Genomic DNA, 72,089 nt, shown 5'->3' with positions numbered 1-72,089 from the left:
TCTATTTATGCTCTTAAAATTGGGGTGTTATTCATGTTTCTTCACCAATTACACCAATTTCCACCAAAATGTGGAAAGTGAATGTTTCATAAATATTTTAAATATGGAATCAAAGAATCAGAATCACAGAATCATAGTGGTTGGAAGGGGACCTGCAACATTTATCTAATCCAACTCCCTGTTAAAGCATGTTCCTTACAGCGAGTTCCACATGAAAACATCCAGGCAAGTCTTGAATATCTCCAGAGAAGCAGACTCAACCACCAGTCTGGACAGTCAGTTTCAGTGCTTTGTTACCCTCACCCTCACAGTAAAGTTCTTTCTCATGCTGACATGGAACCTCCTATTTTCCAGTTTGTGAGCATTGTCCCTTGTCCTGTTGCTGGACAGAACTGAAAAAAAGCATGTTCTCACCCACTTGACAACCACACCAGATATTCATATGCACTGGTAAAAAAAAAAAAACAACACCTTAATCCATTTCTTCTCCAGGCTGAACAGTCCCAGAGCTCTTCGCCATTCCTCATAATGGAGATGCTCCAAGCTTCTCTTCATCTCAGAGGTCTTCCACTAGCTCTCTCTAGAAGTTCCCTGTCTTTCTAGAACTGAGGAGCCCAGAACTGGATACAGGACTCCAGATGTGGACTCAGCAGGGCAGAGAGGAGGATCTCCTCCCTCGACTTCCTGTCCATGCTCTTTGTAATTCACTCCAGGATACCATCAGAATTTTTTGCAAGTAAAGTGAATTTAGTGTAAATCAAATCAATGGTTTTCCTCTGCCACCTCCCACTGTCATTGACAGTTGTTACTAACAACAATAAAATCATCAATCATAGCTGATATATTGCCTTAAAACCTCAGAGCTGGAATGTTACATCAGGTACTTGCAGCATTTTCACATTACTGCCATCATTTACATCACTTTTCCTGGACAGAGTAAGACCCTCTCAGACGAACCGGCATTTCTCCATGCACATACAGGGCAGATGGGGAGGCTACAGTTCTGTTTACCTACAGTCCTCCTTTACCTAAAGTGTAAAATATTTGCACACTGAAGGTGACCATAAATGACCACAAATCACCTTAGATCAGATCAAAATGTATTCACTAGAAGACTTTACCAGGGATCATGTTAAAGGCCTATACTGAAGAAAAAATACAGCATACAGTCACAATAGTTTCCAAAAGAATCTACCTGTTGTCTTAAAAAATGGATCCTAACAAACAGATCTTGAGATATCAACTGTACTGAAGCCCAGAGTGGCCCAAATCTGGAATTTTTTCTAAATTGCCCTCTTATATTCTTCTGTAATATCAAGGCAAATTCTCAAAGCTTCTGTCATAAGAAGATTATTCATAGAGGAAGAATCCTCCAAAAGATGAAACAGTCACAACATACCCTAAGGCTGGATTATTTCACCTCTAATAAAGAATTGGTTTCATCTTTTTTTCTCCTTAATTATAGCTAGTTCTTTATCATCTCCAAATAAGATATTTTCTCTGCATCCTGTCTTTTAATCCCTGTCCTTTCCTGCTTGCTTTCATTCATTTCTTCAAACCACGGGTCAGCTTCACTGCTATGTAAGTCTGGAGAATATTAGGATAGTACAGAAGAAGAGAATTACCTTAAAGGTATGAAAGGTCTATCGCTGCGCTCTGCATGCCATAGGGTGAGAAAAAGGCATAAGTGCCTAAAATTGAAGTAGTTTACATGGCACACAGTAATCCATAATGAATTACAGCTTGTTTCAAAATATGAACTCATTTGGCTCAGCTGGCTGTGTGTTCAAGTGTTTAAAAACAATTATAAATAAAAAATAAACTGACATATTGTACAGCCAAAACAGAAAATTAAGTAGGGAACAAAATGGGAACATGCTGCCAGCAGTACCAGAAGCATCTTTCTGAATTGCCCTGAAGTTGTTTTTTTTTCCTAACAGATACTAAATCACTTCTTTTTGTTTCTTTTGGAAATGAAATTTGAGTTGGTTTTCTGTGACTCAAAATGAAGTTTCTGGTCCACTCTCCTTGCCTTTCTCCAGTCTTACAGCATAATGGAATTGCATTGCTATTGGGCTGCAGAGTCAAAACTGCACTGAAGAGACTCAATTAGCCCATATACCTGCACCAGTTCCAATTATTTTTCCCTTGTCATATTGTCTTTATATTCCAAATTATTTACTCCTTCTAAATACATTTATTTATTAAATTAAAAGATAATTAATTAATTAAAATTAAAAGAGAAATTATCTTGAAGAGAGTGAAACCTGCTCTGTTCCCTAAAAGTAAGACATGGTAAAACTGAGTGACTCAGAAAACTGAACGACAGTGCATGAAGTTTTCTAAAATTACATAAATAAATAATACTTATATTGATTCAGATAAAGCCTATAACAGTTTCTGTAATTTGTTGGAAGAAGCTTCATAAAATTTTCTTGAGCTAGGTTTGGCAAGTTTGCCTATCAGGTCTAATACTTCTGTTATTTGGAAACAAAAGCATAAGGGGAAAGGAGGAAATGACAGGCATATTTGTTCACTTAGTGCGTGCAAATCAGGTAGAAGTGAATACTGTTATTATATGAGCAGAGCAAGACAGCTCTTGAGGAGCTGGAGTTGAAATATTGTTGATGTGCCAAAGAGGTTTTCATGGCCACCACACTACTAGGAATGAAATGCTCAGTGACAAATCCAATTACTCAGAGACTATTTTATCACTTCATTTGAAGAATAACAAAATAATTATTTTAAAATATGGCTGTAATCAAAGAGAAAAGATAACAAACAAGACGCAATGGAACTATACATTTCAAAGCTGTTTTGCAATATATATATATTTCCTCAGCATCTCAGCTAGCTTTCACCTCTATTTCTTCCATTCTCCTCTGCTAAGCTGGAATACGCATCTGTTAAAATGCCTCTCTTATTTTTGCTTTTTTCTTTTCTGCTGCCCTCGAAACAAAGGGAGAGGTCAGAGGTCCTTCGTGAATACTAAATTAACAACATTACTGCTAGAGCCATTCCTTCTTTTCTTTCTGTAAGTATTGCATGAAGGCTAATGTCAAAGAGGTAAAATTTGGAAAGAGGAATACAACCCACACTTATATTGTTAATTTCTGACTGGTTATTTCCCAGATATTATCATTTCCTACCATACAGCTCCATTAATTTTCTGAACTTTTAATAACTGAAATTTATTGCTGTGGTACACATTACCAAAGTAGACTGTGATATCTATGCTGTTTAAGAAGTTCCATCACTGACACTACCTCTTCCTTGCAAAGAAAAACTTTTGAAATGAAGATGTAGTGAAAGACAAAAGAGGCTGTAAAGAAAAAAGACAGCATTTTGCACAGGCAAATGTTGCTCTGAAAAAGGTGTACAATTGCAGTGCTTCTGCACATACAGGAGTAAACTGAGGGAGGTGAGCCCATAGTTAGACTCCCACTCTGTAGGAGTATTTCCTTCCTACTATTGTTTTTGGACATGAGGCTGCTCAGGCAGAAGTTGGTTAGGAGTATTTCATTGTATCCTTGAATTTGACCTTACCAAGTGATATTCAGATAGAGATTGCTTTTCTGTTCTAGTAGAATACAACAGCCAGTAGACCAGCAATTCAGATTTCAGAGATTTTAAGTCACCATGAAGAAGAATGTACAAACAACCTTATTAAATATTTAGTGCAGAGATAGAGGACTCTACCAGCATATGGCCATATGCTTTCTAAGTAACTGTACTTCCATTTTTTGAAAGACCCTACTTGTTCACAGAGTGCCACAGTGGATCACATGCATGTATGTATTCTGCCCCAGCAGGGACACAAGCCATGATTGCCAAGCCTCTAATGTCAAGGCTTCCATTAACTATAGAAATGTTGCTATAATTTCTACTAATAATAGCAACTTGCCAGACCTCAGTTGCTTAATGGACTTGAAAAATGCATACAGCTAATGATTTCCTTGATTTGCTGTCAAAGTTGAGGTCAAAAATAATCTCAAGAGATGTCAAACTTGGCCTTTTCAAGGTTTCATGCCTGTCAAATTTTAGTGCAGAAGATGGATTATCAATGCAAACACTGGGAGAGCAACAGTTTGATCTGTACAGTGCTTCAGACTGATTCGGATATATAGACATTTGGATGTCAGCAGAATCAGAAACAGGATGATATGTCAGTTGTGCTCAGAATGGATTCCTCTAGCTCCTGTTCAAAAAGGACCCATTACCATCAGCTTACCTCAAATTCATCTAAGTTTTTTTCTATTCAATAACAATCAGACGACCAGTAAAGTAAACCTATCAGTAATGCCTCCCACTTCTCTACAGTTAGCTTTCCTTCTAAAAGCCTGCTTCTGGCTATATATTCACTGTGGGAAAGAATTGCAAATTGTGCAGGAAACCTATTTCCCCTTAGGGAAGGAGTGGGGCATAATTTTATTCCTTAACATTACAAATTAGTTTCTTGTTGCTTTAAAAGTTGTAAAATACGTTGAAAATTAATAACATTACTGTTATTAATTGTGAGCCACCAAAATGCAAAAGTTTCCACAATAAGGAAGCAATATTCTCAGTGGGACATTATCCCACCGGCAAAGAGAAATTACTCAGGAAGTAGCCATGCCTGAGTCAACTGACAGAAAGCAATCAGAGCTTTTTCTCCAGCACTCAGAAAACAGGCAGTAGCATAATTGACTCATTGCACTGTTTGAAATAAACCATCCAGACAATGTACAGAAAACATAACCATGATACTAGAGTCACAAATCCTACAGAATGAAAGAGCAGCTAAGAAATATATCAAGACTCAGGTCAAGACTAACAAGACACTGACATCACTGACAGATTAGATGGCTAGACTGGCAGACCACTTGTAAATAATGATGCCGCTGCATTTAACATAGCACATAATTATATTATTTCACTTTATGAACCTACACTCAAGAATTACGTGCACTCTTTAGTCTGCACATGTACGTACATAAGGGAAGAGACAAAGATGATTTATGAAAAGACTACACACATTGTCCATGTGAGACGAGTAATGACCTCTCTAGTTAGCCTGTTCCAATGTATCACCACTCTTATCAAGAAAAACTTGTTCTAGTAACCAACCTGAACCTCCCCTGGTGCAACATGAGGCCATTACCCCTCGTCCTATCAATGTTACCTGGGAGAAGAGGCCAATTCCCACCTCACCACAGCCTCCTTTCAGGTCTTTGTAGAGAGCGATGAGGTCTCCCCTGAACTTCCTCTTCTCCAGAATGAACAATCCCAGTTCCCTCAGCTGCTCCCCACAGGACTTGTGCTCCAGATACTTCACAGCTTTGCTGAACTTCACTGGTGGGGAATTATGTCACCAGTTTTTGTTGTTATGCCAGGGATAGTTGCCCAGGAAAACCAGAAGATAAGTACTGTGGCTATACTCTGGAAATGGTGATGATCAAACCATAATCTCTTTCCTCAGTACTGCCTCTTTTTGCCCAGAAATATATATATACATAGGTATGCAGTTTACAGTCATCTAGATGCATTCTTTATGTTTTGCGGGATGTTATTATTTTTCTATGGCTTTCGTGATCACTATTTTAACAATTAATATGATGAAATTAGATGCTATAGTTCTAGTGGCTGAACTGTGCTGCCTGTATTTCAGGTTTCCGGTAAAGTTTTAGATAAAAATAAAGCTGCATTTTTTTTTCACTAACTGAAATAAGTGACACTAAGTACAATCTGGAATAGGACACCAGTGATTTTGAATTAACATTAAATGGGAAACTGTTTAATATCAATTGTTATTAAATGGGCAGATTAGCATTAAATTAGTGCTAAATGGCATAAACAAACCTACGGGCCATTCAGTCTCAGGTTCCTTCAGAGGGAAGATGTTTCTTCGTAAATGGGCATTTATCTTGTTTATACCCCTTTAGCTTTCAGTTCCATCTGATTTCTATTATAAATATTCAGTGGATAAGACATTCTTGTAAATTTTACTGTGCATTTATTCTATGGATCCTGCCAACTAACTGTCCTTTTTCTTGAGTCTTTTCTTTGAGCTTAATCTCACACACATATCATTAGTTATTTTTTGCTGTTCCACAAGATGAATTCACAGGGCTTGATATTTCTCCAATTTAAATGAGGACCAACTGCTGGTATCAATAAAATTGTGCTGTATAGGAAACAAACAAGTGTAGAAAAGGGCTTTATATTTTTAAAAAGACATTCGGTGCCAGAGCACACTTCTATGTTATAAGAACTGGCAGCTTCTAAGATTCCAGAATCATTTTAGAAGTGAGCTTCATATGAAGAAAAAATGCTCATATTGGAATATTTTTCTTTACTGGAATTCCTTGTCACTAGCTGCATGATAGATAGCAGTTCAATTGCATGCTGAGTGGGGTACATGCCATGAATTTTTACTCAGATGAAAGCTTACAGGAAAAACTATTCATGGTGGACTATATCTGAAAACTAAATGTTTTAGGATAGTCTTAATAAGAAATTATCACACTCTTCTGTCTGTTTGATAATCTGAAGTTCCTCCAAAACCTTGCTTTTGGGTATGAGAGGATAAAGCTTGAAATCTCATTTATTTATAATGGAAGAAGCCTTGGTTTTACAGTCACTTTAAGCCATACAATAGACAAGAACTTCTGGATCGCTGAATCTCCTGCTTCCCCAGAGACCACATCTTTAGTTCACTGAACAAATTCATCTAATTTTAACATAAAAGTTACCATGCGAGACTCTCAAAGGAAGCACCTATGTGTCACATCTTGAGTTTGAAACTGAAGTATCTTCCTAGAAGGGAACAAAAGACATATGTAGTATATTAATGAAATAATAACATAAATACATTTATTTTCTTAAAGAAATTTTTCATGTTCCACATCTCAAGAAAGGGAGTTTCATAGCTTAAAATTTCTTTTTCAGTGAGTTTGTGAAAGCTCCAGCCTATATTTTCTTATATATATGGGCTGATTTAAAGAAAATAAAAAGCAATTCTTGCACTCTGCAAGCACTGAATCTTACTGAATTGCCTTCAGAGAGAAAGCAAAATAGCATTATACAGGAATATTGTGCAAAACAGCTTGTCCTCTCTTTGTGAAGTGGCAACATGTTAGAAAACTGATGCGACAGTTTGATGAGTTTCCATGGAAACCGCTAGACTTGAATGCATGGGTGCACAAGTAAGCTTGCCAGGTGCCCGCTGTTGGTTTGAAGGAGGGAAAAATTACATTTCTATGACAGCTATATAGATTAGCTGAGCAAAACACTTTCCAAAGTGATGTACTTGCAAAAATAGATAAGCACTGTCCAGACTAAAATTTGCTTGTACTTCTTATAGCAAGCTGTGTAATTTGATCTCCCCTTGAAAATGTCCAGATTGCAGTTTCTGCCCACTCACTGTTTCACCCCAAATACTATGGTCATCTGCTGCAAGGTAATTTTCTGCGGGAAAAAAAAAAAAGAAAAAAACAAACTCATAACACAACAGGTAGGATGAAGGTGCCAGTATTGAAATGGGAGTTATTCCCTCAGAGAAAACCACGCAAGCGTTTTGAACGCCGGTAAGATATGTAATAGAGTGATTCAAAATAGGGTTCGTTTGATAATCCTTTGCATTCATTACTCCTGTGTGATGGGCTATTTTTAAATATCTGAACATAGCCAGGCTCGCAGTTACTATAAATCATCATCACTTTGATGAAATCAGTGCAATACTGAAAGTTTCTCTAAACAGAGAATTTAACACAGCATTCTTCAAGGGAAGGACTGGGAACAGGCTGAATTGTACTGGGTGCCTCACACGTACCCTTTCTCAGCATGAGGATGTTGTCTTCTTCAGTAACTCTTGGAACGCACTTAGCATTTAAATAAGCAATGCAAATACCAGGATGTTGCAGTAACACCAGTCTGTACAAAAGACTTTTGCATATACAAAATTACAAAGAACTTAAACCATCTGGTGTAACTCCAAAGAACATAGTGCTAGGGTAGAAGCTCAGACGTTTCATTATTTTGCCTAGATCCATGAGTCTCTTGCACAGTTGGAGATGAAAAAATTTTGTCAGCGTGTAAGAATCTTCTAACATTTAGAATTCCTGGGAAAAACAACTTTTGAGCAGACTACTTAGATTTTGGATCACTATCGCTATCAGTAACACACTATTAATAACAGTTAGAACCAGCTAATAAAAAGCAAAACAAAAACAAAGAGTCAAAAACCCAACAACACCTGCAGACATTGATTATTCTTTGACTAGAATGGGTATTTATGCACTCAACTTACATGGAGATTTGCTTATTATTTTTTTTTGCTTAACCTCCACTAAACAGCTTCTTTAGAATTCATGTTAGTAATAAGGGACCGTTTTAAAAAGATGCCTTTCACACAACAGTCTCTTAATTATATATGCATACAACCTCATAATAATTCAGTGGCTGTCTTTTAAGAAGAACACCAACTTGACAGACATTAATAGCAATACTCAATGGAAGCCTATACTCTAACATATTTTTTTCCTAATTGCTTGCTGTTTCACGAAATATACCTTTTCAAAACATATGTTGTGTTTCTATTCTAAAAGTGGGTTGCTGCCTTGCTTTAAATTTTGATGAGGACCTTCCTAAAGAGTACAGCCACAAATCTTCTCAAGGGTTAGATACTGATACATACAGCTGTTGCAGATGTTGCTCCTTTTCATGTTACTTCTCTTGCAGATGGGACATTTGTGTTCTACGAGTAGAAAAGGTGAGAGAGTTCTGTACCTGTGCAGAGGTACAGAACAGTCTCCAGGCCCCATAACTCGTTCAGTGCGCTGAGAACAGAACAATATAACAGTTTCAGAAAAGGTACTATTGAGTGTTTTGTACATATGTCCATAATGGCATTTACAGCATTATAGTGGTACTTTTCCATTATTTCATTTGACTAAATCACAGCTTCAGGATAAAACAATGAGACAAAGAGAATCTTGTACAAATGTATTTAGTATAATGGCTGAATGAGCTGACTCTGGAGAATCTTGCATGTTCAGGCAATATTTTCTTTCTGGGTTTTCTTGACACTAATTCTGTTTCTGGCTTCCTATAATACATAATTAATATGAAAATTAAAGCATGAGTGGAGATCAAACAGAAAGTCACAGTACTTGAACTTTGTTGTTCTTCCTTTCCTGGACCAAATCATTTGTATTACAGTAATGCAAATTCTGTTAACACTAAGCAAATATCAATTTCAGAAACTAAAGATAATACTGGACAACAAGATGCTAGTCAAATGATTTGCAGAAGAATTTTTGGTTAATAAAATGTATGCACTTACATTTTTCTGAAGACAAATTCCAAAGAATGAAACTGTTAGTCCCCATCTACTATAATTTCTGAAAGAAATCAACAGACAAGGGCTATTGGTAGGGCCCTGTAACTTCACTTCATGTTACATACAAGTAAAGTCTTTGATAAAGGTTTCTGATAAATGGGGGATTCACTAATCTACTGGTATTTAGCTGGAAGTTACATCCTGTGACACTTTCAACTCAATCAGACAGAGAAAATATTGGCCATACAATGGGGCTGAATACAGCAGCAGGTAACTCTACGCTAGGTATAATTACCTCCATGTCATAAGTATATCAAAAAGAACAGGAAAAAATAATTATGAAAGCAAGAAGAGAAACACAAAACAATTCTGAAAAAAAGTACCTCAGAATTCCCTGAGGGCATCTGGAGTTGAAGAGCCTTAAATTCACATGACTATACATTTTACTGGTATGTACATTATCCAAATGCTGTTGTCAAATAAGAATGTCTCACCATACAATACTCCCCAGAGCTTTGTACAGAGACTCTCAAAATAGAGTCTTAGCAAAAGACTCCACAGGCTTTGAATTCAGGCCCTACAGTTTTCACTCATACTGACACTGGGTACTTTGAAAAAATATATTTGACTATGTGAAAGAAAATCTATTAGTTCTGTGAATAATGATCTGACCACAGTGATAACATTCCTGTCTTTCATGTGACAAGCAAAGAACCAGATGAAGTAACAAATAATGGCATGGACTTCTTGCAGGTTCTACTTTATTTTTAAAACTGCCCCTACACCGTTTTGCGTAGACACACTTTCACTGCAATTGCCTCTGCAAATGTTGAGGAGGTTTTCTTCTGAAAAGAACTGCAATCATGAAGACATGGGAACAGCTTGTATTTTCATGAAAGTTTAAGTTGGAAGACAGATAACCTATTTTGGGTACTGGTAACCTGAATATAGGACACAGATGTAAAACATATAGTCAATTTGTCTTAATCAATTCTTCAAAGCGAACCACAGCCAAGGTAGCTCAGGAATAGAACAATGACCAGGAGCCAGCTTAGGCTTCTCAAATGCTTTGATTCATCAAATAACTATTCACATACTCCTGGACTTTAACCAAACAACATACAGATGCAAAGGCTTAAAACAAAGTTCATACTTAAACATTGTCAGGTGCCAAAAGTCTTCCAGAAATGGGGTTCAAGCCAGTAGGAAAAGTTGTCCTGTATTCATCTCATCTGGGAGTCATGTATTCTGCAGTAACTTTATAACATGTAAAACATGATTCAGGAGAATAGTTTCCACATTGTACATTTATTTCACTTCTCAGTAACACTTCATAACTACAAGCTATTCAATAAAAATCTGACTCCAATAGGATTCTTTTGATTGGCTTACCATATCCCTCAGATACGGTCATGGGTGTGCTGGCTGGTACATCTGGGCCTGTATTACTTAAGAAGCATGACTACGGCCAGCATAAGACTAGTTCAGATGTTGCTTCTGAGTTCTTAAAACCTGCAGGGATGAAAAGACTCTGACCTCTCGAGTAACATGTTCCAATACTGCAACATCTTCCCAGTGAGAAATTTTTGCCCTGATGTTTAGCCTGTACCACACAAGCTGTAATGTGTGACTGTTGACCCTTGCTATACATTTGCTACGATTGCTAAGGTTTCTGCCATGCTGTTGGTAATGTTTGCAAGGAAAACAGCTATTAGCTCTTACACTTGGCATCCCTGTGACCCCAGGTCTTGTTCAACTGGCAGCTGTTTGGACATTCTATCCTAAACCTGCTGGTGCCTGCTGCTGCTCCTCCTCAGATAAGGAGTTTTGGATTCCTCTTTCTGCACTTCAGGAGATTTCTCTTGGCTCAAGATTTATCGGAACATAGCTGTTCAGCATGCTAGGTATTCCCTTAGTTTAGCATCATCTGCAAATTTGCTAAGGGTGCATTCTGTCCCTAATGTTGAGTAATTAATATTAATACAAGCTACAGGAATTAGTACTGATTAGTTGTTATTCCATAGTGTTCCCAAAGCTCAAGTAAGAAAAATGAAACATCTCAGTCAGGATTTCTAGTTGTCAAGAAAGAATAAGTATGGAATGTCAGAGTCCACAAGGTAGAAACATCTGCTGAATACCTCTTGCTTGTTACAGCATAGAGTGCTGAAGAGGAGGGCAAAACAAAGGGATAAAAAGACATACTCTACAAGAATTAATAAAAGAAGAACGTATGCACTCACTAATAAAATATGGATAAGAAGTGGGAAGGTGAACAATTTTTAGTATTTTTGTCTAGTCTACAGCATTTGTGTTCTAGCAGACCATGAGCCTGTATGGGTTCTAACTGCAAACATTTGAATTCTTCACTGTGAATTTATCCTCCCCAGTGACTAATATTCCTTGGAGATACCTCAAAAGTAGAAACTGAAAACAAGGCTTCACAGCCTCAGTTCTTTTCACCATGGGTTCCTCCTTACAGCTAAAGAATCAATTTTCCTGTGCCTGGAGAATAATTTCCCACGTAAGTCAGGATTGATAATATGTTGTGGGATAAAGTGTAGTTTTCTAGGAGCCAAGCTGAAGTTGCATATAGGGAAAAAAAAAAAAGAGAGAGAAAGAAAGAAAGAGAGAGAGAAAGAAAGAAAGAAAGAAAGAAACCACCATTTGTGACCATGAACTGACTAATGTTTTTGTAGAGTAACTTTCTCCTTTAAAAAAAATAAATCAAAAACAGGCAGGAAAGGAAGGTAACAAGCAGGCTATTTTCACTTGAGCTCAAGATATTGCATCTCACTGAGTTCTCCATTTTGGTTGACATTGCCTTCTACATACAACCTACTATCAGGAAAAGAAAGCTTCAATGTTCATACTATATCTCCTCTTTATTGCCAGTTGACCATGGCAAGGGAAAGAAACATCTGAACTCCAAAGGAGGATAGTTTCTATGTTATTATGGTGGGACTGAGGATTTACATGCCTCTAAAACCAGAAGTCATGCATTTTTCCTCCTGACAGAGGAATAAGATCACCCATGAAACAAGTTCATCAAGCCTAAATGAGGTCTAGTTTGGTGATAAGTTTTACCAAGGAGTATTTTGATCCTGACCTCCGTTTCTGAGACAGCCAACCTGCTCTGTGGTAAATTCTGCCAGAAGATGCACAATTTTTCCAGTAAGAGGCTCCCAGGCATTCCTTAAAAATTCCTATGACATGAAAATCAGTCTGCTTCACACTGCATTACTCCATATCTCTGAAGAACCTCTGAGGAAGGACATGCTGTTCTTCCAGTGGCACAACACTGAATCCTTTCCCACATGTTGCTGTTTTCATGGAGCCTCAGCATAGGCCAACTGCACTGCACATATATGCTGAATGTAGTGGCATAGTCAGCCCTCCTTGCACTACTAAATTGTGAATTCGTATAAATTATATAGATACAGACAGTTTTCTTGAGACTAATTCTCTACAAATTATATGTTCAATCTTTGCTCTCAAGTGAGATAATGTAGGACTTGCATACACTAGTGTTATAAATCACCTGTCAATGCTTTGTGAGGAAAGAACTTTTTTTTTGCTTGGAACTGGTTTTTGGTTGATAACTGGAGGTAAACCTGATACATTTTGTTAAGCATCTCCTCTCAGACTGCACCAAAAGACCCAGTGAGCACCTGGAGGGACAAGAGGTATAAAGTGATTAAGACTGCTTTTCATTGAATTTAAATGCATACTGAGGTATAACAGCAATTTAGCCCTTCATTGTAAACTTCGGCCTTACATAAAAAGCCCTGACTAGCCTTACTGACTAGCATCACACATTCCTCATCAAAAACCAAACTGCAAAACGTTTTACCACGAAGAGCAGCTCTGGCAAAAAAGTAGCTCTCATCAAAGTGATGATTTGACCTGAAATGCTGAGTCAAAGAGAATCTAAGAAATTCTCTTTTGGCCCCAGGAATACAAGTTCCCTTGATTTCCCACATACAGTGTTTTCACTCATTTTTCTTCATCTTCTTTCTTAACCTAGTGTTAAACTGTTCAATCCTTCCTTGCAGTTGGGAACATTTATTCAGATGCAAATTACACATGCACATTACACATGCGAGAGAGAACTCACTACCAAGCGCAAAGGGTGGGCTTACATTTGAGTTTGGATCCAGGCTCAGCTGGAAAATCAGGGCACCTTGTGGACTCTGTCCAAAGTGCACTTGCCCCTCTAAATTTGTCCATCCCAAGCAGCAATCATAGCAGGCTTCTTTCTTTTGATTTGGTTTCCATCAGCAATTTGTACAAATTATTCCTCAGCTAAGTCTACGCAGTACAGTGTTGCACGTTAACGCATGGGTTCATTTCCTTGCAGCTGTGTGCTCAGCAGAGGTTGGTCTATAAAAGCTGCCATCAGCTATTGTCAAATAAGAAATGAGAAATGTTATTAGTGGGAATTGTGATTCTTTTTTCCACTAGCAATGAATCAATGCTCTACTGCTTGTTTATTGAGTTACAGAATATTGGCAAAATGCTGCCATTATGTCCAAAGAACATTCTTTCAAAATTTTTATGACTACGCTGCACCCGCTGTAATTGTGTAAGTGCACTTCCTCTGGATTGAGACGACCTGTACTGTGGGGTGTCTCACAATTCATGAGCTAAAGGAGTGAGAATCTCATCACTAAATACAATGGCCCAGCACAAGGGAGCAAGAAGTGCCTTCTTGCCACTGAAAACCACACAAGGCTTGAGTTATGGGCTCTGGTGTTCTCTTCGCTTTATATTTCCATCCTCATGATGCTGTGTGCCTGGCTCTAAATGCCTCCTCAAAGTATCAGTTGCTCTCCCTACCCTTTCTCCCAGCAGGTTCCTTTAGCCACTGCTCCCACCAAGTCCCAGTCCCTTTCTTGTACGACTTTTCTGGTCAGCCAGTCTCAGCTCCTGCCTCCATTCTGTCCTTTCTTGGGAGATGCCAGGAGCACGGAGCCACTCAGCTGTAGCTCAGCACAAGAGTTAGGGTTCTTTTTCCCACATATAGGCTTGCTTTTCTGCATCTATGATGTTAACACCAGAGATTATGAGCATATTCCTGAGCACAAATTACCAAGGACTATATGAAATGCAGGACTAGCACTGAAGAATATACTGCAGAGCTGACAGATTCAGTCCCTTGAAAAATAAACTAGTTTCTCTCAGCTAATTGCAACTGCTTAGACTTTGGGTATGAGGAAATGAGCAGGCTTACTGTGGAGTCAATGGAAGAAGCATAGGCAATTCCATGGTGCCCTATGAGCCTTTTCTGTGCCTTCCACTGGATGACTGAGTACTCAAAGCCTTCCATCCTTCCTGGCAGTCCCTCCCTGAAAAGGGATCCCAGAGTCTTGATCACTGTGATCACTTCTTCCAGCTCAGAGCTCTTAATCAAGCTTTATGGTTCAAATGGAAACGGAATAAAGGCTTCCTAAAGAGCCTAAAACTGTGACCATTCTGGCATATTCAGCTTGCAGGAGGTGAATGGCTGCCAGGAGAAACATCCCTTGCTCTGGATGCTGGCGGGGGATTTTTTTCCACTAGTCTGGCCCTGCCACCAGGGGAAGAACATGCTGAACATACAAAAAAGGGAAGATGGCATTCATCTGGAGAACCAAATCCAGAGGAGTGAAGACATGTAATCAGTACATCTGATGGCTGCTCATCCAACTAATTAGGAATTGGGTATGTGACTATAGGAAAACTGAAAAGGATCTGAAAAGAGTAGTTCCTGGATGAATTCCTGCCTCCTGAGGGACAGTGAGCCTGACATAACAGGGTAAAAAGCAGCCCCCACAGCAGCTTCTGAATAAGAAACTGGGTTTGAAGACAGCCTTCTGGAAAAGTAACAACTGAGGAAAAAAAAGACATGGAGAAATTTTTCCAGCTGTAAACTCAGCAGCTGTTCCAGATGGTGGCAGAAGAAAGTCACAATAGGATCACAGAGTATTTGCATCCCTGTTTATTCTGTGACGCTTATCTGCTACTTACAACTGACTTCCTCATGAAATAAAAATAAAATAAAATTAAAAAAAATAAAAAGAAGACATAATCAAAGCTGCAAACAAGCTGAAAACTGTTACAAGATTAGGTTGTTCCTTTCAGATCTCATTATGCCTCATCCTCCCCCACCTCTTCCCTCGCTACTGTGATGTGTAAAATATTATCTTTTTCCCTAAATATTCCAAAATTTATAGCTGATTCTGGCAGGAAACTAGAAACCTGCAGGAGAAAGTAAGGAGTGATCGTGCAAGTATTTCTTCCCACCAAAAATGATATGAAAGGGTAAAGTGACAACAAGGCTCTGTCCTGGTCTAATGCCATGGTCCTGCAGTGAATATTGAAGTGACTCCACCACCATAAAGAGGTCCAGATCTGCCACTGAGCACTGACTTACCGCACTTTCTAACTATCGGGGCTTTGTTGCATCATGGAAAAGAGAAGCTCCCTTCATTTCACTAACTCCATACTGCGCATTTTTACATCAAAACAGTATTTTTGTTTTAGGAATATAGCAGTCTCTTACACCACCTGTTTACCCGCCAGATCCAGGCAGAGGAGCAGGCCAACTGGAGCCATGATATTAATAGTTGTGAAGAAAAGAACATTACCACATCTAATACAGTCATGAACAGATGGCCTCCTTGCAGCACAGAAATCCTTCAACCCATTTTCAGGCTGTAAAGTTGTCTGCGTCAAAATAAAATGTACCAAATAATGACTCAGGATGCTTTGCTTCCTTTCCAGGGGCATGTCCTGTCACAGAAACAAGTTTCCTCCTTTCCTAGCTGTTTAACTCAGCGGCTTTTCTTACACTGAAACAGATTTATCATCATATTTTTCTATTCCTATGCCTTTTACTTTCCTGTTGAACGTGACTCCCTCTGCTCCATTTCAGCTGCCCTCCTTCAATCCTCAGGTGTCTGTGAGAGACCCCGCAGACGCAGTAGCTTGTGGCAGAGCCCTTACAGGAACAATTCCCCCATTCCCTCCCACCTCTATTCCCCCAATGCCTGTGAAATCTCAGCAGTTAGGTCTTGTCAGGCTGCACTAGAGCTTTGCATAGCTTGGTTTGAAAGAAGCCAGACAAGGTGAAAAGGAGAGGAATTTTTTCCAGCTCCTCTCTCTTTTGACAAGTTGACATTTTTATGTGGAAAAAGAGGAGAACATGAAGAATTTTTTTATTATTATTTTTAAGTAATAATTAGAATGAATGAGAGACGGGTTAATCACGTGGTAGCTGAGAGGCAGTGAATCACTGTTGGCATGTGTCATGACAGAATCTTTGGACTGTGTTAAAGTGTCATGCATTAAAAAGCCCTCTGTACCCCTCTGAGTTGCTTGGTGATGTGCTGAGCACAGCAGCTATTCTGACACAGGGTTGAGGACAGCTCAAATGTTTTTAGACTGTCTTTAAATCTCATTGGCTTCCTGGCAAGTGTATGCATCCACTACAGCTTTAAATATGACCTTGAAAGGGCAAAGTGTAAGGCACACTCTGTGGCAGGATGTCCTCAGAGATTGTCAACAGCTCCATCTTCCTCCATGCACTCTAGTCTAACAAGTCACATCTGAAATTCCTTGTTTTCTCTGTTCTGAACACCAGACCTTCTACACAATGATTAATAACAGCAGAAGCTTTTGTTCTGTCTCCTTTCTTCTCACTCCTACAGTTTTGTATCTAGGTTGCTGCTAGTAGATGTGGCTGCCATTTTTCCAGTGTCTTAGAAACCTTTGCACTATCCAAAACTCACATCATCATCTTTCTTGTTCCTATAGCCAAATCCCTTTATCACTGCTTTTGTTGGCTAATATCACCGTAATGTAATTCAGTCATTTACCATTTAGTGCATGTCCATACTATCATGGACTTTAACCTAGCTCAGATGATCTGTTTTTTTTAGTCCAGATACTGGAAACAATCTAATTATTATTCCTGTCGGTAATTAAAAGTGGGCTATAAGAAAGAAGGGGACAGATTCTTTAGCAGGGTCTTTTGTGATAGGACAAGGGAAAATGGTTTCTAATTAAAAGAGGAGAGATTTAGACTAGATATAAAGAAAAAATATTTTACAATCAGGGTGGTGAGGGCACTGGAATAGGTAGTCCAGAGAGGTGGTGGAAGCTACCTGAAGATGGTCAGGCTACAGGGGCTCCAAGCACCTTGATCCAGCTGTAGGTGTCCCTGTTCATTGCAGAGGAGTTGGTCTAGATGGCCTTCAAGGGTCCCTTCCAGCTCAAGCAATTCTATGATTCTACAATTATAAACTGACACTGGAAAATTTGTCCATGCAGGAAAGTAACTAAAGAGCTGCATGATTCTGTGACCAGATCATAAGATACTGTGATTAAACAGTTTCAGGCACCTATATGATATTTGCAGCGTGCAAAGTAAAAATAGCAGTAGGTTACTGAGAAGCAGCACACATATACATCCACCCACTCCTTCCCATGCACCTTACTTTGAAATAAAACAAAAATTCTGCACAGAGTTAAAGGACTCAAAACAGAAAACAGAAGATAATCACCCCTCAGCAAGTTTTGTCCATTGTATAAAGCAAAATACAGATTTCATTGCATGAGAAACATATGGGGCTAAACTCTGTGCTGAAGTGATTCTCACATTACTCTTCCCACCATTCTACACCATGCTTTGAATTTGTGGTTGACTGCACACTCGTGTGGGGGCTGTAATTTCAATGTCTTAATTTTGTGACTTCTACTCATTTAAATTCTTATCTGCAAAGCTGCATGCAACCCGACCACAGAAAGGTCCCCAAGTCAGAAACGTGGCACTTGCACACTGTCAATCAAAGTAGCCAAACAGCAGAATGGCAGCAGCTTGACTGAAAGGCAATAGCAAAACAATAAGAATCATCCCAGTCCTGTCAAACTGCCATGCTCAGCCAGATTGTTGTTAACAGGGCTCTGAAAAGGGATGGTTGAAGCAGTGGCTAGAAGGCAGCTCTGTCTCCTGGTAAAGAACGAAGACGACCTGCATTTCTCGTAATCTACGACACTGAACTTCCCAACTCTTATGATTCAATCAATTTTTTGTTGCAGAGAATAGGGAGTGGAAAAGGGGAGGGAAGAAGCTGGGTGGAAAAAAAAACTTTTACATTCTTCCCTTCTTTGGTCAGTCTGGTTTGGTTTATTTTATCCTGACTGTAGGAAAGGATAAAACAGGCTGCCTTAGAACTTGTGTAAACATTATTAGTAGAAAAGGTTTTGTTTGTTCTTCCCTTCACAATCAAAAGTTACAAGATGTTAACATCTGCTGTCCTTTTTGAAAAAGCAGAACACTGTCTAATTTCTTGACTTTGCATGGTGGATACAGCTGTACCTAACAGTTGTTGCTGTTCAAAACACCTGGCACCAACACCTGGCACAAGAACTGTCTTAGAGTAACAACAAGCAGTCAATAAAATGTTGCAGTAACAACACCTGCACCTGTGTCTTTCTCCCCCCTCTCCATCCAAGGAATTCCTAGCATTGCTGTCAAAATACAGATTCCTTAATTTCATTACATTCAAGTATTTTCAAGTATCTTCTTAACTACGCACAGATTTATGAGACAAAAGTCCTACAGTACTTGTAGGCTCACATACAATCAACTTTTTTCAAGTATGCTTGGTTTCCTTGACACATGCGCAACACCATTCCAAACCGACAAAACCTGTCTTTGGAGACTTTCAAGGTTAGGCTTGGAGAGGACTCCGAGCATCCTGATCTAGCTGTGGGTGTCCCTGTTCATTGCAGGGGAGTTAGACTACATGACCTTTAAGGCCCCCTCCAAGTCAAATAATTATGTGATTCTATTCTATGACTCTGTGAAACTGGTCCACACTGCAGCTTTCCACAGCACTGCTACTCTCACCTGCTCCAAACCCACATGCCCTCCTAAGGCAGCCCACTGTTGGCCCTACTCAAGGAGAGACAGCACTGACATTTGAGCTGCACACTCAACTGCTCTTGTTCTCTTCAAACCAAGCTCATCCATGTACCCAAGGCACCGTGCAGCCTTCAGAGCTGATCTGCTGTGATGAGAGCACCTCTTCTGCTCCTTGTCTTGGCTGGACTCAGGCTCATTTCTGATCTCTCTGATAGCATATATTATCCTTTTTCCCCTAACAAATTTCCAATTCATCTCCCTGCTTGATCCTCAGAGCTCCATTTTTAATTCTCATGCACTTTTCCAGAATGTGGGACATGAGTCTGCTTGATGCCACTCAACACTGGTTGGTTATGAGTGCTGGAAGCTCTGCTTCTGCCCCATGTAAAAATGACATGAACAGCAGTGAAAAACAGGGGCACTGCCATGTGAAACTTGGCCAGATGGATTTGCCAGCACTCTGCACATCTCATTAACAGTTTTCTCTGCAGAAAAGTGCATCCATTTTGAGGTCTAGATGAAAAATATTTTGCCCAGTGGAAGAATTAGGCCTTCTTTCCAATGCTTTTATGTAAGCTACTTTGGAGGAGAGGCATTTCCTTTCCTTTATTCTGTTTTAGTTACCCTGAAACTGTGCTTGATTGAAGTGAAGCAGGCTCCTGAAGCACTGCACAAAATGGTTTCTGAACCTGGAGCTCAGCAGAGAAAGAGAGTCTGAAGAGGTTTGGCTGAAGTATTTTCATGCTTCTGTCCTCCTTAACCTGCACCATCAAAGAAAAACTCTGCGGAGCAAAAAGTTGCAAAATAAAAATGAGTGTTAGAATTATACTGGAATAATTCCACTCCTAACATATTTCTGGAGCATCACTTTTATCCCTGGATACTTATTGTTTCATCAAACAGCATTTGTCTGGAGTCAGTTTGTGCAGCTTTAAGGCTGTCCTCCACTCTGGAATAGTTACTGCAGAGACGTTTGGGGTTTTTTTTCGGTAGCCATTATTGTCAATCCCCACACTATCACGACAGAGAACAAAATCATTCACAGCAAGAAGGAACTCTGGTCAGATCAATCCTAAGGGAAGTTGGATTTATAGGGAAGTTCTGCTGGAGTTTAATTTTTCTTTACGGCCCTTCAGTGAGAACTTCAAAATCAGAATGTGTTTGCTGGATAGCTTTCATTGCCTTACTGCCAGGCTAGTCACTGTTGCTACCACATCATTAGTTAATCCATTCCTATATTAAATATGGACAGGATTCAACAGCCCCATACACAGGAATGGGTAAAGTGGCTGAACACAATATAAGTGTAATTGATTCTGATGTGATGTAGTGTCAGTAAATGTTATGCATTGATTAGCATTCCAGGGCAATCTGACTGCTTTCCTACTTAACTGCCCATACAGGATGTCAGTTTATGTGGGTATACATACAGAGAAAGCTTTTTGGTTATTCCCAGGTGTGAATATCAGAATTAAATGACATTGAAATGAGAAAAGGGTGTTGAATAAAATAAAGTGCCTAGGATGCTCATGTATGTTCTTTACTTAGAACATAAAGTAAATTTGCCAACTCAACTAAGACTTTATAAGCACAATATAATGCCTGGCAGTGATATTTTTTCCTAAACATTGTCTCAGTCCTCACTTGATTTTTCAGTAAAGGTAGCAAGAGATAGGACAGTTCCAGAGGCAAAAATGGGTTGGAAGAAACCTGACAGCAAGTGCAATAGGGAATTCCAGGAGGGAGAGCTCAGCCACATGCTCCGGATCAGGGATCACCTGAAGGGATATAAACAGAGCAAGACGGTGCCTCAGACAGAGACTGCCCTGAGCAAAGACCTGCAAACACTGTACAGCGTGTCAGATCCCCTTTGGAAAAAAAATAAAAATAGAAAATGTCTTGTGCCTAGGTGGCATCTAAACATTTTCTTTACTCCCACCAACAGATGATCTTTTTCTAGTCTGCCCCTTGTCAGTAGGAGATGACAGCATGATTGAGAGTGACAGTCAGCTTTGTGCTCACTGGTGAAAGCCTGGGAAATCACAGCTATGAGACTGAAAGGGAAACAGCTTGCCCAGAGAGGTGGTGGATGCCCCATCCCTGCAGGCACTCAAGGTCAGGCTGGAGGGGCTCTGAGAAACTTGATCTAGCTGTGGGTGTCCCTGTTCACTGAAGGGGAGTTGGACTAGATGGCATTTAAGGGTCTCTTCCAACTCAAGCAATTCTATGATTCTGTGATTTTCCATGAATTATGCAGCGAAAGTCATTTCACTATCAGATATAAATACATCTTTTGCTCTCATCCATGTGCATGTTAGGCCAGCTGTATTTTTTCAGCAGTGACCAAAGAGGAGTGCTTCAGTTTACTACCAGTCTAACAAAAGCACCTGAATTTTTCCACTTTCACAGAAAGCTCATGTTCTCTTCAGCAATATATAGACACAGTAGTAAAATTTTATTGTTTGCTCATGTGTTCACAGTACTTGCCAGACCCTTTCAGCAGTCATTGGTTTGCACTCACAGTACACACTTTCACTCTATAAAATCAACAAACGTTCAAATTTTAAACACACTATATAAAATTTTTTAAAAATAAGTAAGAAAAGCACATCCCCTAGGCAGAAAGGCAGCTCTCCATATTATATTTCAGAGTAGGCAAAATAGCTCACTGTGCAGGGGTGTTCAATTGTTACTGAAATTTCCCAGCTTACTAGAATTGAAATAAAACATTCCATAACTGATCAAAATACCTGAGGGCAGGATCGCTCAATTCTTCTGGTTGTCAGCCTCCTGTGTAGCTTGGATTCCCACATAGCTCTGTGGAAATTCAGCCATAAGAAAAAGTCAGGGAGTCTCAGAGAAAAAAAAAAGAAGAGAGAGAGAGGGAGAACTCTCGGTAAATCAAGTGTGAAATGCCTTCCACTGATACAAATTCAGATTATAAATAGGTTCACTCCAAATGCACAGATGCCCTTTTTCTGTTTCCCTTTTGGAAACAGTGTGGCTTGCTGGCAAGAAAATCAAAATAAATAGCTCATTTATGTCAATTTCTGAATCTGAAAATGTTGTAATTCCTGCCACTTAGGCAATTCTAATAGTTTTACAGAATCAGTTAGGGTAGAGACACAGCTCATGCCAAACTGCACACGTCCAGCTAAAAAACAGGCTATGCAGGACAAGATTTCACTTAAGTCAACACAGGAAGGTAGTTGTAATTAACTTTAATGAGGAATCCCTCCCGTGTAGAATAGCATGTAGGAGTTATTTAAGAATAACAGAGATACAGACAAGTAGAACAACAACAAAAATATTATATGAGAATTATCCGCCTCAAAAAATATTTGTGAAGTAGGGATAAGTATAACAGCTTGAAAACTAGTGTAAGGTTGATATGTGACGTGTCACTATGCCTGTGGCAAGGCTCTCCCTCAGGCTTGGAAGAGAGCAGGGAAAGAGGAAGATGTTGAAAGGTTGGCAGCAGTCCTCACCTTTTTACTCTGCAGCAGCAGGGCACACTGCTTGGTTCCCCAGCTATGTCTTCAGGCACAGGTCTGCGCTGTCTGCTTCATTTGCTCCCCTTGAGCCCCATTTCACCTTTCTCCCCGACATCAGATTGTTGTTGGAGGGAAACTGAATGACAATGCATTTGATAAAGGTAAGAGATTTGATGGGTTTATAAACACCAGAAACATTACAGAAAACCTTATAACAAGAAACCAGGTAAGGACTGGAGTACAGCTAGCTCTGGATGCTGCTTCCATCTCTCTAAAACTCTTTGTGCTCTCTTTGCTTTCTGTTAGGTCTTCCACTGTTAGTCCCCATGCTATAACTAATACATTTTGCCTTTTTCTGCACTGAAGAGGATGGGACTGTTGATTACTTTTAGGGATCAAGCATCAGCCCAGCTCAAAGAGAAGATGTCAGTAAGGCAGTGACCACCAGAACCTGGTGGAAGAATTAGAACAGGGCACGTAAGACAGTGTCCAACTCCTAGATCACGTCTAACGCCAACTCATCAACTACACCTTGCAGACTTCCTAAGTCACAAATAATAGCAGCTTCAAATGTGCGTGAGTAGCTCACTTTAGATCATTTCAGCATGTCTCATACAGCACAATTCTTAGCATGTTGGCCAGTTTGTGGAACAGAAGACCTGAGTTTCCTGTGGTTCTTCTGCTACTCATTCACAAACCCCTACTCTGCATAAGGCCACTTCCCATTGTTACCCTCTCTCTTATATATTTTTCTCCTGCTTCTAGTACACAAAAGCAGTGCTGATGATTCCTTTACCTCCTCTGTGTATCTGACAGCTTCTTGCGCTGGAGCTACTGGGTTAGGTTTCCAGCTGGAATAAGTTTCCAGCTGAGATAGGTTTCCAGCTGGTTTCTTTGTCTAGTGGTAGTTATATGTAATGAGCATTTCTGAAAGTCAGTAACAGTATTTTACATTTAGTACATTGAAAATATGAAAAAATATTGCTTGCATATGCAATATGTAAAACAGACATCTCCAGTGCAGTCTTCACTTGTGCCAGCTAGTGAACGGACTTTCTGAGATAACATTATCACAAATATCTGATAAAGAAATTAAACATTTTGACAGGTATATCTTTGGGATCTTATACCACATCCCCACAGTCTCCTACTGGCAGTGAAAAGACCTCTAAATCACAGTAGAGAAGGAATAGAGATTGAAGAGTGAAAACATTAGCTTTATTTCATTCCACCGCACTACTTCATTTCATAACAGTCTGCTCTTTAAATGGAGATAAAAGCTGTGCCAAATGGTGCTTGTAAACACAATGTCACTTGCAGAGAAACCTTCCCCTGGGATGCTGTACTTGGGTAAAGGAATATCCCCGATTAGGTCAAATCCAAGCATTTTCCAGAGAGCCAAGAGTGATTATGCATCAAGCTGTCTGAAGCACTGCTTAGGGCTCTTCCATGCCGGCTTCTTGGAAAGACAATTAACATTAGCTTTTTGTTTGTGAGTCATGTTTTCTTTCAAGTACAACAATAGGAAAAAAAGAAAAAAGAAAAAGAAAAAAAATAGATTTCCTTCTAAAATTTTTCAACGCAAGCAGTTAAAGGGGAGTATGGAAATTTTTAATTTAGAGATCATATAGATGAAGTGAATGAGTAGAGAAGAGCTTTTAGCTCCATCCCGCGACTCTTGAGTATGTTTCATGGAGCAGCCTCTCCTGGTGAGAAGAAAGTAGACTGCAAATAGCTTAAGGAAGCATAATATGTTATGACAGAGAGCAGAGCACTGGAGCAGAGTTATCTCACCAAAGGACAGCAAGTTAAATTCCCTAAGCTCTCGGTACAGTATGAGCCTGACACATTTAAGTCTTCCCTGCATGTTTACACATACAAAAAATATACTAAAGAAGCAGAGTTTATTTCAGCTCTCTGTTCAAAGCCAAAAGGTATCTGGAATTCATTCTCTTGCCCATTAAAGTCTCTTGATGCAGAGCTATTAACTGTTTTGAGCAGTAGCCTGTCTAATTTTATGAGTTTTGTTTAGTGAGACTACCTGGCAGACTATAAAAAAACAAACTTCTCAGAAAAATTTGCTTTCTCTGGCAGTGCATTGCAAGCACTATATAAGTATAGGAAGAATACATATCTTGTTATCTATACAGCTTGCCAGGAGAAACCTCTTTGAATCTGTGGACCAAGCTTGAAAGCTTAGTTTCCTTTTACTTCATTTTCCTTGGACATGTAGCTGTGAATTTGTCATTTCACACATGTAGAGTTCATTCAGAAGTTCTCAGTTTTCTCCTTTCCCCAGCTTTACTCTCTGGTTCAGCTGCAGATTATCCCTTTTGTCTCTGCAATGGAATGACTGCACCAACCATACCCAAAAATTGCCCAACTCCATTACTACCACATGGCTGAGGTTCAATGCCTTTTTCTGTGAACAGGTAGCTGTGACTTCTAGGAATGTCACTTTGGTACTTCCCAAATGACAAGCTGATTGACACTATAGAAATTCAGATTCTTACACACAGAATTGTTTCTCTTTCCATGGATATGGTATGAAGTTTGCTTTCAGGTTTAAAAGCAGCTTTATATTCTGCATGATCAATTGCTGGTAGAAATCTGTGTGCGATGTCTTTTTCCTATCACTTTCTCAATCTCCATATGCTTCTACCATTGGTTTTGAGCGTCTCTTCTTTCTGCCATCTGACAATGTAAGAAAAGGGAGGTAAGTCACAGAGAAAGGCCATTCTCCTGGAGCTCTGAAGATCTGAACTACCTACACCTGTCAGAGAGCTGGGGATCTGTTGATTTCATAGGATAGAAGCCAAGCCAGTTTTTCACATTTGTGAAGATAGAGATTGAAATTCTCACAGGAATGTGAGGTGGCAAAATGGATGATACTTTTCTTGAACTATGTACAAAGCAGTACTTCCACAGAGACTAGCATCACAAAGGAACATGATCTTTTGTATGAGATATTGATAAGAAGACAATTAGCAGCCTTGATTTGTTGCTGTTGTTTGATCTCTATATGCAAGTCCCTCACAGAGGCAACAGTTAGCTTACAAAGGTACCACTGCATGCCGTGCTAGAGATCAGGCATACCATCCCTAAGGAAAGCAGCACTGCAAGTCTGTGACCATGATCATGCATCAGGTGCATGGTATTCTTTGGATTATGATGACAAAATTGCTTGAATAAATTTATGTAATTCAGTTTCCAGTTTCCTGCTCACTTGTGCACAAAATAATCTCTGTGTTTACCACTTCTGCTATTGTCTTTGTCTTTAAGGATAAAGCCTGTTCTTCTGTTTTCTTTGGTTTTCTCCCACCACAGATTGAAGGCTTTAAATACATTCAGTAACAGAGTTCTTCCATCACTGACTGAGACAGACCAAATGCTGAAAATCAGGTGCTTTTTCCAAAACACATTACAGTGATGGAACATTTGTTTGCTTTATGATTTCTCATTTCCTTTTGGCTTAACCTCTCTGTCTCACCTCTCATGCTTTATATTTCAATGAGCTGTTTGCTCAGAGAATCCCCATTTCACAGTTTCTGGAAAGATTCATCCAATTTTACTCATAAAACCTCTCCACAGGTGAAAGTGCTATATCAGAAAAGCAAAAGCTGCACCAGCAGAAATTATAGTTCATGGGAATTTTGCAATTCACACCCAAAAACTGAAACGTTTTTAAATTACTCCATTCCACAGTGAACCACTTTTAAAGAAAGGAAGAAAAATGAATGATGTGTGATTAGAAGTTTGCCAACTGCCCAGTCCTCCCTATTTCTCCCAACATCTTTTGGAAACTACTGATTGATGAAGCCCACTCCAGTCCCTATCAGCCCTGATTCCCACATCAAATACCATACCACACTCAATCAACTGACTACAGAGTTTTAAATCTGTGCTACTGAAAAGATTACTGCTGTTCTGCTTCTTGGCCATGTCTCACCATTTCCAAGAACTTTCAGCACTAATTGACAATGATTCTGGCAGAAAAAAAAAAAAAAGGTCAAGTTCTGGCTCAGATCTCAGATATCTAAAAAGCAAAAAGCTGGAGAATAAGTTTCTTTAACTCATTGTTTGTGATAGAAGCAAGAACTTGCTATTTCATTTGCATCTGATTCATAAAAACCACAAATCTGCACTGATTTTCAGGTTTTGGTTTAGACTTTTTAAGTTATCTGGGCACACACTTAAAGTCTTGCAATGTTTCTGCAAGTGATTCTGAAAAAGGTAAATATGACGACAGCAATCCTCACACAGTTAAGAAATAGGAAGCCCAGAAGTTTATTTGAGTTCAGGACTGTTCAACCTGAAGAGAAAGACTGGAGTAATCTTATCAATGTCTATAGATAAGGGAAGGGAAAGAGGACAGAACCAGGCTCTTTTCCATTGCCTGCAGAGGTTGTAAAGTTTTCTCCTTAGAGATCTTCAAAATTGACTGGATGGATATGGTTCTCAGTAATCTGTGCTGCATGTCAGAACCTCTAGAGGTCCCTTTCAGCTTCAAACTTTCTGCAATTCTGTGATTCAGAATTTATTTCTGATCCAAAAGCTGAAGGTTTCTCAGGGTTTTGTATTGAGGGTACAGCTCACCTGGACTAGTTCCAGCTTAAAGTTCAGAGTCTGATATTTCTAATTCACTTGCTCTTCACCTTCAGAAGAGCCCAGCAGGGAATATTCTCAGGGATACTGGGAACACTAAGGTTACATGGACTCAATCATGGGTTCTTCAACACAACTGGGCAATGAGTCCCATAATTCAGCATATACTTCAGCTCCACCAGAAGGAAGTTCTGTCCCTAGCAGCAGTAGTTATCCTAGCCAGTCTACTGAACTTGTTGCAGAAAAGACGAGGGGATTGTTTTTGTTTTTGTTTAATATACCTAGGCTACTATAGTCATATTAAAAAAAAAAGTAAATTTAAAAAAACTTAGCCTTTTCTTTCAGAAAAGACATGATTTGGCTTTGAGGTAAAAACAGCACCAACTTGAGACATGCCAAGAAAAACGTGGCAAATTTATCACCCCTACCCATCAGCTGTGACTCCTGTGCTTAATTCAGATTTTCTGAAGCCCCCCTGACAGTGCCTGCTGCCCCAGAGCAACAGCACAGCCTGCCAGTCACAGCCTTCAGCTTCCATCCTCTAATGCTCACACCTCCCACCTGTCACTAAAAGCACAGATATAAATACATGGTTTTGTCCTGGCAGAAACTCCCACATGCCAGGCATTTGGCTTGGAGCTCCTATCATGTCAGCAGCTGATATGGGTGTAGGGGGAAGAATGCCTGTCTGACAAGAACTCGCCTGTGCTGAACAGAGCAAGCGAGCAACTGTGATGTGAATAAGAGGGACCTGTGGGTACTGTGATAATTTTCTAAAACGCTTACGTAGCCCCTTTCAACTGAAGTATTTAGAGATTTTCAGGCCAGATCAACCTTTCACACATGCACAAAAAAGTTGTTAGGATACCAGTTTTAGGTCTCTCAGGAGATGCTGAATATGTTTTGGGATGAAGCCCTAAATCCCCCAATGGGCAATTCTAGATAAGGAGTCATTCTGCAGAGCTATTCCCCAGCCATCCCCTTCTCGCTCCACAGCCCGTTCCTTCATGCTTGTTTCCAGGAATTACTGGCTTGCTGTTGGGAAATGTGGCTTCGCTCTGGTTCCCAGCACAGCCGTGAAAGAAGCAGGGGCATCAGCATCCTCATGTGCATTCATCTGGGGAGAGGAGCTTCCCATTACACCTGCTGTGCCTCACAAAGGCCGAGGAGCACAGCAAGGGCTGAGCTCCCACAGCCCCACAGGAGGTATGGCCTTCGCCCTGCCTCCATCCTGATCCTGCGCCAAATCGCTCAACAAAAGCTGAGGCTTTCTCTCTGCCTCACTACAATCACCAGGCCAAGAAGGAGGTGCTGAGCTCTCCTGTTTTACCTCTTTCCTGCTCTCTAGTCCCATTCAGAGTTTGTGTTACCTCGGCAGTCCTCCCTCCACAATCTATGACAAGAAAGAATCGCACTGGGTTGTTTGCTGCCACAATACAAGATTTTAGTTCATTTCCCTTATGTTTTTTGGCCTCTGTTATCATAGTTAACACCTCTTATTTTTAAAATTCCTTAATATGTTTGAAGTGCTAGCCTTGAGTGTTGCAGCTTGCTGTCTTAATGGGAGGGCAAACTACAGGTAAAACTCAAAACAGCTTAATATCCTTCATTTCCTTAAGCTCCCTTCACAGCTAGCAAAGAGGGAGGCCCTTCGTGACATCTTTCAGATTTGTTAAATTAGCCTTCTACTTGGAATCACCTTCTGAACAGACTTGTCATGCTTCATTGACTACAGGGGAAGCCTAAGCGCAACCTGAGAGATTAACTCTCCACCTTGTACACAAGGTTGGTGGGTACCTCACATTGACAAATTGCTTAGAAGTTTTTGAATCGAAGGCAATAATTGAAAGTATACTACTAAAGTACAGTACAAAGCATAATAATGGCTGCTAAATTATTGTTGTCGTTGCTACCTCTACTAACACAGATGTGTATTTCTGTCTCTTAGGTTAGAGTGTTTTCTACCTCTCCATCTACTTCAGAGACTTGTAACACAAATTCTACAAAGCAAGAAGGTGGCTGTCTTTTCAATTTTTTCTTTCATTTGTTTTTTCTCTCCATGTTTGTTCTGCTTTTTTGTGCCATTTTATTGTGACCCTGATTCTAAGGTTGCAGGACTGAAATATAATATACTTGTCTTCTTCTTCTCATGTTGGGAGATAAAAGGGTGGCTTATTTAGGGAGCTTTCCTGATAAGACAGCAAGTAGCACTGATGATACACAGGCTTAGCTCTAATTCAACTACTTACAAAACAGTCTTTATCACAAGAGTATGTTTTGTTTTTATGACACTCAGTTGTGAAGGCAGCTTGTTGGAACCATGTCATCAAGGAAGGACAATGGCAAAACAACCAATTTTGTACTTCAGTTTAGCTAAGGACAAACGATTCTGGTCCTGTCCTTGGCTTTTTATGCTGGAAAGGGTCCTGTGGAATCAGTAGGACTATCTGCAGCACATAAAGCAAAGCTTCATAAATTGTTACAGGACAGAGATTTTATATGGTTGAGGATATTTATCCACTATATCATGAATGTCAGGACTCCAGGCTGGAAATTAGCAGCTTCACATTCAGAGTATATCCAAAATCAAGTCTTGAATTCAACACAAATCTTTTAAATAATATCTGACCTCAAGACATAAGAAGGAATCCCTGGCTTTTCTCTCAGCCTGTTCAATCCCCTGCTCAGGTAACTCTATTTTGGAAACAAAGTCCTTACGCACCTTAGTATGGGCCCCTTTTCATTTTCTTTCTCTGGCATGCATACCTAGTTTTTTGAAAGAGGGTGGGAGGGAGATAGGCATACAGATATAGAGACACATATATATAGAAGGAAAAGCAGAGAGAGACATGGGAAAGAGAGATAGTAAGAGTTATAAAATAGACAGTTATAAAAGAAAGAAGAAGAGAGAAAAAAAATGGGAGGATGGAAAAAAGAGAACATGAGACATAGAGTGAGAGAGAGAAGGGAAGAAAGAAAAAAAGAAAGGAAGAAAGAAAAAAAGAAAGGAAGAAAGAAAAAGAAGAAGAAAGAAAGTCCAATAGGAACAAGAGTGTTATTTCTCTTTATCCGTTACCTTAAGTGCTGTGAAAAGAGCATCCCCCGCATACCGCTTTTCTCTTTTACTTTCTCTATAGAGCCCCCAGTAACACTTAATAACTACTCTATAGCTATCAATGAACTGACAATGTTTATCGCTATGCTCTTTCTTATCTTATTATATATTTGAGAGGGAAACTAACTGGTCTTGAGAGGCATTATCTATTGAACAAGACAAAAAAAATTGTTACTGACCTTTTCAGATCTAAGCTATCATCTTTTGCTCCTGGGGTAGGAATGGAAGGAAGCAGAAAATTAAAAGAACTATAGTGCAACTAATAAGAAGAGACACGATAAATACAAACAAAAATATTCTTTGCCAATGGAGACAATAGTTTCCATGGTGATTGTATAGCAATAAGGCCATCTATAACTCCAGAGCTATTTTTGACACTGTATAAAAGACTGTGTGTGTGTATACACATACTTCTGTGTATTCTTGCGCGCAAAAATGTTCATGTGTGTGCACATGTATATTTGTAATTTAAGTAAAATCTCATTTGAGAACTGGTCACACACATAGTGGCCTTTTCAAGAAAACTTCTCAGAAAATGATGAGAATTTATAACAGATTTGTGCTTCACTATGAGATTAAAGAGTTCTCTCTTTCATTTGGATTTTTCTAGTGAAGACAAGTATAGGCTAATTGATAAGATAACCTGAAAGAAGAAATCTGCTAAGGTGGCTTCCCTTATCACCATGAAAGAGGACAAAGGGAAAGAGCTGAATTAATTTGTGGAAAAGCTTCATCTTAACGTGAATGCTTTATTGCTCAAAATCTTCATTCTAAGTGAAAATCAGATATTGTTCTGTCACTTAAAAGGCAATGGATGAACAGTGGTGTCTGTGTCTGTGTATGTGTGAATATTATGCATTCAAGTATTAATTACGGTTCTACTCTGTATAAGGCCAGAGGGACAACAAATTGAAAACTGATTACTTCAGCTTTAGTAGTGCATAAGTTGAGCTCTGTAGTTTTACAACTCTCCACGAGGCTTCCACTCTCCCAGTGGTACTTTTGAAGGGACATCTCCTCCCAGTTACTACCGATGCTCCTCCTTGCATCCATAGAACCATTCCATGAACCACCACTCCCAGAAGTTTGGAGCACAGAGTGGTAGCATCAGAGGTTGAGTAAATTCTGCATGAAGTCTTCTCCATTTATGTACCCCAAACTTAATAAAAATACGCTATGTTAGGACAGAGATGGCTTTCTAAGACCCACCAGAAGCAATTAAGGCAACCCATCAGAAAACAGCTCACTCAAAATCTCCTTGCAAAACTTGCTTAAGGCTTTGTCAGTAAATACTGACTTTTGCAAGAGTAGGAAGGAAAGGAGAAATTAGAGACCTGTGTATTCTTTGTGATGGAGCTCTGGAAAGCTGAGAAGAGATAGTCCTCAAGCAGCTCGGACTTACTGACAAGATACAGATAGCTCCCAGTTAAGAAAAAGAGCATTGTAAAACTATTATTATTTAGTAACCTAAAAATGTAACTAATTGCTAGGAAGCATATAAAAAGTGAATTCAGATTTTCCTTTTGTAATTAAACAGTGGTAAACACTCGGTCTTCTTTCCAAAGGTTTTATTTTGTTGAGTCCGTTAATGGTTTGAAGAATGCTCTATCAATTTTTATATCTTATAAAAGCCTACTTTCCCTCAAACAATTTTTGAAGATTGTGTAAATCTCCAGTCTTGTAAGTGCTATGGAGCATCTCTCTCTTGACAGTGACTGACAGAAAGCTTTGTAGGGAAAAATTAATTCTTTTAAAATTTTAACTAATGGTTCGGCACTTAGATAAAAACAGCAAGGAAAAGAAATGAGATTTAGGAAAAAACAAACAAGGATAATGAAAAGACAAAAAAATAAAAGAGAATAAATTAGCATACAATGAGCATTACCTGAGTTTCCTCATCACTTAGTGTAGCCCATTAATATAATTTAACATCTTTGCTCTACTCCTAAGGCTTAATCATCTCTCACTAAACATACAGTCATTAAAGTCACTGAGCACGACAAGGCTGAGAACAGTTTTCCCACCTCTTATCTGGTAATTTTAAAATAAAAGATTCCAAACTCCTTGTATATGTAACCTACCATTGTGCCAATGTTATACCAGATGAAACAACTATAATGACACAAACTCATTTTTAGAAATGATAACTGTTGGGAATTTGGAGCAGACAGCTTTCAGTACTCTCAAACCAAAGAGTCATTTTCTGCTAGAACTAGTTGCTGGCAGATTTCTTCCTACAGATTTAAACCCTTTCTGAATTTACAGAAATGAATAGTGTTTTGGGGGCCAGCAACACCTATATTAACAGGAAATTAGTACAACAGAGGCACACCACTAATAATTTTAGGAATTTAGAAATTTCTGAAGCCTTTGACAGTTGCAACAACCAAATGATGACACCACATTTCTGTGTATTAGTTTATTTAATTCTTTATCGCCACTAAGAGCAAGTAAATTATGTTGATACAATTGGTAAACATATACATTCGCTAGAACCTCCCACAATCCCACAGAGCTAAGGGAAACATTAAGGATGTTACAGGATTAATGCTTTCATTCTATAATATGGATATATGGCTTTCATACAAGTTTAAAAAAATTGAAAAGGTAACACACTACTAGCTTACAAAATCAATATACAAACTGGAAAAAATAAAAGAAAAAAAAGGAACAGCATAAAGAACATAATCCATGAGAAGATATATAGAACTGGTTTAATAGATATATACAGAATTAGAAATCCATTGAACATGATACTCAAGCTTTAATTTGTTATTTTGACTTTCATTTCTTCTCTTACTTAGCACCCAAACCACAGGTATCAAGAGGATTTCTGTTTTGTTTTGTTTGTTTGTTTTTAATTTTTTTCTTTTCTTTATTTTTTCCTCACTTTTTCTTTGCAGAGAAAAAGCCTTTTTCTTCTTAGGTTTCTATGTTCACACTTAATCAGTTCTTCCACTTTGAAGCTTTGAATAAGGCCCTTCCACATTCTTATTGTGACAGAAGAGAATGTCACTTTGATACTAAGTCCTATTGGCCATTTCGTTGGTGTGTGTTTGCATTTTCCTTGGGCACAGCTATCCTTAAAATATTATGCTGGGGAAGAGAAGAAACCTGACTCTTCAGCCTATATACTACTCTTTTATTAAAAAAAAACAGAACACAGGCCAAAAGTTCTCTCACTTCTGCTTTAGCTTTAAAACATGGCAGCACTAGTTGTCACATTTTGAGTTATGTATGCTCTTTTTTATATACTTTTGCTTCAACGTACATGGATCTTTATATGTATGCAATATGTATGAGCATATATTTAAAGATGCTGTGTTTGACTGACATCCTGATGACATGGTTCCTAGCTCCAAGAGGCAACAGTAGTAGCCTGCATCAGTTGCAAGTCCCTTCAGTGTTCACCACAGTCTCTGGACTACCAGAGCCATTTTCTTCAGCTGTAATAACCTAGATGAGCTATATAATTATAATATAGGAAGTGTAATGAATCACCCATTGAGAAAAGCTAGATAGTGTCTGGTTGCCAAGCAGATTAGGCTGAGGGAATTCAAACAGTATAATTAATTAAATGAAGTTGGCTAAGGATAAAACAGCCCTGCAGAGGCTATTCATTTTCCTAGCTTTACATCACAGTATTCAATGCTAAAGCTTTCGTACAGTCTTTAACTTTGAATGACTTTCCAAAATAGGAACACTTGGAGAGTCTCTGTTTTGTTTCATCAGAAAAATCACACACTGGACTCACGCTTTCAGTTTCACTGTGATTTTAGATATGTACTTACTTTTTAGCAACTTGTGACATCAAGACACTCCACATTTAAATGGAAAACTGCAGAAATGATAGAGGGCTTGCACAGCCCTACCAATGTGATGACAGAGAAGATAGCCGAGTTCTCATGTTTTCCCTGAAATATTTCTGCTCGAGTCAGAGTGATGGGGCCACAAGGCAGAAGAGTGGCAGAAGGGGAACATTAGAATAATTATTAAACCTCATTGCTTAGTTTTAATCCAAAAGTACATGACCATTTCTGTTTCCATGAAAAACACTATCTAGACCTTCTTCAAATTCAATTATCCATGGAGTTTAATAGGATCCTTCCACATTCTAATTTGCTCAGACAGTACTCACTATACATAAAGCTCTATGCACCATGTTTCTTCTCTTTAATCTAAAGGTATAAGAGAATGCATTGGGAAATGATCCAACTTCTCGCTCTGTTTATGTAGCTAAGGGGGTCTTCTGTTTGAGAGTAGCCATTCTTTCACCACGCTCTCTACTCTTCATTATATGTGATGCACTTCTTTCCCATAGGAAGCCTCACTCAGGTTGAGCTATGACAGAGCAAGCCACCCTCCCAACAGATACAGAGAACTGATTTGCTCATTCTTATATTACTTTGTTCACTGTCATCTTCTGATGAACACGTGTTCACTGTTTCATTTATTTTTAATGTTAGAAGGTCACAATAACAGGTATCTGATGGTAGAGGCTTGCTGGGACTGTTTTACAACAAGTCGGCAGGTAGTGGAGCATATATTCTTTAGTATTAGGAAGGATTAAAAATGTCTGCAGATGTTAGATGGGAGGTAGATTGCCTTAGCAAAATTGTTGGAAAACCTACTAATACTATCAAAATTAGGGGTGAGCAGTGGAGGGCAGGCAATAGGTGCAATCTGTCCCCATGCAGGAGATAATATGGTTAGAACTTTGCATAAGATACTCTCCTAGAGAGTTTTAAAAGATTGAATAAGAGATGTCTACCCTCATTCACATGCTTCCCCTTAGTATGAGAATTTGGGAGATGTAAAAGATTACTGTGTCATGTCAGAATGGAGTACCTGAACAATATTTAGCTTTGGAAAATCAGGAGGTTTACATTGTTAATGTTGTTGCAGAGCAATTCCAGTAGCAACTGAGTACAAAAAATATATTCATGCATAGGAAAAAAGAACAGACTCCTAGACTGAACGAAAGCCAAGCTGTCTCCTGATGGATGCCTTCTTTTGAGAATGGAGTGGGACCCCTCCATAATTTCAATAACATCCTATAAACGCCTAGTTCTCATTAAGGCACAAATAAAGCAAAGCCAAAAAGCAAATGTGACACCACGTAATCCTGTCTTCTCTAATCAAAGAAGTAAGAAAAAGAAGTTTGCATAAAATGCTCCTGATAGTATTTTTTTCTTCTTGACATTGGCCCTGTGAACAATGCTACATTGTCTGTTGATATGTTTTATAATTATTACTCCTGTATTTCTGCTTATTTTTCTCCCTTTGAAAAAACAATACCAGTAGTAGTATGATTAGAAGGTGAGAACCAGAAATTAGAATTTACCTGAATGTACAGCAAATGTTTTCCCCTGCTGGGGCCTTACCCTAAAACATAACTTATGCTATAGTCTTCCCGCACTTAGTAGTCTGTGAAATATGCCAGGCTGACAAGTAATGATTCTCTTTCAATAGGGGCACTTCTGCCAGGAGACGTGCCGAAGTGTTAAAATGCCCCAATCCTCAAATACTGATTTAAATCAAGATACAGACAGCCTAATTGCTTGGAAGCATGGCTCAGCTTACTTAGAGGAAGTAGTGGGAGCTATACACGAACTACCCTAAATTTAAACTTGCTGAAATCCAGAGACTGGATGCAGAATCTCCCTTTTCTGATGTTCAGCAACTCACCTCTCTCTTTTCTGAGCACTTAGATCTCCCAGAAAAAGGCTACCATTTGAGTAAAGTATGATATATACACGTTAACAATAAGATGTAAATATAAATCCAGATGTATGTGGTTGAGAGGTACAGAGGAAGTCATCCTATTTCACGTCCTTTGCTCACAGGACTGTTGTACTTCCTGCTGGTCCTAACATGATGCTTTGTTTGTTTGATTGCTTGATTTCTGTAAATTCTCTCCATGGACGCCCTCCACTACCATTGTAACAATGGGAATTTGACTGACCTCCTTCAAAAACTATCAGGAATGTTACTTTTGCAATCCAGATAGGCAGTAAGGGACAAAAGGTGATGGAGGGAGCACAGGGAATTTGTTTTCTTTTTACTCACAAAAGTAGAAAACAGAAGTCATATCTAAGGTTTGCAAATGAAGAGTCATACTGTAAGTCTCAGCATCAATCCCAACTCCTGCCAGCACCCTGTGAAATGTGGACTAGATTATCATGTAAAACAATGTTGCAACAGTGTCTACACTCAAAGTTGAACTACTTCAAGTGAACTGATGCAGCATTTAGACAGACAAACCTTTGGTGAGTGAAAAAGCTTCTTCCTCCCTTTGTCGTCAATCAGATCTACCAATTCATTAGTTCAAGTCTGAGGCATAAGCAAAGGCAGACCTGATCAGACCATAAAACAAAACAAAACAAAGAAAACAAAATGAAAAGAAAAAAAAAAAATAAGCACCCAGCATCACCAAATAAAAGCCTTTATGAATTGCAACTTGTCATTTTGAGTTTGGTCATTGCATGTCCACCATATCTGGGACATTAATTATATCACTGTCTCAGGTATGTCTAGTAGCATAGTCAAAATAACGAGGACATCAACAAAGACTGCAAAACTCATCCAAGTAGTCTGAGTAATATTTGTGACTAGTCTATCCTGAGCTATGTGCAGTCTGGTTTCAGAAAGGTTTGGGAATGTCTACAGAAGGACTTGCCTCACTGTGAGTCCAGATCAGCTATAGTCCCCATGTGAGAGAATAAAAGAGGACAAGCTCTGCTTTTTTAATTTTTATTTTTGCTTAGAAAAGGGAAGTGAGAAGATAGACCAGTAAAAGACTCTGCATTTCTATAAGCTAATTCCAAAAGAGCATTGTGATTTACCCAGATGATTGCACCCTGATGCAGTTTCACTGAAGTCAATGAGTATCTGCAGGAGGAAAAGGGAGACTACATGAGACTTCCTGTTGACCAGCAGGCAAAGCCTGGGGCCTACACCAATGGTGAAGCTTACTTCTTGCTTATGAAATGTAAGGTTTATAATTTTCAAATGGTGATTCTTAAAAGAATTTGAGCACTGAAATCCCATAGGTTTCTTCTAATATATCTGGTCTGAAAGTTGTTTGGCTTGTAAAACAATCATTTACCTGACAATATACCAACTCATTGTGGGATCTTTTTTCTCCTTTGTGGCTTTTTTCAGGACTCATAATCATTAGAAATATTTAAAATCAAACAAATAGAAAAACAACAGGTTTTATATTTTCTTTTTTTTTTCATTTTTGTAGTTAAAAAAAAATTAAAAAAGAAAAAATCTATATTTAGGGCTAAGATTTTCCAAGGTGTTCTTACTTATTTAAAAATGGAAGAAAGCAAAAGGTACCATTTTGACATTTTCATTCTGTTTTACTAATAGACGAATAAAACTAAAAATTAATTTCATTCTTATTTGTTTCAATTCTCATAAAATGTCCCTTTTTCTGGTCAGAAATATGAGCCATCTTAGATAGTTTCCAAACTGATTTGTTCTGTTACTTCCCAGTAGACAAAATTTCTATTTTCAACCAGCTATAGTTAAAATCAACAGGAAGATTCCCACTAATACAAAAGAGAGTTAGGTCAGGCAGAATAGCAACAATTTCAATTAGATTTTTTTGTAAAAGATATTCTCCATTCTGGAGAAAAAAAAAGAAAAAGGAAGAAAGAAATAAAGCATGTTTTTCCTTTTCAGGTAAAACAGATTACATTATCATTCACCAGTGTCAATATGGTAAAACAGGAAAAAGAGTTTTGCTATCCTTCCACCTAGATATTTTTGTAGAAAGTATCTTTTCTACAAAATCCTAAAAATTTAGGACCATGATATATCAAACCACTGAAAGATTTTACAATTTTTACTGCCAGGAACCAAAATACAAACACCACTGTTCTTTACCCAGACTATGACAGTTAAGAATGAACATTCATCACACAGAAAAAAATTCTTTGCCTGCAAATGCTCAATAAAATGCCCCCATGCTCTCCTTAAACAAACAACTTCATACAGTTATCCAGATGGAACTTAAGAAACAGTATTTGTTTTTTGTTTCAGACATACAGTCCTAATTTTAAATATAACTGCACCCAACCAGACTCCTGCATCCATACGGGGTATCACTGGGTTAGGCAGGGCTCTACACAGGTTCAGATTCTGCTTGCATGGAGTAGTTTCAAGACTGAGACCTACAGCAAGACTTGAGAAAAAAGTATTTTGAAAACCTCTACACTGTTCAATATGCAATAGACAGAATTTTTTCTAAATGAGTTTGGAGTCCTTTATCACAGGCCTCTAAAAATTGTTGTTAGCGTTATACATTAAAAATAGTGAAGTAATAAAAAAGGATATTTTTTGTCTGTTTGCTTGTTTCCTTCTATTGTACCATTAAGCTATAAATAATTTTAGGATAGAATGCCTAGGTATAAATGAAACTGTTAACCAATCGTGTTTGCTGATGTCCCTTTCTCACATTGCCCAAGTTGGCTCCATTAATCCAGCATCTTCTCTTGTTTCTTGCCTTCCTTTTTCTTCTTCTTGGATTCTGTCAAGACAACAATAACCACAAACAGTCAGCATGTAAAAGTCCCTGTAATAAACTTCATCCAATATCCCTGAAAGCTCCCCTTTAGTTCTCTATACACATAAGAACAGATTTTGTTTCCTGAGCAGAGAAAGGGGAAACTGAATGAAATGAATATAAAATGAACAACTGAGAAACAAGGGAGGATGGAAATGGGGTGCACGTCTAGTTCAGTCCCTTCCTATCTGAGCACAACCCTGCTTGGCATGCAGAGCATCATGTCAGGAACTTGTTCCAAAAACAAGAAAACAGCAAGTGGCTCCTGGAGAAACCAGGTCATGGCTCAGCAGAGAGCTGGAATAAAGCTCTGCACACACTACCCACACACATACCCCTCCCTCGCTTCCTTTCTATTTCATTGTTTATCTTTGGCTTTCTCTGAATACGAAGTTAACTCCAGAGCATGGTAAGAGCTCACTTGTTTCTTCAGTTTCTCCATTGCCAGCCCTTCTCCATTTGTTTGGAACAAACACCTGTGCACACTTGAGAGGCAGCAGAGGTTTGGCGTGATCTGTCCAGCTGATTAGTACCAATAGGAGCAATTGCTGCTCTGACTAATGTGGGGTGGGTAAGGGAACAATGTGAAGATAAAAGTGTACATGTTGTATCCACAATAACTTCCACCATAATAAAGGGTAATGCTGTGTTCTATGCGGAGAAGAATCGACAAAGAGGCATAAAAAATGAATAAGAAATGAAGGGGATTAGATACTTTTATCCCACATACAATCTTGCAACGGGGCACTTAACAACTCCGAGAGAATGAATAAATCCTCTGAATATCACTGTGAAATGCATAAAAACAGAGACCACAAAGATATGGAAAATGGGTTTCTGTGAAGTAACTGCCTGGAAAGAAAACAGTAAGCAGTAGACTCATGTTTGCCTTGACATGGGTTTCACTGATAGACACTTCCCTCCTTTGAATTCTGCCTTTATTCCTTCCTTCTCAGAGGTAGAAAGAAAAAAATAGTCCATCTCAGACGAAGAGGTAAAGCAACATCCATCACCCTGAATGAAAAAGTGAGCTCTTGGTCTTTAAGGAGGTCTTCTTTGTGAATATGATTAATTTCTCCTTACCCAGTTCATGTGACACGAACAGTCAAATAGCCATCAACTCTGGTAAAACTATTTTATTAAGGAAGCTCTGTTGATATCCTTCAGATAAGAATAAGGCTAAAATACCTTAGAATAAGAAATAATTGCTTTCAGTTTGAAAATGTGAAAATTATTTTTATTATTACTATTATTATTTCTCTGCCTGTTTGTGTGAGTGCATGTGTATGCATGCCTGCAGCCTGAGCCATCTCTAGAAACTGGTATTATTTTACAAACTATCATTACAAAATATTATTTTTCATTAAGTTAATACAGAATTTGCACGCAGCTGAAGCTTTCTGCTTTCTTTTTCCCCTACTACTTTTCTGTCTCTCCTTCTAATCTCTTTTACTCAAGTCTTTCTCTAAATTTCCCATTATATCACTGATCCTCCTGGATTCTGCACTGCATTTATTGTCCTTTCTCTCTCCCTTTTCTATGTTTTCTGAGAAAGAAACAACATTTTATCAATACAGTAGTTTATCAAGACAAGCATTAGGATTTGTAAAATCTATTCAAACCTGGCACACACAAAAAAATACAAAAATAAAAAATAAGGCACTCTGTAGGCTTCAACTACATTCACGTACATTCACGAAAAGAGATGTATGAATGTTGGCTGACTAATAAGAGTACACTATCAAAGAGAACAATATGTGCAGCTCACTTTTGGGATGATGTCACTTATTACCAGGAGAAGGTTTTATTCAGCAGTCAGTGATCAAATCAGATTGCCGTCTCAAAGACTACATCTTGCACTTGACTTAAGGTCCCAGCCTGATGTCTGCATCTACTTCTCAGTGAAAGGGAGAAGCTAAACTCACTCTGCTGTCCACCTTGCAATAATCAATCTGCAAATCACATAAACTGCCACATCCATCTACCTACACAGGGAAGTGCTTTTGCTTGATGCCTTGGGATAACAAAATGCTCCCACCTGGGAGGTCATTCCTCTCACACTGCCAGAGCTTAATCTTTCAGATAGTTTCGCTGTATTGATGCAAAGCACACTTACTCCATGAAATCACATGTAACCTCAGAGTTGTGGCAATATAAAACAGCTCAAGTATTTCCCAGTCCTTAGGCTCTTTTAAAAACTCTACCCTAGACATCAATATCCATATAATGACCCATCAGAATATTGCTGTTCATACTGTCTTGCACAAGTGCCCTCACAGCTACCCTCCACCTGATTTGACTGTATTCAGGTTATAGACTACAGTATCTCCATGGCAAACTGCAGAAAGTTGCTTTAAGATGCGTTTTGTTCCTGTTTTCTCACTGCTCAGATCTCTGCTAACATTTGTGTCACTTGGTCTTTCACTGTCCTCATATTTATTCACCCTAGACTGCTGCCTCAACTTTTATGTGCTTTAAAGTCATCTCACAAGCCACACTGTGATCTATGCCATGCTGATCACTTTGCCAGCATTTCTCTTTCCATGGTAGCCAGCCATTCTATACTGAAAGGGTCACCATGCCAGCAGTGTCAGCCCTGACAACACGTTCAGAGTTCAGTGCCAGTTACCTCAAAGCTCAACAGCACCATACTCCTGCTATAGGCATCTACAAGTTAAGGGGGGAAAGATCCCCAAGACACACCACCACCAATAATCCCATTCAGATTCCTACTCCATATAAGAAAATTACCAAAATTAACTTCACCTTAGCACAGATTGAATGCAAGACCATCTCAGGCATTTCCTTTCAGGTTTTTTAATGTGATCACTGCCCTCTGTCAGAATCTGCCGTAACTCTTCAAGCTATGCACACTGAAAATAGACTTTATGCTAGGAAAGCCACTATACTGCTTTCCACATCTCACTGACTCCACAAAGCAGCTTGATTTCAACAATTTTTGGGGCTGTGCCAGAAGGAAGAAAGAAAAGGAACACAGTGAACAAAGTCTACCTTGAGCAAAACACTGCCATCTGCAAGAACCCTGGGGTCAACAGCAGTCTCCTTCACCTCACCTACCTAGTTAAAGCAAAATCTGTAAAGACAGAGCTATGACCCTGAGCACTGGTTGTGTATTAGCTACAGAAAATATATTTGCTGCAGACAGGTGCTACCAAGAATATGCAGTCACTACAATGAGGTGATCGAAACTGATGAAAGCCAGATTCATACCAGACCATACTAATTTTTTAATCTGAATTCTAATTTTAATCTGAATCTATACACTGCATTACCTGCTTCAAAAGTAGGTGGTTTGATATGTTTAATACTGAGTCAGACATTTACTGGAGGTGTTTTTATGAGCTACCTCTGGGGAATTCAGGATCCATAGGAGGACGGAGCAAGGCAGAAAGCAGGATCATCACCTGTGCAGTGAAAGGAAGGACACAGATAGACATTTGCCTGTTCCTCTGAGTGCACTATGTGATATTGCCCCAGCCAAACTATCCTTCCACCTCAGGCATGGCTTAGCACACAGCAGTTAGCTATAACTCGTCCAGGCTTCCTTCAAATCAAGGAAATACTCAGCTTTACCACTCCTATATATCCCTGCAGCAAAACAAAAGGACAAGGAGAGTGAGCTATGCATAGTCCAGAATATTAATGAGAATGGTAAAACTATCCTCAATTTTTGTGTCTGTTTTATAGCATGTGCTTTCTGCAGTCCCTCCCCCTTCTCTCTTATCTCACAGTGAGAGAGCTCTTGTGCAGCTGGAGGCTAGAATCTTGGACCTGGGCAAATGCAAAGAGCAAATTCTGAATACTTGTCTGTTCCTGCAGAGAGCAGCAATCAAGCACTGCACAGACATCTAGCTCCCTCCAGAACTCAGAGCACTTCTAGTGAGATAAAAACACCCACGTAGCATAGTCAAATAGCCCTGCAAGAGCCAGCTGCGTTGATGCACACACACTTGATTTTGTAATCATTCAACACCCTGAACAGCCTTATCTTTAAGAACTGTTCACAGGATTAAATGCTGAATTGTCACGGGCCCAAATCTGCATGAAGACCAAGAAAAATGCAGCAAATTTAAGGTGAGGACTTCACTGAGTAAACAAATTAATCTGATAAGCAATTTGAAACGGCAGCAATTCTCCTTAAATAACTGTCTTTATTCTGAAGCTTCATTCTTACTGCGCCTGCAGTAAAGGAAAGTAATTATATCGAACAGAAGACACGTACGATGTGAAGCCACTATTAATGAATAAGGTACAAAAAGGAAGTAATTGCATTTTAATGGGAGCCAAGCATAGAAAGCCAGGACTTGCATCTATTTATTTTCCTTTGTTGTGAAGAAGGTAAAAATTCACTCATGGATTGCTGAACTCCTCCTATACATGAGATCAAGACGTACTCCCAAAGGTTGTAAAAACCCATTCAAAATTTCAAAAGCTTTTAGAGCTAGGCATTTCAGCACCAGGTGTTCGGAACACAGTTTTCTCAGGAGTTAGCAGTCTGTCCCACTCAGTACAGAGGAAGACAGGTTTCCTAAAGGGCTCTCCCTCTTTTACTGGGCTAAGTATCTCAGAGCACTCAATTGCTGTGGAGGTGGTGATTGAGTGCGGGTCAGTTCTCAACTTTGAGGAAACCAAGGATTTTGTTCCTTGGTAAGAAAAATAAAAATAAAATTAAAAAAAATTAATAATCACTGTACAGTGATCACTGTACAGGGCTTCACCCTGCTCTGTAGGAACAGAAGCAGTACTACCTCATGATTTCCATGATTATAGAAGCCAATCTGTTGTTTCTGAAATGCCATTTAAATGTGGTATTTTTTCCACTGCTATAGAAAGAGAAGTATTTACTTTCTCTGAATCACTTTAAGAAGTTAAAAAAAAAAAAAGCAAAAAAAAAACTACAATAGCAATTTTGTTCCAAAATGAAATCTTCTTACAAGGCTCTCTGAACAAAGCAGAGTTGTACCAGATAGAAGCAAAAACAATACTCCACTAACTAAACACTATAGAAGGCAACTCTACAATGAATCAATGACCTTGATGTGAATTTTACTTTGTTAATGTATTACAACTGATAGTATCCCCTACACGTAAGCTCTGCATTTAATCACTGCATCTTCTTGACTATAAGTGTTGCTCTGTTTCTCCAAGTCACTCTTTTCCAAGCAGGTTTTGTTCTGATTCTCACTTTGCTCAACTTACATTCAGGATGGCCTTGAATTTGAACACAGTATGGACCCAATTCAAACTGAAAGGTGGAGCTGCAGACATATGCCAGAAAGATATTGTATGATGTGTTATCTATAGGGGAACTGCTAGATTTATACTGGTTACAAACAATTTATCTGAAAAAGAAATGGACAAAAGAGTCATTTGTGGAAAATGGATCTTCTTCTCATTTTCTTTTAGTCTGAATCACATGTATCAAAGCCATTAAATCATTCAGAAGGTCGTACTGCTAAACTTTTCAAGCAATGTCTGTTTTGCACTCAGTGACTGCTGAAGGGGTCTGTCTAACTGGAAGACAGTTTTCAGAAGTGGGTTATTTTGTTCTTCTGTTTGCTTCTTCTTATCATCTGGTATGTTTGCTTTGCTGACTTAGGGAAAGGACATTTTTACTGTTCTTTGTCATGTTCTACAATCAGCACAAGAGAGACACCATCTTGGCTGGCTCTTCAGCTGTCTGTCTCAGTGGTACACAAGATCCATCTTAATACCCACGAGACAGGTGCAGGAATAGACTGATACATTCAGAATTTACTCTGCATTCACGTGTCTGCAGGAGACTGCTGAAAACAAAAAGTAGTAATAAGCTCTTTGGAGACTGGCATTTCCCTATATCCACAGAGAAGCAAAATGCTACATTGCAGACATTGCAGCAGTTCATACGTCAAACTGAGACCAGCAAACAGCTGTTCTGCAGAAAATTATTTGCTATGTACTGTGAATAGAAACCTCATTTTACGTAGTTGGTTTTTGAAAAGCAGACGTGGACATTTCTCAGTCGCGCTCTGTGCATCTGCCCCCGCCTAATTTACCCTCAGGGAAGGAGTACAGACTTTGCATTGGTCAGTTCTTCACGCTGAAGAGTCGCCTACAAAACTTTTGCAGTAAGCCCAGATAGGAGAAAGGATATAGAGAAGATGATGTGGAAAATAAAGCTTGAAAGGAAAGGAAGTGAAGAACTAGAAAAGGAGAGGACAAAAAGGAAGGAACAGAGCTTTCTCTCTGTTTCACTGCTGGGAACAGTAATGAGTGTAAACATTTGCTGATGGCATATCTTTTATCACAGTAAGTCCCACAGCTTCAGGCATTTCCACGGTTCAAGGGCAGTGACTAATGCCAAGGAGGCTGGCCTGCTCCTCCAAGCCAGGAAAGTGAGACAATGAGCACGTAAGAAAATTGGCACATAGAGCTATTTAAACTTTCTCCCCAGAAGGTCTGTACTAAATACTAAAAGAAACTCCTGCAGGCATGAGAGGGTTAAACAAGAACATTTATCACATCCAGTTTTTCATCTTATTAGTTTGCACAGAAAAAAAGCATCTGGGATACGAACCAGAAGGTAAAAAACATGGAGGTCAAGGCTTCCCATGAAATTTCCCTGTCTTTTTTAAAATCACCTGTTAAATCTGCAGAACAACTAAAAATTGAAAACTACTTCTTTTAAAAATATCTTTCTCCCTCTCCTACATGCATTTACTGCTCCCTGGAATCAGGGATGTGTGAATCAGAATGACAGTACAACTGGATGAAACGCTCAAATTATTTGTCCAAAAAGTCTCATTTTCCAAAAGTACAAAAGCATTCTTGAAAGAAGTTACAGGGGAAAGCTTTCAAGAAACATAAGGAAGGAAATAGAACCAGAAAGAAACCTCCATTTGAAGACATCAGAATTTCATTAGCTTAGGCCTGCAATGGCAGCTTACTAGCAGCTTGAGGCTGGTCCACACCGTAACCATCGTTCTGTTCTGTTTTTCTTATATGGCTTACTCTTGTTCCCACTTAAGTTAATGAGAAAAATCATTTTTCCTCATGTTACAGCAGCAAGAGGCCAAGCCACAGAAATGTATCTCAGAGACTCACAGAGTTCTCTGTGAGTTTTATTTCATCTTGAAATAACAAGCCTCATCTCAGACTAAGGGAAACACAACCAAGAATTTAGTACCCAGTCTCACCCCTCTAGACCACCATTTCTCCTCTCAATTTTCACATTTCTCAGCTCCATGAGACATGAATTATTCATGGCAAAACTGCCTCTCACAATGCAGTACTCAGTACAGTGGCACCCTTTTTCAACCAGGGCCTCTGGGCACTCATGCAATACAAATAGTCATGATCATAGCAACAACAATAACAGTCGGTCATGCTGTTCCTGCTGGGCATCCCCCTGCCAGTCTGTCCCACAGAGCTGAGATCACTGTACTTCACTGCAGGCTCCTGGTTAGTGCCAGGGAACACTCTTGAATGAGTCTGCCTCGTGCCTTCATAAGAAGAGAGAAACTTTCCAATTTACCTTTCAGGTTTTTGTTTAACTATAGCAGCTGTTGCCTAATATGAGAAAATCCCTCATTTTTATATTTAATTAGTTTAAGTAGCTCCTATTATTCTGCCTCCTGTAATACTAATTATTACGCTAGCTGCATGCCTGCATGACTAATGAGTTACATTAAAGACAGGGAGTTCTGCAACCTTCAGAGGGAGACACATCAAATAAAACAAAATCACAGTCCTAACAAATCATTTATTCTCCCCCTGCATTTCCTCCAGCTACTCTTCAGAAGAAGGCATTTTTTTGCTGCTCAAAGACAAACTTGAGGGAGGGCACCACGGAAAAAGCAGATTGCCTACCCTGTTACAAGCTGTCAGTCTTTTTTTTTCAGTGCTGCAGCCAGTTTGTCTGAGCAACAAGTAGCTGCATATCCGGTGAGCAATTCATTCAGAAATCGTCACTGTGAGCTCCTTGCAACAACCAACAGCCAAGTCATTCTGCCAAAGAGCAGATAGTCTGCCCTGGCAATGCTGTTAGTCAGATGTCCTCTCTGCAGGTAGGAATCAAAGCTGTAGTGCCCAGAAACCACATGTTGCATTCTGCTTCTGGCACCAAAGTTGGTAGAGGAATATATCTGCTCATTAACAAAAGCCCAGCTCTATGTTTTGACAGCAAGCTCCCCTAAGAAGACGCAAGGTAAGTTAATGTCAAACACTGTCATAAATCCACTGAGATAATTAACATCAAAATGAGACCCTAGTTAAAGATGGTAGTTCAGACAACCCAAAGTAAATTGTCACATTCAGATAGTTGCAGACTGGGAAAAAAGGGAGCAATTCTGCTAGTAAGAGCATGCAGCCAGGAGTTAACAGCTCCTACCTGAGCATGTGCACCTGTTACTGTAATTGTATGATCCTGAAAAATCATTTAGCCTTTCTGACTTTCAATAATTATTATTGTTTACATTGTACTTCCTCAGCTCTTTGGAGTGATTGTAGGGTTATCTGTTCGTTTTCTGGAAATTCTTCCTGTAAAGTTTCCTACATAGAAGTAGCGCAGGTTATTTATTTTGCTATTAACTCTTAAATAAAGCTCTTAAAACAATGGGAAATTAGTAATAACACTGTAGGAGCACATACACTGCCAAAGACAGGAAATGTGCTGAGGCATTGCTGGAGCAATATGCTACACTTGATCTTCATTACAGAAAAGACACTGTGGCCATTATAATCTATTGCAAGTCTTGCCTTCCTCTGAACAGTCTTTAAGAGCATGGGTACTGGATGACATGATCTTTAGATGACACTCCAGTTATTAAAGACAACAGTGGCATAAACAGTATTAATGTTTGCCGGCTCTAGTAAAATTGTTTTTCTAAGTGTCCAGGTAAACTGCTTATCCTATTTCGTTTTATCTTTATCAAAGGTATAAATAGTTCAAAGTAAGAGAATTATAGAGAGAGAGAGAGAAGAAAAATAAGGACAGAAAGCCTGAGTGAAAAAAAGAAATAAAGCCTACCAGGCTACCTAGCTCAGTAAAAATAAATTCCTCCTCTCTCAGCACTAAAACCAAAATGTTTTCTGAATCCTGACAATATCCCATTCTTTTCCTCTCTGGTTGGAGAGGAAACCTCTGGAACCTGAACAATCATCAATCACATTTGGGTGGCCATGAAGCAGGCCAGATGGAATTTGTCGGAACCAATTTCTGCTCTTCAGTGCAAGTTGGCCATCAGAGCAGCTGCTCAACAGAAGTGCCTGATTCTTTTGCATCCATCAAGATAGTTTAGGGATAACTTGAACATCCCTGGCACTTCAGACACTGATTAGAATATGCAGTTGTATGTATTAGAGGAGAGGTGTCTGCTTCTGCCAGGATCCTGTGATTATTGTTTCATCCTTTCCAGCCTTTGTGACAGGACTTCTCAGAACTTCATTTCTGTACTAAATAAACAAAACCTGGTGTCTGGGATATCAATGTCACAGCACTGACAATCTCTCTGTCAAAATTGATATTCAGTACACCAGTTTTCACTATTTCAGCACAGCAGCCCAAGACCAAGCTATTGTCATCCAATCCAAGAGCATCTCATAAAAATATGAAAAAAAAGAGACCATTAGGAATCCAGATAAAATTCAAATTCCTAAATCATCATCTGCTCTCCCTCTTGAAACCAATATTAGAGGTTCTCTAATAATTCTCCTCTTGCAAGCAGTGATCTCCAAGACTACAATCCATTCTTAGAGTGAGCTGTTCAGAAAAAAAACAGTGAGACAGAGCAATTGCTAATAAGGAAAACATACAAAAGGTTAAAGGAAAAAATATCCAGGAATTGAAGTTATTTTCCAAACTTCAAAAGATTCAAAAGGATTTTAAGGCTTTTCCATGAATGCTGGCTAATGATAAATCCAATCTTAGATCACCAGTTTATCAGAAATTCATTAATTTCTAATGCTAATGAGGTTGTCCTGGCTTAATTTAGCAGAATTCTTGCTGCAGATCAAGAAAGTTCCTCATTAAAAAAAAAAAAAGACATTCTTGTCAGTGAATCTGACAAACAACCCTTTGAATTTTTTTATGTATAGTTTTTTTTCTGTTAAACATCATTCAAACTCCCCAAAACAGTACTCAACTTCTAAAGTAGTTCAGTGAGAGGAACGTAGCTTTGCTACGTTCATGAGCTGAAAAGCAACAACAGAGCAGCATTTATGGATGATATCAATTTATTTGTGCTATTCTCAAAGAGCAGTGAAGGTGAGGAAGAACTTCAGCTATGAAAATGTGCCAGGTGAAATCTGAGACACGGTGCTGCACTGGACAAGTCTAGATGGAAAAAAATTCTGACTTACATTCATTCTTGGATTCTTAACTAATCATATTAATTCATTTAAGAAAAAAAGTATTCAGGGACTACTGTGGAAGTCTCAGATAAAGATACTTGCTCCACATGCAAGCTGTGAGCAGAAGAAAAACATTTTAGATAATGAGTAAAACTGCGAATAAAAAGAAGTGTTATAATGCTGTTTTCTTTTTCAATACAAATCTGTAGAGGACAGGCTTGAAACACTGTGTAATCCAGTCACTTCATCTCAGAAACTATTTAGTGATAATAAAAGGAATTTGGGCAAGTTCATTAGAAAACATTCTTATCATGGACAGATTCTAATACAGCAAAACACTTAAGTCAGAAATTTTACTTTTAACAGCAGGCAAGTGACAATAAATAACAAAAGATACATTAAGCTGCAGTTGATTGGAGAAGCTAAATGGAGGTTTTTACTTACCCTAATAATAATACCAAATCAAAAGAAAAAACAATGCAATGAAGAGGTTACAAATACAACTAATGAAAGGAGAAAATCAGGCCACGGGAAAGAGGGCTAGTCAGGAAAATTATTGAAACAATTCTTTTTTCTGAATATATTGCTACTTTTCAGTGAAATAATCTTGGTCATCTCACATCCATTTTTGGTACTCCCAGCCTATTGCTGTCACAGATGTTCTCAGTGATGAAGTTCTCAAAGCCTGCACTGATCCAAAATGTAACAGTTAAGCAGTAGAACAGATTCCTTTAATCACAGGACCCTCGCTTACAATTCTGTTGTCAATGCCCACAGATGCTAGAGAACCACTGCCTTTCTACTCCAAGCAATCACAGCGGCAACTGATGGCATTTTCAGGTTTAGCTGCATATGAATACAGACTTCACACAACACTACACCACAGGAAAAAGATTGCTGTTTCCAAATAATGTATTATATGCTTTCTTCGCTTGTAGTCCTGAGTTGCTGATGTGAAGCTACAGAAGAAAAGGAGGCCTAATATGTATCTGTAGCCCATTTCAAGTGTTCAAGCAGTAACCTAGATCTTACTTAATGGTTCCAAAGAATTATATTTATTCTATTCTAACTATAATTGCATACAGATTATTTTTTCTTTTACCTAGATACAGATAGGGACTTACCTCCAGCCTGTAATTTCCCTCACCTCAGGAAGCAAACAGAAATATTCTTCATTTCAGCAGTCAGATTTTAACTCAGTAATGAAGTTCAGTAAGGCACATTTCACACAGTATTCAACTGCTTGACCTAATTTCTTCCTTTAGTTCCTCCTAGTGCTGTCAACACACTAACCAGTGCAGTTCCTAAGCAGTCATACACACTGATCTGCAATATGGACTGCTTATCTTCAGTTCAGGGCCTAGGCAGACTGCAAGTGTTTGACTTCCACATTTGCTGCTCCTCCTAATGCCAGCAGCAGATGAATGAGCAGGTGGTAGACAGGAAGATGCTGTAAGATTTCTAATGCAAGTCAAGAGAGCAGAATTTCTGCCCAAATTTATTATGATCACAAACCTACGCTTGTACCTATTTCAAATCAAACAAAGTAAGATTTTCTGTTTAACTAGCACCACATAATTTTCTTGCTGCAGAGGGTCACAATCCAACTTTCAGGATTAGAGGAACTCCAATGCAGAAATGACAAATGCTCTACTAGGACACTGCCTTTAGAGTTGTAACATGAAATGTCCCTGTACCAACATCATCAATGCTCTGCTTTGTTTCCCTCTCTTCCAGAAGCCATCAGTAGAGCCCACTGACTCCGCAGAGGCAAGACTGGGTAGGAGGCTGGGGGTGGCTCGAGCAGCAGAGCCCTTCTGGCAGTACAAGAAGAAACTTCATTCAATGAACTCCCAAATGCATGGAAATTTGCAAAAAAATAATAGAATAATAATAAAACTAAATCCTTCCCTTCTAACTAATAAGCAATAAAATTACACAGCTCCAAGCCCTTGTTACATTTATTCCCACTTTTATTCCCTCTCAGTCATTTCCATGCCCAAATGAAGATGTTTATTGCTGCTAATTCAACCAAGTCAGCTGGTTTCCGGAAATCTAGTTGTATGCTTTCTGCTTCACAACTTGCATTATCCACAGGTTCTAGACTCAGCACTTATCTGGTAGCTCCACTGAAGGTGTGCACAGGCAGAGTGCTCCACAGATCACTGGTGCACCACCACCCACAACTGGAAAATTGCTCATCCAAGTTCCACCTGTCACCTCTGATCACATTTATTTCTATAATTATCCAAATATTCAAAGCCTGGAAAGTTTTTAACCTAGTCTTCAGCAAATGCCAGAGTAACATAGCTTGTATCATTTACATAAAAAACATTAGTTTGACTGCTTAAACAAGATCTCACAGCTTTAGCTTCCATTATAAATCATCCTACGTACATAACATGTGCTATTGCCAATGAAAGAATACGTTAAAAGGCCTTAATAACTAGAAATAAAATAAGTTTGTCTAAGAGACACTAGGAAGCAAAATGAGCACATGCCTTCTTTTGTACTAGGAATTACAGTTAAATAAGACATTAGGTGGTCTCATGCCTGCTGTCTTCGAATAAAGAAACCCAAAAGGTACAGAACACCTACATACCCTCTTTTCAGCATGCAGTGAGCAAAACATCCCTTGAACACTACATGCCCAGGAGGAAAGTAGTCCCTTTTTCATTTCATCATTATTCAATACCAAATGTCAATATGAAAGGTGTGTTTATCTCAATAAGACATGTTCTTGCATGCTATTATTGGAGTGTTCTTGTCAACAAGTGAGTTATGCAACACTTCACTCTGATGGTCTGCTGCACATCAACAAAATGGTGGCAACACATGTAGTCTAGGGATAAAACTGGGGTCCTAATCTTCAGTTCACTTGTCTGTTACTTTTCATTTACTGTATAATGCAGGAATATTGCCTGCCTGACAGCTGGGAGACAGGAGAATGCAGACTGAGAAAAAGCTATGAGAGTACAATCTCCTGTTCCTACTGAAGCATGTGAGACGTCACAATTCCATCAACCTAAATGAACTAGTGTGCAACGATCAGCAAATTGAATTTACCTTGAGGTTTGGGTTTGGTAAGCTTCCCACAGGGCTTTGAGATTGTGACAGTCTTCTGGCAGTCAGCATTATGAAGAGCTCTCTTTAGGTTCCCAGTTCGAGTTTTCAAGGCAGTATTCAAGTCACATTCTCCCCAGGCCTGGAACTGGTATTTACACTCTGCTGCAATGAGTAAATAAATGGTAATTTTTTAAATAGAAGGATTGAGAGTGAAAACAAAAATGTTATCAGTCCAGTAGGAAAGAGCAACAATATAACCACTTTCTTCACAGACAGCCAGTGCTCCTAGACAAAAGGATCATGCAACTAGAGAAAGGAATCCCAGGAGAATTTTAAAAAATCCTCTGCTTTTGCATGAATATTGTGTTATTGTCAATACAGAATGTAAATAAAATGAAAATATATTGAACTATTAAGATACACTATAAAGAAAAAAAAAAGAGAAATGAAAACTCTGTTCAAGTTCTGTATGATTGTTCCTCCATTTGTGTGATGCCAAAGGTTAAGAGATAAGGGTTGAATAGTTTCAAGAAGATATGTGCAACTATGGTCTTGTCAAGTCTGAAACTGCTGCTGCACTGATTGCTTTGGAAAGATCACAGTCATGTCAAAGCCATACAAGCTGTTTGTTAAAAAAAAAAAAGCAGCTAACTTTGCAAGAGTTGCAAAGATCTGAGTTCTGGACAGACATCTTGCCTGGGACAGGTCTGAGATATCTTTCTCAATTGCCACATATAAACTTTATAAAATGATAAAACAATCTGGCCTCCATTTAGTGCACACACACTGGTAACCACCCATGCTCCATGTTCCAAACCACGTATCACAAGGACCCATAAAGCCAGTAGTAACCATAGCGGAGATTCACAGCTGTGAGAGAACAGATGACTCTTACACTGCTGCCTTAAATAGGGTTCTACACCACAGGAAAACAGATTTAATCGTGCTGCTGGAATACTAAGTTTACGACATTAGATTATCTGGATTCTCTGCCGGAGGAGCTGCTTTGCTCTGAGGAAGCTGCCCTCTATGCCTCAAATAATTTAGTTGCACAGACTTGAAATTTGGAGGCACCTTGTCTGCAGAGCTAAGAAGAAAATATAGTCTTTCTTCATCATACTTCAGTAAAAAGAAAAAGAACAGTCCCTTGAAAGTGTGATGCTTACCTCCAAATTGCTTCTTCCAGTTGCAGGGAATCTTACACTTCTGAGTCTTGGTGGTTTGTTTGCACTCTGCTCCAGTGCGAGTGCCCTCACGCGTCCCCAGGCCGCAGTCTCCATTGGTGGGCACACAGACACTCCACTGCCATTCCCCACAGTCAGACTTCTTGGCCTTTTTCTCTGGTGGAAGACAAGGAAGCAAACACAAGATAAACAGTCAGTACTCACAGCTGATAGGGAAATGTCTCTTCACTAAACAGTCACAGCGCTTGAGAGAGTAAATATGGAAGACGTTTGTAAAACAGCTTCACCAGCAAAAAATCTGGCGTGCCCTTCAAAATTCTGCAAACATTTCAGCCTCTTAGGCTTTAACTCCAAATCGCGATCATTCAAAGTCAGTTCCACTACATCTAATAGCCAAATCAGACTGTCATCTTCAGAATGGGGAATCTACACACCCTCAGGGGCAGGGACCACTGAACAAACACTTGGAAAAGGACATTCCTCTGCCTTCAGTGGCTGATGACACATAAATATATTCACTTTCATCTGAAGCAAACCACACTATGTAGATACAAAATTTATGTGCTGACATTTATGTGCTGGGATTTGAGCACCTCCTGAAAATAGCAGAAACTTTTCACTTGGCATATACCGTGTTACATTTTATGCCAGATTATAACCAAATCTTCAAAGGCGAATAAGAAACTACATATAGAAGGATATGTAAATACAAGATAATTATGGTTCTTGATCTTCCTAATGTAAACACTCAGAATTTGATCAGAACACCTTGAAATGCTGATAGCCTACTCAGGTTTTGTTTCTTAGGGACGAAAGCAGGTGCTGTAGGGACAAAAGTAGGGACAAATCCAAGTGTTGACCAAAATAATAATTAAGGCCCCAAGTATCACATGTAATTTTAAATAATCTTATATAGAATGATTTGTGCTTTCGCTCTTCCGTATTTTATAGTGTTTCCTTACAGCCACACTGATTAGAAACATCTTTTTTTTTAATGGGAATACTAATTCTAATAGACTAACAAGTCATATTAACCAGTGTGTAAGCAGCATGTAAGTAATTACAGAACCATAGAATTGCTCAGGTTGGAAAAGAACTTAAAGATTATCAAGTTCAGCTGCAATGTAACCATACTACCCTAAAAGATATAAGATCTTAAGAAAAACACCATAACGTGCAATACTTAAAAAACATCAAAAATGAGTTTGATAGATGTCAGTTTTCCACTCCAGGCCTCTGTCCATTGCAGTGGGGTCTGAGTTTATCACTAGCAAAAAGCAATTACCACTGGATGTCTGGTTGTCTGTTTTCAGCACAGAGTTCATTTAGTCCTTTACTGGAGGATTTTCACTCTCATGGCACTGGTGTCCCAATTGAATATAACACACCAAATGAGTCACATGATAACTACTCTTTCATTCTTCTTATGTGATTCTCCTTTAGCCTAGTAGGAACCTATTCTCAGCAAATTTTAAGGAAATATGTCTTGCAATACCCATTCTGTGATAAACTGAGGACTTAGTCTCTGATGCTCTCGAGCTGCCAGGTTTCATGGAAACTAATTCCTGTTTTCCTACTGAGCATAGGAAAAAACGTCTCTGCCACAAATATCTATCATGCATGTCAAAAGGTTAATGAATGCCTTGTACTGTCCCACACATGCAATCTGCCTCTGGGATTAACCCTGTATTACACTAGACCTTACCTGGTTTCTCTTTCTTTCCAGCCTCAGTGGTACTCACTGCTGCCAGGATGAAGACAAGTGCCAAGAGAACAGCCGTGAACATTCGACGGTGCTGTTGTTGCTGTAGCATTCTGGGGAAAAATGAGATAAAAGAAAATTGGCTTGGTTAGATTGCAAAAGGTGGGATCCCATCAAAATGGCAGCTACAGCATTTTTAGGAAGCTCAGCTTCAGGGACAGAAGACACATGGAAGTCAAACACAGTTAGCTCCGTACAAAGAGAATACAAAGATTTTTAACATTTATTTTCCAGTCCCTGTACTAAATCCCTGATCAATGTCACTCATGCTATGGATGAGTTCTGCCACAGAATAGTAATTATTGCTCTCTGTCAGAGAATCAAGACTCATGATGGGCCTGAAACTTCTTCTTTCCTGACATCTGGCTGTAATTTATTGTGTACAATTTTATATAGAATATGTTTTGTGTTACATCTTACCAATTAATACAAAGCAGGGAACCCAACACTGTCTGCCTTGCAAGAGTTCAAGTTCTTATTAGGCTTACTCAACACCTGAAAAAGCTTTATTCATGAAAACAACGTGTATAGGTAAATATGATGCATTATTTTAATTGCCATTGCTATGTTGCTACCTATCATTTCCTTCCCCTACAGCTAGTGTCTCTTTTTAATATCAATTAAGCTAATTGCCTGAAATGCAAAATGGGCACAGAGGTAGGACTTGAATACACAGGCACTATTAATAGCATGCTAATGAACCCAAAAACTGGATTTAGGAACAAATATTCCAATATAAAAACAAATTAATATTGTTTGTTTAGTGATGAAGCATCAGTTATTAGCCAGTCACCAAAAGACATTTAGAACTGGCTGACGTAAATAGTTTACACGCATACTTCCTTTTCACTTTGTTGTAATTTGCATTAGCACATTTTGGTATCATTTCACACAGATCACAGAATCACAGAATGGCCCGGGTTGGAAAGGACCTCAAGGATCATGAATCTCCACAGACAGGGCCACCAACCTCCCCATTTAATACTAGACCAGGCTGCCCATCTGGCCTTGAACATCTCTAGAGATTGGGCATCCACAATCTTCTGGGAAGCTTGTTCCAGCACCTCACCACTCTCATAGTAAAGAACTTAAACATTACCTAAAAGCATGGCCATAACAACTCTATATGTGAAAACATCATTCTTTCCTTTTCCCAAAGACATCTTTAGTAGGCAGTAGGGTTCCAAGACAGCAGAATAAAAGTAGTTTCTCCACCTTCTTTTTTTCAAACCAAGGCCTGTGCTATGCCACAGACTAGGAGGCAGCATCAACAGTGCCACTATGATAGCTTTGAAAACTAATCTGATGCCACAGATATTTTAGAGGAAATATGAGTCCATTCTGCTAAGCATAGCAAATTTATGTGAGAAATAATTCTCACCATGAACTAAAGACAAAATGCATCAGAAATTTAATTTGGCACTTCTCAGTATTCCCTGCTGGCAAAAATCTTGTTCAAAAGCAACATAATTGTAATTGACATGAACAACAGGAGTAGAATCCATAGCACAAGGACTTTATTTTTAAGTACACAGCTTTAATATCATGCTAGAAGCCAAATGAGAAAATTTAATTGTTTTATTTAACTAAAGTTCATATGAAAACTGCAAGATACCTGGCATTCAGTTGCCTAAAGTAGCTGTTATTAGCACCAGTTTAGTTTGCTTTACAAAACAACAGGTCCTAGCACAAAGAAAGGACCAGGGAACTCAAACAGAGCCTGGACACATACTGAACCTGTGTGAGCTTTACTGTGTAGTTTTTCTTTCTTTTGCTATATTTTTTCCATTTAGAGAGTCTCATATTTAAAAAAAATGAATAAATAAATGAGTAAATAAAATATGCAATGAATAAATAAATAAATAATCTGCCTTTTAATTTGCCTTACCACACAAACTTTTCCTTCATAACTGAACATACAATATTGTTAAGACTTCAACTTTCGCCTTTCAGGCACTATCCCTTGGAGAATCTTCACCATCAGTAGCGCTGCATCTCACCTCTCATCCCATTTCTACTCAATTTCTCACTTCCTCTCCTCCAAATAACTAACTCCCTAGTTGGAGTATTAACAGCTTATGTGGAAACACATAAGGAAGGACAAATAGTCCTTGATGAAGAAAGGCAGCATAGGGGCATTGTAGCACAGGATGCCACCACATGCCAGAGAGGCACGTGCTAGGGAGGCAAAGAGCTTCCTCCTACATCACTGCTGCCAGCCCCCAGGGACTTGGGAAATGGTAACGCACAACCTCATGAGCTGCCTGAAACAGCAAGAGTTGTAAATATCTGTCCATAGGGAAGATGCCTTATATTGAGTTGACAGAGTCTTAAATTCAAATTTCATCAGTATTATTTTCCACAAAACTGGAAGGAAAAATAACTAGTTTGTGGAGTCCAAAAAAATCCAAAAGCCTTATAAACAAAACCCTATGAAGCCCCGATGTAGCATATTTGCCAAAGACTCCAGGTTCCTCTGCTACTGAAATCCTTGCCAAGTTGTCTAAGGAAATACTGAACCCTCTGGCAGAGAGAGAGAAGCTGTTTCCTAAAGTGCCTTTGCTATTAATTATAAGCAACTGGAAAACTGTGTTGAACAGAATGATGCTTCGTTTCACACCTCACAAACACATTGAATCTGATGTAATATGTGAGACTACAGCAAATTACATCACTGTTTTATACATGATAGATTAGCAAGGGCACATACACTCATGAAATTATAAGTATCTCCTATGATCTATATATAGTACCTATTAAATATTAAATATTTCTTCAGAAGAAAAGAAAATCCAGCTTGTCAATAATTATTCAAGATGAATCCTCCATTTTTCTTGCAAGTATTTCACTTGGTCATTATAAGGATGACGAGAAAAAACCTGTCAACCTAGAACTTGTTTTTGAAAACAACACGTTCCACTAAAAATAGCTTCTTCTTTATAAGGTGTCAAGCTTTTCCTTTTCCCTTAAATTGTGTTAATATTTCCATTTCAACCTTCAATTTAAATGTTACTAGCAAATGGACTCATTTTTGATGTTTTGATTATTGTAATGAAACTTCCATTTATACGAGTGGAAATTACAGATTAGGTGTCATGAAGGGAAAGTATTTCTAGAAATCTATATGACAGGCCCTAAACAGAACAAATAGCAGAATATAAGCAAATGGTAGTGATATATACAAACAATAGAAGAGGTAAAATTACAAAAGAAAAAAAGAAATGAGACATTTGGGGTGGAAGGAGCTGCAGAAAACAGGGAGAGAAAAGGTAGAGAGAGTTCAGGACAGCTTAAATGATGAGTTGGAACAAGATCAGAAAAAGAGAGTTAATAAGAAATGACACCACTAAAACCATGAAAAGAGCATCAAAACAGGAATAGAAAAGAGAGAAATGGTTAATGAGAGTTAAACACTGAAACAGAAAATGTTAGGAAAACATGAAGTGTGTAATGAGATGAGAACTGAAGCCCAGCTGAGATTCACTGTAGCAAATGGCTTCTCCCAAGAACACTGAGGCACAGGAATTCAGTCTTACAGTTGATTTCTCAATCAATCTCTGCTTGGAAGAAAAAAAAAATAAAGGAAAAATCAGAAAAAGGGTGGAGGCAGGATCAAAATATCTATGCTGAGCACCTGTGAGAGCTAAACAGAAATCACACTATATCTGCAGTTTAAAAAGACCTGAGTGGAGCGTCAGCCTCCATTCCAAATCCCTCACTGCCTCCTGATCTAATTTTACAGTAACAACTGTCTTTCCTTTCCTGCTCCAATAGGAACAAGTCATCTTTTCAACAAGACCATCCAGAACAAAATAGGCAATTTCAGATGAAGTTCCACCAGTGAGCAGGAATGCTTATTTTTCTTAACCCTACTGAAGTTAGCATATGCAGCATATTCTAGGATCACATATGCCTTTTGCAGGTGGCTTTCTTCCTGTTAATAACTATTACTCCAAATCCCTTTCTTTCATCTGTTCTTCCCAAAGCGACTGGGAAGGTCCCAGCTTTTACAAACAACTGTTTTATTCTTAGTATATACGAGTGTAATTTCCAAATTTTGTAACATGATTTAACCCATCCATATCTTCCAGCTTTTCCAGTAAAGTATGCCAAACATCATCTATGTTGACAACGCAGTTAATCTAAAACACTGCATGTATTGCAATGCTTTACGTGTTGCCATTTCTTATGACAGAGCATGGGCTTTATAGTGAGTTTGCAAGGCTTAAGACTGAGGCCTGCTCTGTCTGAGCTTTCTTAGACCTGTCTACAGATTTGTCACATTTAGTTTTGCTGCTGTAGCAATTTTTCTAATTGACCATCTGGCTATGGCTAATTTGATTTACTTTTGTTTATCTTTGTGTGGAGCCACCCAGCTTATATGATTTATCTATTATAATAACTCACTATAGAAAAACTACAAAACTAGTGTCTTGGGAAAGACTTTGAGAAGAGGAGACAGAATATTGTGTTAAGTACATGTATGGCAGATACCAGCCTGAAGGCACAGGTAAAAAATACAGACCCCATAGATATTTAAAAAACAAAACAAAACAGCAACAACAAAAAACCAATGACCAATGGTCAGATAACGAAATGCAGACCTAGAGCTGGATGAAAGCAGGGGTAAGAAAGATAACAAAGAAATACTTTATAATATATGCAAAAGGGACTGTATATGTGGTAAATCCATATGTAACCTGGAGCTGTAGAGCAATGAAGAAACAGAAAGGTACAAAAGAAAGTCAGTAAGCATTTAAAATTGACTCCAAGTTGATCCTAAAGTGTGGAAAAAGAAGCTATCAGCATGGACATCATGTACTCCAGACACTGACAAATCACCATGGCATCCCCATTATCAACATTATAACAAGACTATTAACCATAGAGCTCAGAGGAGCTGCAGATGAATCAGCATAATATCAGGAAAAGCAATTTTTTTTCTGATTGAATTAATAATTTTTCATCAAGTCTTACAATAAATACTTTAATAAATCACAGTTTGATTAGTCCCAGATTAGTCATATCTAGAAAATCAGATAAGTGAGCTAGAATGGGAAACAGTTTCCTTTCTGTAAACACATGCTGTGTTTAATGAAACTTAATGTTTACCTCCATTTCTTAAATTAATTTCATATTCAAATGTGTTCTATTTTGCAGTCCCCTGAGAGTAGTTACCTGAATCTATTTCCTTTCCCTTTCTTAAATGTAAATATTACATTTGCTCTGCTCCAATTGTTCAACAGCAAGAAACATTTGGTGCATGTTTTAACAAACTTTCTTAATAAACTCAGAATGTCAAGTGTAATTTTTGCAGTAATCTGAGATGCAAATACAGTTTCACTGTTGAAAAGAAGTTGAAAGCATTCAGTTCTAAGGAGTTTGACATCTCTAACAGCAGCAGAGACTTCTGCTTCCCCAGGTGTCTTTCTCATTCATCACACAGCACATGCCCCTCCATCCTAGTGATCTTCCATATAGAAAATTGAGGTAAACACACACCTTTGGAGCCAAACCTTTGTGAACTGTAAGCCCCAGTGATCTCCCTCCCCTCACACACACATGCACATATTCCCTCCATTGTCTTTATTTGCAGCACTATAAAAAAAAATCTAAATTCTCTTATATTTTCATTTATATTTAAGTCAGCTTGATTTTTGTTGATTCTCAGTGGACTGCAACTTCTTGATTTCCAAGACTGTACTTTCTCGAACAAGCAAAATTCCATTTAAAATTCCATTTATGCTCCAGACAGCACTTATGGGGCTGATTAACATATAGGTTTGGAATTACTCTCCCGTTGCTTTTCATTTTTCATTAAAAATTTTCCATTGGGTCAACACAACTCACATTTCTTAAAAATTACTTTTAAAATTGAAAATCTTAATCATACTTGTAAAGTTTATGACCCTATTTTATATAAACTGAATCATCTTATTAACAGTTGACACTCATGGTTATTTTTCAGGATGATCTTTAAGGTCATCAAGTTTCAATAGTCCTATGGTAACTAGTGAAGAAATCCCATCCACAAATGCTTAGCCCCTATTATTATTAGCACCATTTGCCCTGTACATTCAGAAAGAAAAACCTTTCTATAATGAGAATTATAGTTATCTTCTATAATGAAAATATTTAATGCTATTTTATTTTCCTCATGCATAACACTAAACTAAACAAAAAACAAAATCTAGTTAAATCCACATCCATCTTTGTGTTGACATAAAACTGTAGACATTTTTCCACTCCTCCAAAGTAAGTCTGAATCATATTACTTCAATCCTATGCATATCAGCCTACCAGCCTTTAATAAAATACCCAGTGATATCTGCACATACTACAGTTCCTTAGATTTTCTGCAATTAATTTTGCAGGCTACTTAAATCCAGTATTTTTCATTGTCCTCATTCCAATGTCTTTCAGGCACTAGCTTTTCTTTACACATCTACTGTGACTACTGCAGTTATCAATAGAATAGTTTATTTGCTTGTTGTGGCTGTCCTGTCACTGTACTGCAGTTTCTTTAACTGATGTTACATCTTTATTAACTTTATGTTTCCTTTCTGAATAGGAAACATAAGTGGACATGGAAAGTGGACGTGGAAATTGGACAAATTTCTCTGTATTCCTCCACAGGGGTAAAGATTCAGAGGCCTTCCTTGTGGCATGAAGACTTGAGCCAACTTGCTGCTCTTCTTCATTTGGTTGCACTTTCATGGATCTAAGAAATGTTGTGTAGAGTCCAAACAGATATATTTTATATTTAAATAAAAGCCAACTTTTGAGAAGAAGTACCTGTAATTAGAACAAGTGAATGGTCTATCAAATTATACTACCTCTGTTGTTTGCATGCCTTCTCATTTCTAACCATAGTTGTGTTTTAGAATTATCTTATTAAAGAAAACCTATTAGAATAACCATGATATTTTGGGACCAGTACCAGAAATACCAAATAGAAGTGGCCAGTTGTCTCAATATGTGTGCTAACAGAGTTTCAGCTAACAGGCATTTCTCAGCTTTTCTTCTTCCTCTCCTCTTCACTGCCAAGGTGAAGAGAAGGGCCACCCCAGACGGAGGTGCCTCCAGCAATGCTCTCCCCTCTGTGGGGAAGGGGGAAGCTGCTAAACAGCAGAAGGTAGGGAAGAGCAATTGTTTCAAAGGAGAGCCAGTACTGGAAGGAGCTACAGAAGTGGTAACTTATTCAAGTAGTATAGTAGTGAATAAAAAAATAAGAGGTATCAGCAAGGGAAAAGTAGAAAAATTTACGAAAACTAAAATTATATTTGGTCAACTTTTTTTTTTTAAACTAACATTTACCCTCAGCTACAGGACAGGGCAGCCATAATAACAATCCACAATCAAGGAGTTTTGCTAAAAATGAAAAAATAATCATAGCATGACCCTGACGATAAGACTAAGTCAAACATTTCACTTCAAAAATTGAAGTGTGCAGTTTGGGGACTAAATGTTTCAACATGTAATCAACTTTATGTTCTCTTTCCAGTATAGACATCATTACAGGTCACACACACACTTATACACACACACTCACACACACACACACAACAAAAAAGAGCATTAAATACAGTGGGGGATATGCCAACAGTATAAAAATGAGCAGGGAACTAAAAGCAGCATGATGGAAGAAAACAATTAAAATGTAAACAAAGAAAAAGTTGAAAACAATGATCAATTAGCATGCCCAATCTAGCTTTGTTCAATTAAATGAGCAAAAGTCATTAGTTAACTTGTGGATAACAGTTCCCCTAGCCTTTGATATTTGCATAGTTGATTGCATGCTTGTCTCTTGCATCAGGCTAGGACAAACACACTCTGTGGATATTTTATATTTCTATTTCCCTGAACATAAATTAATAGTTGAAACTGATAATGGATACACCCAGGAATTCTGTGTTTTAGTGCAGACCATAATTTAGAACAACTCAAGACTCAGGAAAAGGATTTGGCAAAATAATACAGACTGAACGTTTTTTCCAGTGCAAATGTTTTGTCTGAATTGAGATGTTTCATGGGAGAACATCAATTTTGATGAGATAAGACAACAGGTTTTGGAAAGTGCTTTTACAAATTATAATAAATTTATTTTTATTCTTATGAACTTATTAATAAACTATATTCCCTACCATAAAAATATAATGTTATACAAGTTAAATCAAACATCCTACTGGTTCTCATAGACAGAATCTCCAAATGCTTCTGTAACACAACATCATACCTAGAAATCTGAACCTGCACCTGGGTTTATAGTTATCTAGCCCTTTCTGCTAGAAAGCATCAAGAGCAATGCCATTCCTGCACTGCAAGTTTTAAACAAAATATCACAGCCCAGGACACTATAACCCATATCTGATCAAGAAGATGGATCCAATTGCTATAGAAGATGTCTTTTTTTCTTTTTTTTCTTTTTTTTTTGGTGAAAGTTTTGCACTCAAGCAGCAGTGAATACAAATACAATGGCAATAAATAATTTCTTCCTGAGAGGTGAGGTATAATAAGAAAAGATTGAATGTTAAACAAAAACAACAAGAAGTATGTTAGTTAAAAGGCTCAGGAAATGAAAATAAAGGAGGAATGCCTAAAACTTTCAAAAAATTTTATTTTTCTTTCTCTACAAATTCCCAACAGGAGTTTTTACAGAAGCAGTTTTATTTTCAGAAAGCCTAGAGAATATGCTTGTTTTTATTAAATAATAATAATAAAATTATTCAAAAAAAAAAAGTATTTTCATTATCGTAAGATGATGTTAAGAAATTAACAATGTAAGTGTGCAAAAACCATGCTGTCCTGTCAAGATAAACACTGCATTTATTAACTGTAAAAGGGCAGTTGATATTTTCTCTATAGCTCCCAAACTAGTGAATAGAGTTCTTTTGTCTAGACCTGGCCTCCCCTCTTAGAAGCTACAATGAGAGATGAAATGATCATCACTGTAGAAAGCAATTTTCTCCTTCTTTCCTTGATCTTTTTATACTCTCATCCACAATGTACATATTTACCTCTTCTGGTTTGCTCATGGTGGGTCTGAATGAGTCAGGGCTCTCAAGTGATAACTAACACTGACTCCTGCAACTGTCTTATCATCTTTCCCCTCCCACAGCTCTAGTTGAGTGGTTTAAAACAAAACAAAACAAAACAAAACAAAACAAAACAAAACAAAACACTACTGAAATTTCAATTCATAAGGCTATGTTCCTGGATTCGAACTGGAAGGCCCCTTTTAAGTCACTTCTGTTACTGTGATTCTTTTTTTATTCTATCTCAGTGCTCACAATTTCTTTGTCATTCCCTATGAAATCACACCAAATTTCTTTACATTTTCATTTTTTCCAAGACTAGATACAAGATTAAACTATCCTGGATTTGATGAGACAACAACACACCGGGAAGACCAGAGAAGATCCACATATACTCTCTAAAACTACCTTTTGGCTCAGTAGAGGAAGTCCAAGCTTCTGAATCAACTCCCCTGTGCGTCATCTTTATCCAAGTGTTTCTCCTGAAGAAACCATGTGTTGTAGTCACAAGTTTCCCCAGTCTCAGCTATCAGTAAATCCTCTACTCTCTTTCAACTCCCGATTCATGTTTTCTCCAGTGTGCAGAAAATGCAGACACTTGATAACGGCAGAAGGACAAAATGTCTATCTGGGAAAAAGCAAGTTCTTATTACAGTTATTCTTCCTGCCTGCCTTTCCACCCATCAGCTAGTTTCTTTGCTTCAGCTAGTGCTCTTCTGATTTCCTGAGACTGTTAAGACAGACAAGGTATTTTTCATGGTTTTGCAGTGCCTCTCACAGAAGTGCCTAAATTGTCACTGCTCCAGGATCAGAAAAGAGGGAAAAAAAATGTAATACAGAGTCTTTTGCTATAAGACAGTTAACATTAACACCTATTTGGACAGCTAATGCTTTTTTATCTACCAAAGATATATTTGAGTATCTTCTGAAAATATTAGAGAAAGGGATGGCATATTTCCATCCATTTGACAAACACATGACAGAGAAGAGTCTTTCTCTGTCTCTGTCTGGACAAGAGAAAGTTTTCTTCACTATTCTAAATCTACTTATTGAAGTAGAATAAACTAAGAGGCTTAATTTTCTTAACTGCAGTATTTGTAACAGTACCCCATGGATATCATAGGCAGAAAAAAAACAGGAGTGATCAATGAATATAACTATTTTTGTAATTAAGTCCACAGCCAAAGACTTCTACTTCTATTATGAGAGATAAAAAAAAATGGAGTGCAGATATATACTGACGTTATCACAGTCCCAGTGGTCATACCATTATTTATGAATATATCACAATTCGAGAGCTGTAATATGAATTTCTTAAGAAATAGCTGCACCATACAAGCCAGACGGATGTTTCCACTGTATCCTCATTTTCTTTTTCACCTTCTACCCCAATGAAAGTGTTTTCAGCTTGATGGTAATAGGCAAATTACAGCATCTGTTACTGTCCTCACTTCTCTGTCTATGAAATAAGGATAATAGCACTTGCCTCCTTCAAATAATACCAAGAATCCTATAATGAAAACAATTATGTAAAGGAGGAATTATTTTATTACCCAGCATCAGCTGCAGTTTGCTCTTGTCTTCTGGATTTTGTCTTTCTGCAGTTCCAGCAGGATGATCAAGGTGCCCCATACAGAGGAGAATGGCAGCAGTACTGAACAGCTCCACTGCCTCAATGTGTTGTTGCAGGAAAGCCGCAAGATACCCTTTATCTTTGACAGCTACCATTCTCTGAAGGTATTTATATATTGTCAAATACTCGAGTGTATTTGAGTTTTGCTTTGCCTGAGCTGACTGTTAGGTTGAGGGCATTTTTTTCTTCTCTCTCCAGTCAGATTCAGGGAAATGGTCTTTATTGCTTAAAAAAAAAAAAAAAAAAAAGGCCATTTTGTTACTTCCTTTACTCATTATGACTCCTTGTCACCTTTGTCATCTGTCTATTCAGACGGCATATGGCCTCTATTAATCTTTTTTAAGTACTGCATTAACCTATCACCACCACCGAGAGACAATTTCTTCAGTTGACAAAAATTTCATCATATTTGGGACAGCTATATGAAACTGAAAGAGGAAAAAATAATGACTCAACCACAATAAATATGATGTGCAAAGAAAATTTGATTTTTTTTTACTTTGTAACATAGGGATAGAACGTGTTTTTAAGTCATTCTCAAAAACAGCCTCCCTTACTCCAGTGCATTTTAACAACCAACCAGAAAGGGCAGAAATTACAAAAGGACACGGGCTATGGATTTTGATGGCAGCAAAAAAAAAAAAAGAATCAGGATTTAGAGCTCTTTTCAGATACAGGAGCCTGATAAATGTTCACCACTATCATATTAGTGCCAGTAATGAGCAATACTTTTTGATGGCTGTTGAGAAGCACCAGCAAGTACGAATGGCAAAAGGTTGCCTTCTCTGACAACATCTCAAAGTGGTGACTCCACTCAGAGGAGTTCGTCACGGAAATATATCCAAACCTGGGCAAGGAAGGAAAGAGATCACTTTCACCTAACAGTTCAAAAAACAAGCTCTGAAAACAGAAATAGAATTTTATTTATTTATTTATTTCAGATAAAGTGGTAGTTCTACACCTTACTCATGAAAACATTCTATGAAGAAAATCCCATTTTCAAATACGACCAAGAAGACTGTTACCATTTCTACTCCTGTTACTTATCTTCATATATCTATCCAAGGTTTATATATATAGCTATACAGATATATAGAGAGATATATATGTTAAAATACATTATGGATATACCATTACATGCAGATGGTAGAAGGCAGACTCATAGAGTGTACCTTACATGAGAAGTGAAATTTCAGTGCAACCTCTTAGTCTTTTAGACTGCTGGGGACTTTTGTACACTCTTTAAAATCTTCCACTTTGGAAGTCAATGCAGAACTGTGTACTCCCACCAAAACAATCGGCAGCAGAATTAATCTGCTTGTTGTTTTGTGAATACTATTCACAGACCATGTGCCTGTCAGCTATCTTCCACCTATGCTAGTGGAATACTATTCAAAGTATTTGGTTTTTTTTTCAGTATCTGTTTTCATCTGGCTGGTGTAAGAGTGATGAAGGTGCGATGGATTTCCATGACTGATAGATTTTCTCTGTCATTACTCTAATCAGTTGCGAAGTCCAGGTTCTATGAAGACATGTGGAGATAATTGTACTTGTGACATACGGTATTATCACAGCATCACAGAACAAGCACAGTAGATGTCAGGAAGACAAGTAAAATGAAGTTGGCATTTTTAAACTTGGAAAGGAGTCTACAGCCCTGGAGGAGGCTGAAGTACTGCTAGAAAGCAGCTTTGGTTCAAATAGAGTTCTTATTATCATATAAATAAGACAATTTTTTTAAAAAAGCTATATCTATGCCACATACCCAAATGCAATAATAACTGGGAGAAAAAAAATATGCGGGTTGAGAACAGCACAGATTTGCTGTTGACCTTCTGGTTGGTTGTCTCCAGACAAAATCCCTTCCCTCTCTTCTCCAAACTCAAGGCTCAGGTTGGCTTTGGATTTATATCACAGTATCCACCGAAAATCTATATGAGAACCACCCGCTTGGGGCCTTAAAAAATCATTTAGTTACACAAACTGAGTGCTAATCCACTGTCAGAAATGAAAAATAATAATAATCATCATCATTTGAGGTTATGCTTTCTGTTGAGCTTTACATTGATTTCAAAGAAAAATAAATAAATAAAGCTTGGAAGATTTAGCTTTAGATCCTGTCTGTGACTGATAGCAGAGGTTTTGATTACTGTTTCCTACTCTTCAAAAGATTCCTAACTACAGCTCAACTATTTCTGATGTGAATATCTCAGTCTCCCATGCAGACACTCTACTTGTCTCATAATGCAGAAGTTTCTAATGGCCTCAAAGGCATTTTCCTAGAAAGAAGGATTGTTATGCCCTAGTGACTATTTAAGTATTTTATACTACATGATCAGATTTTACATTAGATGGGGAAAGACTAATACCACTATAAGATAACTTGTAGGATGGTATTTGCCTCATTCAGATAAGACATATTTTGGCTGGGGAAAAAGAGTTTCCAATTGAGTAGAGGGGATGAGAATCATAGATCCCTCTCTAAATGTATTGTCCAAAAGTCTTCTATATAATAAGTGGATACAGTAAGGAGCAATTTCATTACACTCTCCTTTCTTTTGTGAGTAGCAGTTAGTCAATACTTTTTTTACTTAACCTGTACTGAAACACAGTTGCAGCTCATAACTGTATTTCTCAGAAAATAGAACATTGGTTGAGTGTGATTTGAAAGACTTTATTGAGAATGTGTCTCAGAGCTGCAAGACAGTCCTCTTTTATCATGTGTGAAAGAAATTGCTCATGAAGACAGGAACAAAGTTCCAAATTTTTCATTTCCCTGCATGCTGCTCTGAGGGGTAGAGATTGAAGTGAGAGCAGAGTCCCACAGGTTAAAACCTGTGTTCCAGACCATGATCCTAAATTTTAAACACAAGTCATCACTTTAAAGATCATTACTGATCAGTGGAGCTCTAGGCATCACACTGTTTACATCATTCTGGATGTACACTTTTTCCCTTCCTCATGCAAACTGCTACTTCTTCTCCTCCCATTCTTTTGCACCGGTATTACGTGCAGAAATTCAGTACTGTATTTCTCCATACAAAGAACTTGGCAAGGAAAGACTGCATGCTCTTGGCAGAAGTTTATCTTGGAATTATGCCAGTAAGCAATCATTTTCTGGTTGCCACAAGCATTCCATTATTTCAGTTTGGCCATTCAGTCCACTCCAGTTCAGCTCTATTAGTGTTTCCTTAATAAACCCCCATTATCAGGGGTTTAGGCCTCAGTCATTTGAATTCTTTCTCAGCTGGGACTTGGGATCCAGAGACCAAGTCCAAATATCCTAAAAAAAATTAAAACACTTTGCCGCAGAGCAGAGACAATGGAATTTCGTTTCCTGCAAGTTATATTTCCACTCCTGAAGACTTAAGAAAAGCTGTATTGTGAGGCTTGTTTTATAAACAAGCGTGAGGCTTTGGAATGTGAATGTGGCAAAAGTCTTTTGCCATTATGCTCCTCCACATATTTACAGTAGAGATGGATGAGAAAGTGAAATCTGCTTTTATCACTTAGATTTGGGGAAGAAAGTACGGAAAGCTCAGGCTGGTCGGCAGGAGATCACACGCCAGTGCTCTGGGTGCAATGCCAGCACCTGGGACAGCTCCCGCCCCGGGGTGGGCAGCAGATCCGTCTCCCCCCAGAGCAGCGCTAAGTGGCACCAGGAGCACCAATCACATGCAAAGATAGCAAGGTGAATGACTCCAGGCTCTGAATTTTAAGCAACCAAAGTTAACTGCACTGCTGCACGGATTAATTAGGGAAAAAAGTCTGTCCAGAAATTAGTTCTGAATCCCAAACTGTTGGCTCTGTCATTGAAAAAGCCACATCTTTCGTGTGCCCTGCTGCCATAAATCCCTAAATATTTATTTTTTATTGATTTCTTATACTTTATAATTGAAGTATAAAAATCATTAATTGTATCAATGTGCTGGTCCTAGGAGGAATTTCCTTATGCTCCATAGACAGAGCTGTGCTGTGCTGGGCAGGAATAGGATCTTACAATGGTTTGAATTGGAAGAGATCTTAAAGATTGTTTTATTCCAAACCCCATGCCATGGGGTTTTGGACTAGACCAGGTTGCCAAAGGCCCAATCCAAGCTGGCCTAGAATGCCCCCAGGAATGGGGCATGCACAACTTCTCGTATTCCAGTGTCTCATCACCCTCTGAGTAAAGAATTCCCTCGTTACAGCTAAGATATATCTGTCCTCTTTTAGTTTGAAACTGCTCACTTTTATCCTATCACTGTGCTCTCTGATAAACAGTCTCTCATAAAGACACAGTTCCAATAAAATCTATTAACAGGTTGGCAACAGTTGTCCTCAGTTTTCTAGTTGACAAAACAGCATAGAGGAATCAAAATAGCTCTATTCAGCCCCAGGTCCACTTGGTCTGTAACATTTCTGCTATGCCAATAAAAAAGCACTTTTACACCAAAGACTGGAACCATATAAATGAGATCAGTTGCATTCCTTTCATTAGCTACAGGATACAGATCTGAAAATGCAATACCGAGTTGGCTTATCAGCTCTTGCTCACCACTGTTCTTCATTCTATTCCATCGTTAAATAGTAGCATGTATACCTCAGAAACAGCAGGGATTGCATCTGGCTGCTCAATTCCCTTTGTCTAACTTGAATTCTACTATAGCTACAGTGAACTCTGGAACTCAACATTTAAAAGAAAAAAAAATTCATCATAAATTGATGGAATTAGCAAAGTTTTACATTGTATTTTGCTTGCTTTCCAATATAATATCAATGAATACCATGCCATCCTTAGTGTCCCAGAAACAAATATCAGTGTAACAAATTCTCACCCACTCCACTCCTCTCCTTTGCTCTTTGCAGTTATAATCAGATAAAACCGCAGAAAATGAAGAATCTGCCCTGCATTCTAGTAAGCATGGCTGATCCACTAGAGCAAACTGACTTGTAAGGTGTGGAAGTCACTACTGATTTGTTTTGGAAGTACAATCAGGAGAAAGACCAAAAAAAGCGTGATAAAAATGCATATACTACTAAATATGACTTCTAAAATGAAATTTTTTGCTACTGCTAGTCACTTTGCAGGATGTTATTGAATATAGTCCAGCCTGGGAGAACAGGGAAAGCACACAAGGTTTCCCAAAAAAGCTGCTTCTACTCCAGACAGAGTTTCTTTAAGAGTTTTTTGTTGTTTTTGTTTTTGTTTTGTTGTTGTTGTTTTTGGCTTTATCTCTTCCTGTAAATCCAGCTGAAACTTTTTATTCTTATTGCTTTATTCAGGAATCAGGAGAACAGTCTGGTAAAAGCAGTGGCTCAGGTATTGCATTACTACCATGAGCTGCTGAGGTTGTAACAAGGGGAAGCTGTTGTACATGTGCAAAACCAGTTTCATGGACTCCTGCCTGGGCCCAGGGAGCCCAATGAGAACAAACAGCTCCTGAAAAGTCAGACTCTGGGTTCATCATATACACCAGAACTATACACAAATCAGAGTGGAGACGCAAAGAGCACAGTTTTCTCAAGCAGGATCAGAGTCACAGTCTAAAAACTGTCTAAAGGTAAAACAGAGCAGCAGACCTTAAAAGATCTCTGTTGAGTTTGAAATGCTTCATGGGGGCATGGAGAGATTAATATATTTGAAACTCTAAATGGCTCTTCCCATAGGCATTTTGTTTCAATTTTTTTGCAGATGTTAAATAGACAGAAAAGTATCATGGTGTGCACAATCTTTATAATTTCTGTAAATGGGAGTTACTTCAATGAGCCTCCCAAGACTATGGTCACTTAACTATTGAGTTATGTCATTTCTCTTCTTGTTTTGTGAATATGCAAGAAATAACAACTGGGGAGGAGAAGACAGCCATAATAAATCTGCAGTAACTGAAGAAGTATATAAGAACTGAAGAAGGCATATATGGGGTGGTAGAAGAGGTGAGAGGTGAACAAAAAAGAAAAGAAAAAACAGGGGAAGATAACTGTTTATAGTTTTTGTGGAAAGTTATGACGAGTTATCATTGTTTCTTTTTTTTATGCAGCTCAAACAACTAATGCAATTCATA

The 72,089-nt window shown here is 38.4% G+C and overlaps 1 protein-coding gene and 1 long non-coding RNA gene across 3 annotated transcripts; both read right to left on the bottom strand.

Moving 5' to 3' along the window:
* Window positions 1-6,513: 6,513 nt before the first annotated feature.
* On the bottom strand, window positions 6,514-22,116 carry LOC116217054. Its single transcript, XR_004160958.1, has 4 exons — window positions 21,977-22,116; window positions 9,323-9,380; window positions 8,675-8,816; window positions 6,514-6,795 (listed from the first exon to the last, which is right to left on the bottom strand). It is a non-coding gene; the product is annotated as an uncharacterized LOC116217054 (long non-coding RNA).
* Window positions 22,117-32,844: 10,728 nt separating this feature from the next.
* PTN (pleiotrophin) lies at window positions 32,845-55,455 on the bottom strand. Of its 2 annotated transcripts, XM_010714621.3 has the most exons (5): window positions 55,321-55,455; window positions 53,598-53,771; window positions 52,432-52,593; window positions 38,908-38,979; window positions 32,845-37,331 (listed from the first exon to the last, which is right to left on the bottom strand). In XM_010714621.3, exons 1-4 carry the CDS (start codon window positions 55,427-55,429, stop codon window positions 38,927-38,929), a joined length of 498 nt encoding a protein of 165 aa, XP_010712923.1. In that variant the 5' UTR covers window positions 55,430-55,455; the 3' UTR covers window positions 32,845-37,331; window positions 38,908-38,926. The 2 variants fall into 2 exon arrangements, with proteins under 2 accessions (XP_010712923.1, XP_003202474.2); XM_003202426.4 differs by having other exon boundaries at window positions 32,845-38,979.
* Window positions 55,456-72,089: the final 16,634 nt, after the last annotated feature.

Source organism: Meleagris gallopavo, chromosome 1 (assembly GCF_000146605.3).
Source record: "Meleagris gallopavo isolate NT-WF06-2002-E0010 breed Aviagen turkey brand Nicholas breeding stock chromosome 1, Turkey_5.1, whole genome shotgun sequence".
Classification (NCBI taxonomy): domain Eukaryota; kingdom Metazoa; phylum Chordata; class Aves; order Galliformes; family Phasianidae; genus Meleagris; species Meleagris gallopavo.
Note: the sequence above shows the minus strand (reverse complement) of the source record. Positions and strands in the feature narration are given on the sequence as shown.

What these genes read in the sequence shown, in the direction of transcription:
- PTN (XM_003202426.4), bottom strand. Translation starts at nt 55,429, where the DNA reads ATGCTACAGCAACAACAGCACCGTCGAATGTTCACGGCTGTTCTCTTG. An exon ending in TGGAAAGAAAGAGAAACCAG is followed by an intron (nt 53,772 to 55,320) that starts GTAAGGTCTAGT and finishes GTCTTCCACCAG; the next exon opens with AGAAAAAGGCCAAGAAGTCT. An exon ending in TACCAAACCCAAACCTCAAG is followed by an intron (nt 38,980 to 52,431) that starts GTAAATTCAATT and finishes TTGTCTTGACAG; the next exon opens with AATCCAAGAAGAAGAAAAAG.